Genomic DNA, 65,662 nt, shown 5'->3' with positions numbered 1-65,662 from the left:
GGTGGATGACTCCGAGAGAGAGGAGAAACCCCTTATGTGCGAGCAGATGATGTCGTTCTCGACCAAACCCCGGGTAGATGACTCCCATGTCTATGAGTGGGACCGGACCCCATTTTAGATGTGGCCCCTAAGACATGTAAGCCGGAGTGTGTGTATGTTTCTATCGAACAATAGTCGGGTAAGGCTGTAAGAGTCTCTCCGACTGGGCCTGGATGAAAATGGTGAAAACGATGACTGCATTTAGTTGACCTGGGTTCAAGAGAGAAAGATCAAAACAGCGGAGTAAGCACACCTTGCATGAGGTTAAGAGCAGAAAAGCTGCGAGATCCAGTATCACACCCAGGGAGACACTGCTCCATAAGAAATCAGTCTGTACTTTTTGTTTGCTCATTTAGGAAGTTTAAGTTTAGTGTAAGGCTAATAAATGTTTAAGTTTGGTATAAGGTTAATAAAAGTTCAAGTTTAATATAAAGTTAATACATGTTTAATTTCAGTAGAAGGTTAATAAATGTTTAAGTTTAGTATAAGGTTAATACAACTTAAAGTTCAGTAGAAGGTTAATAATTTTTGTTTGCTAATTTAGGAAGTTTAAGCTTAGTGTAAGGCCAATAAATGTTTAAGTTTAGTATAAGGTTAATAAGTTCAAGTTTAGTATGAGGTTAATACATCTTTAAGTTTAGTATAAGGTTAATAAAAGTTTTAAGTTTAGTATAAGGTTAATACGTGTTTAAGTTTAGTATAGATTCAAGATTCAAGATTTCAAGATTTTTTATTTGTCACATACATATACATACTTTCATACATATATGCAGTGAAATGTAATGCAACGCACCCGGTGATAGCACACAATATGTCCTAGGAAAAAAATAAAAGTAAAAAATTCAGTCTCAGTCTCTCTGTTCTCGCTGTGTGACTGCGGAGGCGCTTGCCTGACCGCAGCAGCTGAAACAGTCCGTTGTTGGGGTGATGAGGATCCTTCATGATCCTGCGGGCTCTGCTACTACACCACCTGGTGTATAGCTCCTGCAAGGGGGGGAGGGTAGTTCCAGTGGTACGTTCAGCTGAACGCACCACCCTCTGCAGGGCCCGCCTGTCCTGGGCAGTACAGTTCCCAAACCAGGCAGTGATGTTGCCTGTCAGGATGCTCTCCACTGCTCCAGAGTAGAAGGACTTGAGGATCCTCACCGAGACCCGGAATTTCCTCAGCTGCCTGAGGTGGTAGAGACGCTGCCTCGCCTTTCTCACCAGAGTGTCTGTGTGAACAGTCCATGTTAAGTCCTCTGTGATGTGGACTCCCAGATATCTGAAGCTGCTCACCCTATCAACAGAAGTCCCATTAATCCACAAGGGCGCGTGGGTCCTCGATTGTGATCCACGCCTAAAGTCCACAATCAGCTCCTTGGTTTTGCTAATAAGGTTATAAGGTTAATAAATGTTTTAAGTTTAGTATAAGGATAGTAACGGTGAAGTAAAAGGTTAGAGAGAGTTAGATCTGAGCAGTTTGATGAAGATTTTGTTATTAAAAATGTTCCAGGTGGTAAGTGAATGCCATCCTCGCGTTCAGTAATATGGGTGTTGGTAAGGTTTTCCCACTAAAGATAAATGGGTTTTTTCCGGCCAATCACTCCTGGTCAAATGCACTGTCATAAATTGTTTGTTGTTTTATGTTTTACTTTCTTCCCCTTGATTAATATATGTTTTGATAACTGTTTTAGAGTGACCTCATGTTTGATGAGGTCAAAAGGGGGATTGTTGGATGTAGTATAGCACTCAAAATAGCGCTCAAAATGGCAGCTGATAGAAATAACAGGGCGTCTTACTTAAAATGGCGCCCAACATAGAAAATGTCTCTTTGTGACATCTCACATCCATATAGCCTTTATGACTACTTGCTTAGGAGAGACTATCAGTGATGAAGCTTTTGTCATCTCTCTCTGGCTCGCTCTTGCTTTGGGCTCGTCTCTTGATCTTCGTTGCTGCACCAATAAAAGGATCCATTTTGCATCGCACCCGTCTCCATCTTATTGAGGAATCTCCCGACATCAACCAACCTTAGAGGGATCGGTTTCCCAGATCCCAACACTATATCTATCCATCTATCCATCTATCTCTATTTATCCAGTGGTTTCTATCTACTGTATCTGCAGTGGACTTATTGTTATTGTTATTGGTTAGATCCTGAGCAATGATGATGTCCTCTTGGAATGTACTGTAGTGTTATATCCATGTCTTTTGTGCATCTGATATAATCCAATTCCATCTAATCTAATTTGATGTAATCCCATCCAAATGTAGCTAATATAATCTAATCCTGTAATACAATCAAATTGTATACATTTGCATGTTATGTTTTATCTGTTTTGTCTTTTGTATGGTAATGTTAAGGTAAAGTTTGCACAAAAAGTGAAAACGAAACAAACACAAAAAAACATGAATAACACCAGTTGGACTCTAAAACTAATGGCGTAAAAGATAAATATGCCGTTTATTTTGCAAAATATGTGTTTTAAATTTCAGTTAGGCAACTGCGTGACAGGCAAGATGGCAGCTGCCTGCCCCAACCCCACCCACATAGCCTGCACCCAGCCCATTGTGTGGTGTATGTGCTGAGTATGAGTTTTGGCACTGGGGGGGAGAGGGGGGTCGATCCAGGGTCACAGCAGGCCAGGGAGCAACCACGAAGACCACCCCCCCCCGAACCCAACCGTGCGCCAGTGCGCCCACCTCCCGTACCTGGTGGCAGCCAAAGGCGCACAGCCAAAGGCGCACAGGCAAAGGCGCAAAGCGATCCACCATGCGCCTCCGCCATGTTGGGCAGCTCCACGGCCCCATCAGGCCCCTGGTCAGCCCCCAGCCATCAAGCATGCAGACTACAGAACGGGGCAGCAGACTGCACCCCCAACCACAGCCCGACCCCCCAGCGTCGAGTGCCCCGTGCACCGAGAGCACCAGACGGCAGCTAGACCCCAGCGGCGCGCCGACCCACCGACCACGGGGCCGAGACCTGAACCAGCGACTGTGCATCCCCCGCCCCCAACCCGAGCCCAAGAACCCACAACCACGCCCGAACCAACACACGGACGCCAGCTGCAGATACTCCCCGGGGGCAGGTGCCCCGTGTACCGAGAGCGCCAGACGGCAGGTAACCCAGCAGCCCGCAGGTAACCCAGCAGCCCGTGCAGATGACAGGAGACCGCCCCCACGAAGGAGGCCACATGGTGAGCCCCGCGCATTGCACAGCCAGTCAGGTTCAGGACCCAGGCTGACAGGACCAGACACCTAAACAGCCCCGTCACGACAGATGGTCCCCCCATGGGCACAGATCCAGGCCAACCGACAGCGCAGACCAGCGCCTATGCTCCGTCCGGGCCAGAGGGTCTGGCTGTCCACCAGGGACCTTCCATTACGGGTGGAGTCACGCAAGCTCGCGCCACGGTATGTTGGGCCCTTCAAGATCGTGCGGCGGGTCAATCCTGCCGCATACCGTCTTCTGCTCCCCAGGTCCATGAGGATAAACCCCACCTTCCACGTGTCGCGGCGCCGACCGGTGGTCACCAGCACCTTGGCGCCCACCACGAGGCCTCCTCCGGCGCCTCGCATCATCGACGGTCAGCCCGCCTACACGGTCCGCCGGCTCCTGGACTCCCGCCGGGTCCGCGGGGCCCTGCAATACCTGGTAGACTGGGAGGGTTACGGGCCGGAGGAGCGCTCCTGGGTTCCGGCTCGGGATATCCTGGACCCCTCTCTAATCTAGGATTTCCGTCGGGAGCCGTTCCTAGACGGGGGGGGTCCTGTCAGGGTTCGCCCGGGTCCTACCAGCATCAGCCACTAGATGCCGCCAGTACTGCCTTTTCAAGGTTGCTCTGCTTCACCTATTTCTGTTCCTGATTACCCTGCCTCATTAGATGAAATGTTTCACCTGTGTCTCGTTTGGTCGTCCCTATTTAGACCCTGTCGTTTGTGTCCTCGGGCGCTCAGTCTTGAGTTTGTCTAACCTCATGACAACGCTCTTGTTCCAAGCTCCCGAGACTTCTTATTTGTTTTTGCCCAGTTTTTGTACTTGTTTTGAGTAAACCTCTATTTTTGCCACCTCGCCTCTGCCTTGTTCTCTGCACCTGGGTTCACTCAGCACACCTCCTAACAAGATCTTAAATTGGATTAGTTGCATTTTGAAATTGCGCATCATAGAAAAAATGTTGTTGCGAATAAACTTTCACAGGTTGATATTGGCAGGGGCAGCAAGGTCTCCCATTTCATTCTCGGTAAAGATAAGGTGTCATCTGTTTTGAATAAAAGTTAGTATATTCTGGAAAAGGGAATTTTCAAGTTAATCGATATGAGTGATGTTCAATCATTTGAGGTGGTTGTAGGAGGTGTTCATCAAGTTGATTTTATTTAACTTTTAGAGACTGCTGTAATGGAAGCAATTGAAGGAAGCCATGGCCACCAATATCATACCTTTAGGTTAAGGTTGGGAAAGATATGAGCAAATTGTTTTCAAAATTGTGTTCAAGATGAGTAATTAGTTGTCTTTTCCAAGACCTGAATATCATTGGTCTGTTTCTAACCAGATTGGCATGAATTTGTTTGGAGATAGTGTGACCACTGAGTTTGAGGAATTTCCACCAGGCTGACAAAGAGTTAATAAATGGGTTTTTAAAGCAATTATGTTTCCTTATCGGTTCAGTAAGGAATGGGAGATTGGATAATGATAACTCCTGACATTCACATTGTTCAATGTCTCACCATCCAGGGGTCAATTGTTGCTCCGGTTGTAACCATTTAATTATAAATTGAAGATGGTTTGCTAGAGAGTAGTATCTAAAGTTTGGGGCTGCTAGGCCTCCACAGTATTTGTTTTTCTGTAGTGTTGCTAGTTTGATTCTCGGTTTCTTGTATTTCCAAAAAATTTGTTGACTATTGAGGCTTGAGTATTAAACCAATGTACTGGTAGTTGAACTGGGGTAATTGAAAATATATAGTTTATTTTTGGAAGTGTATTCATTTTCTCTGCTGCTATCCTACAAATTAGTGAGATGGCTAGGTTGTTCCATCGAATGAGGTCTTCTTCAATGGATTTGAGCAATGGAGTGAAGTCAAGGGTAAACAAATCTTATAGATTGGTGGAGATATCAATACCAAGGATTCTAATATTGCCTGTTGTGATGGTTAAGTGAAGTTTCTGGGTTGCAGCTTTACAGCCCCCCCACTGAGTGGTAAGACTGTGGTTTTAGTCCAATTTATTAAGTTGTCTGAAATAGCTTAGAATTTAGATACAAGATTGGACACCTCTGGTAGGGATGATATTGGGTTACAGTACAAAACAATATCGTCTGCATACAAACTGATTTTGTGAACAGAGTTTTCTGTTTGTATGCCTACAATATTACTGACGGATGGCCACTGTGAGGGGTTCAATAAAGATGGCCAATTGTAAAGGGGAGAGCGGACATCCTTGTCTTGTGCCGCGTTGTAGAGTGAAACACTGTGAAGTGTTGTAGAGGATTATGATCCATTGAATGAGTGACTCTCCAAGGCCAAATTTGTTGAGGATTGAAAAGAGATATGTCCAAATAACTCTGTCAAATGTTTCTTCGGCATCCAAAGAGGCAATAATAAAGTTGTTCCTTTGAGATAAGCTGATCAGACTGAATAAAAAATGCATATTGCTGGATGAGCGTCTGCCTTTGACAAAGCCTGTTTGGTCTGGGTGAATTATAAATGGAATTACTACCCCAATTCTGTTGGTTAGTGTTTTACTTATAATCTTAAGGTCGCAATAAATCGGGCTTATGGGTCTGTAACTGGAGGTGAGGGTTAGGTCCTTATTGGGTTTGAGCAAAACCGAAATGAGAGCAGTATTTATGTGCGGAGGCATGGTGGAGGTTGACTTGACCTCTGTAACCATTCTAATGAATAATGGGGAGATAAGTGGCCCGAAGTGTTTATAAAATTCCACTGGGTAGCCATCTGATCGAGGTGATTTATTGTTGGGCATAGAGAAGAGCACTTTCCTGAGTTCTTCAAGGGTATGGATTGATCTAAGGTGGTGGACACTTCTACCGAGGGTGTGTGTGGGGTTTTGGGGATGGTAGTGGACCACCGTGAGACATATGAGGGGGGGGATAGAATCTTTTGAAACTTAAAAACACATTGTTTGCATATTAGCATGCTATTTAGTATGCCAAATTTATGTTGAGTATGTCAGAACCTTGGGCTCAAATCGAATGTTTAAGGTACCAGGATGATATCCTCATTGCATTGCATTATACTGCATACTTGCATCAGTTTCTCTGTTCCGATCTGGATCCAGGTAAAAAACACCTCAAAAATTATTGAACCCTTTGAACAGTCTTAAAAATATCTGGCACCTTTCTTAAGTCATTGACGTAAATTAACTCCACTAATGGTGACATTTTTTAAATTTCATGCTTTCATCACCCTAACTACACCCTAACCCCCCAACCCCCACCCCTCCGGTCTTCGCTGCAGACATTTCAGTGGTGCCTAGATGTATCTGTCCAGCCCCCATGCCGTTCTCCTGGAAGTCTGTAGTGCTGCTGGCGTTCGCCTCTGTGGCCATCCAGTACACGGCCATGCGCACCTTCTCCACCAAACCCTTTGGTTCGCTGTGCTCCCGCGGCGCGAGACCAAGCCTCTCCACTGACCGCCCCTCTGTCAACTATGGGCACAGTGCCCTGGGAGGGACAGGCCAGGAGATGCCAGATGGCTACAATGACCTGCCCTCCGCTTCCTCCTCCGCCTCTGCCACAATATCCCTCAGCCTCCACAACATAAGGAGGAGGACTCAAATTCTCATCCTGGCCACGACCCGGAGTGGATCCTCATTCGTGGGTCAGCTGTTAAATCCGCATCCAAGGGTCAGTTCTTGGTACAAAGGTAGGACCACTCTTTAGGCCCTTCGTGGAGATGGGAGCAGCTTTTCAATACTCAATACAGTGCTGGATTTTCCCCACCTGCATATAACGCCAAAACCACTCCCCTCTATCACAGTGTTCTAAAGCTACTTTACTTCATCATCCGAAGCAGCTGCAAAGAGCTTAAATCTGAAAAAAATGCCTTGAATATCATTGTTATGCAGTTGAATTGAATTCCAATGGAGGAATGAAGAAGAACAATCTTTAATCGTCCCACAGTACACCACATGCACATGCTTTTGGATGGTGGCCGGTGAAATGAGGCCTCTGTATTTAACCCATCCTGGCTTGTCCTTCCTCCAGGGGCACAGCCAGGAGCAGTGGGCAGCATTCGTGGACGCGCCCGGGGATGAGTGTCCATTGCTGGTCAGATGATGTGTGCATGTTTTTGGTGGGGGTCCTTCCTGACATTCGATGGAGCACAGCGAGAACATGCAAACTCCACACAGAAAGGCTCCTATTTGGGAGATAACCCACTGGGGCACGGTGCCAACAGTGTCCCAGGCGGGAATCGAACCCAGGACCCAGTCCATACAGTTAGGAAAACTCTCGGAAACTCTATGATTAATATGTGCAAAATCCTTGCTTGTTTTACATTTTTCTAAACTCCAAAGTATTCCTATTAAAGTTTTAAAGTTTTATTTGGTTTAAATCTTCTTGGAAAACATGGCCGCCTTATGTTTAGGTATATGTAAACTGAAATAAGCAAACCGCATAACGTAATCTACTCATTTCTGTATTTTCCAGGTGTTTTACATGTTTGAACCCCTGTACCACTTCCAGTCAGCCCTTCTGCCACGGCTCGCCCAAAGTCATAATCCAGCAGAGAAGAGGGTGATGCTGGGCTTGGCCAGAGACCTCCTGCAGTCCCTCTTCCACTGCCACCTCAGCAGCCTGGAGAGATACATCCGATCGCGTCCCGCTAACCACGCCACAGACAAACTCTTCCGTCGAGGCGCAAGTAAGCAGGAGATGTTGATGAGACTTTTTACCCGCCTGAATCTTAATTCCATTTACATGATTTCACACATGTTGTCACATGTGACATTTCACATTGAACCACATACCACAGCGTGTGAAATGCATGTGAAAATATTAATTTTTTTGTGCTTAGTTGTTCTGCTGGGTAATGAAATTTCTTCCTCTCACCCCCAGTTTGTGAGGCTGCCCTGGGCCTGGTTGAGCAGGGCTTGGTGCTGGGGGAAGAGGGGGAGTGCGTGATGAGATGTGCGGCGCTCAACGTGTTGCTGGCAGCCAAGATATGTTGGAACAGACACCACATGGCCGTCAAGACTTTCGGAATCCCACACGTCAGCGAACTCAGAGCCCTGGTGGAGGACCCAACAGTCAACCTGAAATAAGGAACCAGTAACAGGGAACTAGCACAGCTGAAAACCTACCCCTCTCTCAGCTCGACCGCAAAGAGTTCAAAGGTCAATGGCATATTGCCAAGGCAGCGAATTGAATTGGAGGGTGTAGTTTCTTGATGAATGTGATGTGTTGATGAATGAAGGAGTGACCGCTGACGCTGACTTGATTACAATAATAGTTTTATTACACAAATCAGCATCAAACCAGACTTGCCTAGGACATCCAGGAGGGACCCGAGCCGGATGGAATCTCTCCCAAGCGACGCTCGGCACTCACTTTTAATGCTGTACAGAGATAACATACCACATCTAGTTCCAACCCATAGGTGCCCGCACAGCCTCTGTCTTGCCATAAATCTAAACATTTCCTCCTCTGGCCAGAATGGAAGAATCAACACAATTCCTCTCCCATAGGGCCTCTGAATAGACCCGTTGTTGTTATCGTTCTCCGTGTGACATAGAGGCAATTAATCTACAGTAACTTACGTTACTATTATTCCCGTACTATATCTCAGCTTTGGGAGCTCAGTGACCTATTCACCTGAAACCTTCCAGACACCTTATATTCCCCCCTTCGAGACTATACAAAGTCTCGACAGAGAGAACAGTAATTGAACATACGATGTTAATTGGCTTTATAGAAATCACTTAATAACAAACAAATTTGGTTATAATATACCCTTCCGACCATGCTTAGTCATAGCAATACAGCAAATTTGTGGAGTGTAAGAGCGAAAAACCCATCTGGCAGCTTCCTTTCTTAGAACATCCATCAATCAATCAAGAAGAAAAATTCTCTCATGGTCCCTCTGCCCCAGGCAACCACCTAAGGTACTCCAAATCAATTAACAGAAAAAGATGAAGGGTTTAGAAAACTATAGGATGTTACATACAAATGCACACAGAACCTCAGAAATAAATCAAACATTTGTCCAAAGTCAGGCTGGTCGACCCATCGGACCTTCCAGTGGACCTTTCCCTGCCTATCACCAATGTCCCTCAAAAACCGCAAAAAAAAGTAAATACCTGAGGTCCCAATGTATTCACTTCATCCTATTACAGACAACTCAAAGAAAACAATAGCAAATCAAATGATATGGCTTGCTAAAAATATCTAGTGTAGAGTACAGGATATTCATCAATAATACAGGTTTCATTGTAATAAACAAACTCCAATATTATTATTATAAACATGCAGGACACATATGTATTTATTGAACTGTTGCTTTTTAACACCATCAACTTTTAATGATGTTTCACTCGACACCCTGATCATGATGTCCTCATTCAGGGTCCACCGCCCATTTTCATCCTCCATTTTCGAGTGTCCACGTTTGAGTGTTCAAGTCCATCAGGCTCTTAGGATCTCTGGACACAGCCACCCTCTGACTGGTCCCGAAAGAAAGAATCACCAGCCAGTATCTTGCGCAAACATTAAATACAGTATAATTATTTCCCTTTTGCATTTTACTTTAACATTATTCCAATATATGATTAACCAATTCAGATCTGTGTGTTGACAGATTTTAATAATGCGATTTTTCTGCATACCATTCATTTTTTCACAAACACCTTGGCTTTGCGGATGATTAACAGTTCCAAAACGTTGTTTGATTCCCAATTTTTGCAGAATTTATTTTACTGTTCTATCCACAAACACTTTCCCATTATCTGAGGATATGCGATCTGGAAGTCCCCACCTGCTTATGACCTCACGACACAAGAACTTGGCAACTGACTGAGCATCTTTACGCTTGTTTGGACATGCATCAGGCCAGCGTGAAAATCTATCCACGACGACTAACATGTATCTTTTACCTCCTATTGGTCTTATCATGTCAACAAAATCCACAACCAACTCACGCATGGGACTTGTCGGAGTTGGAATGTGACCGGGTGGACTCATCACACCCCTCTGAACATTATTTTTAAGACAGATTGTACATCTGCCTATGCCATAATCAATTTGCTCAAGCAAGTAAGGTGCCCAAAAACCATTCTCTTTCGTGATTTTTCTCCTTACCTCCCCCTTGCAACATAGGCTAACCCATGTGCTTCCTGAATCATCAGACCTAGTTGGTCAGAGGGTGCTACCATCAGTCCTTCATGATTTCTCCACAGACCAGCAGAATCTTGTGTGGCTCCTTGGGCCAACCATAATTGTATATCTATGGCTGACACTGCTTCTTGCATCGCAAACACATCTCTGAGCGTGATTTTATCTTCCAAGTCCACTTCATGAGTGACCAGAAGAGCCTTACCTGCTTTGTTTGCTCCTGTAACTGCTTTAGCAGCCTCATCATCTGCTTTTAACAGTCCTTCAATTTGTGGTTCAATCCCTTTGATTGCCTCCTCCTTCAGTAGGTATTGTTTCTTCCAAGGAGGTTTGGTTCCTGGTCTCAATTCAACTCTCACCGGTTGGGCTGACTTCACAAGTCCGATGTCAGTAGTATGTCGTGACCACAAACATTCTGGAATTTGTTGCAGCATCTCCTCTCTCATGCTGTCTGAGTCCAATTTAGCGCTGAACATTGACTCATGTGTCATCTGTATCACTTGTGGTTGTCTTTGTCCTTGAGCTGAAATCATGATTTTCATGGACTTCTGATCTTCACTTATCCAGATAGCAAGATTCTCCTTTATTGGTGAAAAAATGGCTTCCTCAGCTTCTGCCATCATTTCTCCTATATGCTTCTGCTCAAATCCTTCAGCCACCATTATTGTTACATGTGGCACACTTTTCTCAATGTCGTACTCTTTCTCAAGATACTCATTAGTGTTTATCTTCATAGCTGCTCCTTGTGGTCCCACAATTATGCAGCATGAGGTCAGCTGAACATGCTTCGGTTGACTATTCAACCATTCTTCTGGATCCAATTGGCCAGCTTTCTTGAAATATTTCAGCGTGCAGTGATGTGGATACTCAGGGGGCTTAGCATCAGGCATATTTGCCACAATGAACTTCTCCCACATCTTGGCTGGCTCTAATAGCTCTGGACTAATATTTCCAATCCAATATACTGAAGAAGTCTCGGTCTCTGTTGCCATAGATAATTGGCCGTGGACATCAGGTGGCACATCCACCAGACAGCCGTCCGGTGTATACCGTATTGAACAATTTAGTTTGCACATAGCATCTCTTCCCAAGAGTGCAATGGGCGTATGTTCTGACCCCAAACTAGGTAGTGTGATTTTCCGATTTCTACAGCAGAGCTCAATTGGTTTTGTGAGAGGAATCAGCTGTTTCACACCCTCACACCCGATTATCCGTACCAATTGGTCAGACATGGGTAGATGTATAGCATCTTCAGGCCGAACACAGGTGAAAGCTGCTCCGCAATCTGCCATTACGTCCAATGGCTTATCATTTATTTTCACCTCTATTTTTGGATCCTGATACTACCAGCTGACACCTCCCTTTCAAGTCTTCTGGGCACCCCTAGAAACCAATTTCCAGACCCCTGTAAGGGTTCGCCGGTCCCCTGGGTGGCTGTGGTTGTCCTCTGAAGCCTCCTCTGAACCTGTAGCAGTCACGTACAAAATGACCTCGTTGTCCACAATTATGACATGCTCCTTGAGACTGTTGGAAATTTCCTCCTCTTCCTCTTCCAAAATTTCCTTGACCTCTTCCTCTCCATGTTTGTGGTTGGTCAAAAACTGGCTGTGGAAAGGAGACAGGTGGGACCACAGGTGGTAGAACCTGAATCTGTCCTTGCTGTGGTTGTGGTGGTAATTGATATAGTTGTGACTGGCTCTGCATAACCACAGCTTGTTTCTTTTCCTTCCTCTTGTTGTCCACCAACTGTATTTGGTTGAGTTTTCTGAGAGTCTCCTGGTCCTGTTCCTTCTGGTCATGCTCCTTTTTCCGATATAGCTCCACTTGATGCTGTTAGAAGGTGTGCTGAGTGAACCCAGGTGCAGAGAACAAGGCAGAGGCGAGGTGGCAAAAAATAGAGGTTTACTCAAAACAAGTACAAAAACTGGGCAAAAACAAATAAGAAGTCTCAGGAGCTTGGGACAAGAGCGTTGTCATGAGGTTCGACAAACTCAAGACTGAGCGCCCGAGGACACAAACGACAGGGTCTAAATAGGGACGACCAAACGAGACACAGGTGAAACATATCATCTAATGAGGCAGGGTAATCAGGAACAGAAATAGGTGAAGCAGAGCAACCTTGAAAAGGCAGTACTGGCGGCATCTAGTGGCTGATGCTGGTAGGACCCGGGCGAACCCTGACAGGACCCCCCCGTCTAGGAACGGCTCCCGACGTTCCTCCAGGGAGTGTCGGGTGGCGACGGCGGAAATCCTGGATCAGAGAGGGGTCCAGGATATCCCGGGCCGGAACCCAGGAGCGCTCCTCCGGCCCGTAACCCTCCCAGTCCACCAGGTATTGCAGGGCCCTGCGGACCCGGCGGGAGTCCAGGAGCCGGCGGACCGTGTACGCGGGCTGACCGTCGATGATGCGAGGCGCCGGAGGAGGCCTCGTGGTGGGCGCCAAGGTGCTGGTGACCACCGGTCGGAGCCGCGACACGTGGAAGGTGGGGTTTATCCTCATCGACCTGGGGAGCAGAAGACGGTATGCGGCAGGATTGACCTGCCGCACGATCTTGAAGGGCCCAACATACCGTGGCGCGAGCTTGCGTGATTCCACCCGTAATGGAAGGTCCCTGGTGGACAGCCAGACCCTCTGGCCCGGACGGAGCATAGGCGCTGGTCTGCGCCGTCAGTTGGCCTGGATCTGCTGCTGCCGGGATGTCCTCAGCAGGGCCTGACGAGCCCTCTGCCAGGTCCGTCGGCACCGCTGGACGAACCGCTGGGCTGACGGCACTCCCACCTCCGCCTCCTGCTCCTGAAACAGAGGAGGTACGTACCCAAACTGGCACTCAAACGGGGACATGCCAGTGGAAGAGCAGCGCAGAGTGTTGTGAGCGTATTCCGCCCACACTAGATGGTCGCTCCAGGAGGCAGGGTTGGAGGACACGAGGCACCTCAGTGTTGTCTCCAGGTCCTGGTTGACCCGCTCAGTCTGGCCATTGGATTGCGGGTGGAAACCGGAGGACAGGCTGACGGAGGCGCCGAGGAGCTGGTGGAATGCTTTCCAGAACCGGGATGCAAACTGCGGACCGCGGTCTGACACCACGTCCAGGGGCAGGCCGAACACCCTGAAAACGTGCTGCACCATGAGCTCAGCAGTCTCCAGAGCTGAGGGGAGCTTGGGCAGAGGAATAAAACGGCAAGCCTTGGAGAACCGGTCTACAACGACAAAGATGACAGTGTGGCCCCGAGACGGTGGAAGGCCGGTGATGAAGTCCACTGAGAGGTGTGACCAGGGCCGACTGGGGATGGGAAGGGGATGCAGCAGCCCCATGGGACGTGACCGGGGGTTCTTGTTCTGGGTGCAGATGGTGCAGGCAGCGACGAAGGACCGGACGTCCTGCTCCATGGTAGGCCACCAGAAACGCCTGCGGAGGAACTCGAGGGTCCTGGAGATCCCCGGGTGGCCAGTGAGGCGGGATGAATGCCCCCATTGCAGGACTTGTGATCGGACAGCCTTCGGGACAAGCAGGTGACCCGGGGGCCCGTTGCCGGGATCCGCCTCCCTCCTTTGGGCCTGCCGGACCTGCGTCTCGATTCCCCAGCGGACCGGAGCCAAGATGCAGGAGCTCTGGAGAATGGGCTCGGGGAGTTCAACCAGCTCAGGAGGGTCAAACTGTCTGGAGAGAGCGTCGGGCTTGAGGTTCTTGGACCCGGGACGATACGACAGGATGAAGTTGAACCGATTGAAGAACAAGGCCCATCGGGCTTGACGGGAGTTGAGGCGTTTGGCCTCCTGAATGTATGTCAGGTTCTTGTGGTCGGTCCAGACGACAAATGGGTGTTGGGCCCCCTCCAGCCAGTGCCGCCACTCCTCCAACGCCAGTTTGACTGCCAGTAGCTCCCGGTTCCCTATGTCATAGTTCCGTTCCGCTGGGGTGAGGCGACGGGAGAAGAAAGCACATGGATGGAGCTTCCTGTCGTGAGTCCTTTGGGACAAAACGGCCCCCACTCCCACATCGGAAGCATCCACCTCCACCACGAAGGGTAGGGTAGGCTCTGGTGTGGCCAGGACAGGGGCAGCGGTGAACCGCATCTTGAGAGCCCTGAACGCCCCCTCAGCCTCCGCAGTCCAGGCGAAGCGGGCTGTGGATGTCCTAGTGAGGGCGGTGAGGGGAGCGGCCACCGTGCTAAAACCCCGAATGAATCGCCTGTAAAAATTGGCAAACCCGAGGAAGCGCTGCACCTGTTTGACCGAGGTGGGTGGTGGCCAGTCCCGGACGGCCTCGGTCTTGGCAGGATCCATCTGGACGTGACCCTCGGTGATGACGAACCCCAGGAACTGAACGGTGGTGGCGTGGAACTCGCTCTTCTCCAGCTTCACATAGAGGCCATTGGCGAGCAGGCGGTGAAGGACCTGTCTCACATGCTGTATGTGTTCGGGAAGGGTCCTGGAGAAGATGAGGATGTCATCGATGTAGACGAACACGGAGCGGTTGAGAAACTCACGGAGGACGTCGTTTACAAAGGCCTGGAAGACAGCGGGAGCATTGGCCAATCCAAAAGGCATGACCAGGTATTCATAATGGCCGGTAGGTGTGTTGAAGGCGGTCTTCCACTCATCCCCCTCGCGGACGCGGACGAGATTGTATGCGTTTCGAAGATCGAGTTTGGTGAAGATGGTGGCGCCTTGCAGTTGCTCGAAAGATGTGGACATGAGAGGAAGGGGGAAGCGATTCTTGACCGTGATCTTGTTCAGACCACGGTAATCAATGCAGGGACGCAGGCCGCCATCCTTCTTACCCACGAAGAAAAACCCTGCGCCCGCCGGGGAGGTAGAAGGGCGGATGAAACCTGAGGTGAGCGCCCCCCGGATGTACTCCTCCATGGCTGTAGTCTCAGGGGCAGAGAGAGAGAAGAGACGTCCTCGAGGAGGGCAGGTGCCAGGCAGAAGGTCGATGGCGCAGTCATAGGACCGATGGGGAGGAAGCATGGTGGCCCGTCTCTTGCTGAAGACCTCCCTCAGATCGGCATACTCGTGGGGCACTCGTGAAAACTCGGGATGGATGGGACCTTGAATACGGACTGGAGCCAGGACACGGACAGGAACTCCGGAGTGGGCAGGGGCTTGGGAAGGGGCCCGAGCTTGGACACGGACTGGAGACTCGAGAGGGTGAGAAGACGGACTAGAACGAAGACAGGTGGTGTGGCAGGCAGGGCCCCATTCGTCGAGACACCCGGAGGCCCAGTCCAGATGTGGGTTGTGACGGGCTAGCCATTGGTAGCCCAGGACCAGTGGAAACTCAGGAGAGTGGATGAGGTGGAGCTGGATTACCTCTGAATGTTTTCCCTCCAGTGACAGCCAAAGGGGGGCGGTCCGATGGCACACGCTACCGGACCCCAGTGGTCTTCCATCCAGGGCTGTCACCGTGAGAGGATGCTCTAGAGGTGCCAGAGGGAGCTTTAGGGCCTTTGCTAGCCCTACATCCAGGAAGCTTCCTGCAGCGCCGGAATCCACCATAGCTTGGAGGGAGTGATGTTGATCTCCCCAGGCGAGGGAGGCAGCCAGCAGGACCCTGGTCGCCTCGAGCTCGGGAGAGAAGGTTGGCCTCGTCGCAGTTCTCCCTACCCTGGACGAGAGTTGGCTTTTCCCGAGAGCTCAGGGCAGGAAGAACGGAAATGCCCCGGGATCCCACAGTACAACCAGCAGCGCTCTCTCATCCGCCGGTCACGTTCGGACCGAGAGAGCCGTGTGCTGCCTACTTGCATCGGCTCTTCCCTTGATGCTGGAGGCGAGCTCGGGATAGCCAGGAGATGCTCGGGAGGCCTCGTCCCCAGAGCCGCTCTGCGCGCTGGTGTTGGTGAAGCGGGGAAATCGCGTTCCCTTTGTCTCTCCCGGAGGCGGTTGTCCACCCGAATAGCTGCATCGATGAGCGTGTCCAGGTCCTCCTGCGCCTCCCGGGATGCCAGCTCGTCCTTGACCCCCTCATTGAGGCCCCCCTGGAAGGCCGCGATGAGTGCCTCGCTGTTCCATCCAGACGCCACGGCGAGGGTGCGGAATGCGATGGCGTAGTCCGCCACGCTCTGTCCCCCCTGGCGGAGCCGGAGTAGCCGTGTCGACGCCTCCCTCCCACTGACTGAGTGGTCGAACACTCGGCGCATCTCCCCGGCAAAAGCCTGGTAGCTGGAGCAGGCCGGGGTTTGCCGATTCCAGATAGCTGTGGCCCAGGAGAGTGCTTTGCCGGTGAGTAGCGTGACCACGTATGCCACCTGTGAGCGCTGGGTGGGGAACTGTGACGGCTGGAGCTCGAAAGCCAGGGAGCATTGTGTCAGAAAGCCACGACAGCCCCCTGGGTTACCGTCGTACCTCTCTGGCGCCGGCAGTCGTGGTTCGCGGTGCTCTGGAGGACGCGGGTCCATGGGAGGCAGCGCTGGCGCAGGGCCCATAGGTGGAGCCGGTGCCTGGCTCTGTTGGACGGCCTGGGCGAGCGACTGCAGGTTTTCCAGGACCTGTTGGAGAACCCGCTCGTGTCGGCCAATCGCAGCCCCCTGGTGCGTCAAGGCCACCCGCAGGCTCTCCACCTCTGGAGGCTGGCTCTCTGCTGGGTCCATGTTGTGGCTCAGTCTTGCTGTTAGAAGGTGTGCTGAGTGAACCCAGGTGCAGAGAAAAAGGCAGAGGCGAGGTGGCAAAAATAGAGGTTTTACTCAAAACAAGTACAAAACTGGGCAAAAACAAATAAGAAGTCTCAGGAGCTTGGGACAAGAGCGTTGTCATGAGGTTAGACAAACTCAAGACTGAGCGCCCGAGGACACAAACGACAGGGTCTAAATAGGGACGACCAAACGAGACACAGGTGAAACATATCATCTAATGAGGCAGGGTAATCAGGAACAGAAATAGGTGAAGCAGAGCAACCTTGAAAAGGCAGTACTGGCGGCATCTAGTGGCTGATGCTGGTAGGACCCGGGCGAACCCTGACAGATGCGCTATGTGGTCCGTATAAACACCTTTGGTCAAGCTTCCAAGACCAACCACTTCTGCCAATTTTCTCCTCACTTGTAGAGGCAGCCCCTTCTATATTTTAGCTCGGAGAATCGATTTCTCCATTTGATTCAGATCTGGATCATTTCCTGTGACATTTCTCCACACTTGATGAGTTCTTGACACATAAGCTCTTGAATTTTCCTGTGGGCCAAATGCCTCGATAAAGATGTTGTCCGGGTGTACGTTTGTTGGAAATGCATCTTTCAATGCTCTCCACATCTGACCTCTACTTGCAGCAAACAATTCTGGATCATCACCACAGTTGCCACGTATCTGTTAAGGCCTGCCGCCTGCACGATGTCCTCCATTGCTGGGACGCCAATGAGGCTAGCCAAAAGTCTTTTGATATCTCCCATGGCAGGCTGTGGTCCCACCAAAACCTCCTCCAGCTTTGAGATCCATGGATGTGCTCCATCTTGAAGAGTGGGTAACTTTTCAAGTATGTTAGACATGTTTGTATTCTGCCAAGGCTTGTATTCTAAATTTTGTCCTCGAATTATCACTGGACTCATTTTGTCAGATCTCTTTCCTTTTCTTGGACGTAGTCCATACCTCAAAGTGTCTTGCTTTTGAGGCTTTTTCTTCCGTAGTTTCTTCTCCGTTATTTGCAGTTCTTGTAATCGTTTTTCCAATGCTTGTCAAACTTCGGGACAGGTGGAGTCAATTATGTCCTCCAGGCATCCGTCTATACTCCTCTCAATCTCTCTTAAAACCATGCGCCTGTCATCTCCTTCCCCAGTGCTGGCTGCTAACGGTTGAAAACAGGAAGGACCTTCTTTCTCCCATTCTTTATCGCTTTCACCCTGTTGACTCATCCGTGTCGTCCGTTCCTAGTGCCATTTTCCTCACTGGTCGATCTCCTTTTTTCTCCGCTTTAGCCAACATCCGTCTGAGTGCTGGGTAGTATCCCCCAATAGCTTCGTCAGAGTCACTCCCAATCTCTTCTCCTATTTCCAGACTTCTGACTCGTTGTCTGCTTCCCAGACGGTTCCTTCTCTTGGTACTGTTGGAGCTCGGATACATCTTGATGGTTGTTTTAGCCTTGCCCAACTCTATTATTTGCTCACCTTCATCTTTGAAGAGATAGTTGCCTTCCTCTGTAATCACTGGGAGCTGGGAATAAACATCAGTGAACTTCACCTCCTTCTCATTTACAGATGCTGTATGTGAGAAGGGTACGGTAATGTTCTCCATCAATTTTTCTGTTTCCTTTTCATTTTTCTTTATTTCTTGTCTGCTTTGTTCTCTTTTTTCCTTTGCAGCTTCGAACCATGTCTGTCCCTCCTTTGCGAACAGCTGCAGAATGCCAAGTTCTGTTTGTCTTTTCTCTGTGCGTCTCTTTTCTTTCTTGCCTTTTGATTTACTTTATATGTGGACACAAGCACCTGCATTGTTTTAATCACATCCGGGTTAAGAGTTCCTTCAACTGGCCATGACTGTTCAATGTCAGACCAACGCTTGCTCCATTTTCCTGATATTTTTGCAATACCTTTAATAAGGGGATGATTATTTCGCACTACATCAACACCTAAATAACCCTAATACTAAAATTACAACACTTTAGTATCCATTTTTGACATCCTAATGATCCTCTTATTTTATTTTATTGTAAATCGAATCAAATTATTTTAACAATGTGTTTATAAAGCCCCGTGTAATCACATTCAACCAAAAACAGCTGAATTTGCCAACCCCAAAGGAAACCAATCGCTTCCCACTTGTGAAAGCCAATTCACTTGTTCACCATCCGATGCATCTGATCACACTCATGTTAAATTATCAAAATTAAATCAGTGTTCATTCTCAAACAGCATAGATAAACCATACTCAGATAATGAAACCAATATTAATAGAACTCAACAGTATTTAAATCAAATCAGCTTTCCACATGTGATCAATCAATCAATCAATAATACTCCATTAATTAGGCAAATGCCTTAATTAGTCAGTCCGTTGCCAAGTCTCTCACTAAATAATTGCAAATGCAATGTATGAAAAATAACTACTACAAACCCAATATGAAAACAAGCTAAACACGTATATTATAACTAAATGTATAGACATAGAGGCAAATGCAGGTGAGGTCTGTTGAAAGAGTTTGTGGATAAACCATACTGGCCTATCTGGTTTAGATGGATTCTGAATTCCAAAACATTGTCATCCGCAAGCCTCAGTGTCTGTGAAGATCTGCCAGATGTCTTGTCATCTGCCCTTTGGATGATTCAATTCAGACTCATTCCATCTTCTCTGTCTTTCCCCCAGCTTACACTCAGCATAGTAAAAGAGAGTAAGAAATAAAAAAAATAAAAAGAACAACAGAAGAGTTCAATGCCTTAGGCTCACTCTAAATTCTTATACACACTGTAATACAATTCAGTGTGACATACATTATCAGCTTTTTTTAAATTTTGGGCGCACTTGAAATAAAGCAATGGTTACTTTTAATCATGCAATGCATTTAAAGTCCAAAGAGTATATTAGTCAATCTGATATCACTTTAAATTAGTTACTTTTATTCTGTTTATCTATTTATTTTTATTTTATCTTATTATTTTTTCTTCTAACTACTGAGAGAAAAGAGTAGAGGGCCACTCTTGTCAGGAGGGGTTAACTAAGTTCCACTCTGTGTGACGCACCACCCCTTGCTCCACCCCTTAAATTTAGCAAAGACTTCCAGTATGGACTGGTCGTCAGTGAGTGAACATCCAGTTTTGGCTCCCGTAGGAACAGCCCAGCTCAATGCAGTTACGCCCAGTCATAAATCAAAGCTGTTTTCTCTCAGCAGTCGAAACACAAAACCTCTTTTCTTGCATCAAGAACCAGCGTCTCCCTTCACCCCAAGACCATCCGCTCCTTCAACCAGACAGGACTCACAGAAATCACCGACACACACGTATAAAAAGAAAAAAAACCAGAAAAACCCCACACACTAATCAAACAATTCACAAATCCTACTTCCAATTCAAAGCAGGAGATTTTCTTTTCTTTCTGGATGTGTACATGTATGTGTAGGCAGACTGTGGCTCTTGTCCTTCAGAAGGCTCATTTTGTTATAAACTATATAAAGTCCTGTAAAGGTTCATATCCTTTATCAAATGCACAAACGTCCTTGGGAAAAAGGCTCATATATATTTATCAAACGTCCTTAAAGAAAAAGGCTCATATATATTTATCAAGTCCTTCAAGAAAGGCTCATATATTTTTATCAACTTTACAAAGTCCGTAAACAGGCTCATATATGTTTATCACTAAGGGCCAAGGAATGTTTCTCTTTATGTATTATTCAACTGCTCACGACATATGTATACCTATTTAATAACACATATATTCTATATATCGCTTATACAGACACAAAACATTACAGAAAGCTCTTCACGCAGCTGTAGCCAAGGCACTTTCACACTCACACACACAAAAAGAAAAAAGAAAAAGATATGTCCGTCCTGCAGCACATCTTTTCCCCCAGAGACTTCAACAGTGCTTAGCTTTGTTTTAATGTCGACTCATTTATACTTTTCTAATTTCATCAAAATGTTCACTTTGGCCAGACTTGTAAATTTTTACTTGTTTTTCCCCAGTTTTCGACTAAAACTTTATTTTTCATCTTTTGAGCCTTTAACTTGAAACTCATTTTATTTCACTTTATCTTTTTCATCTTACTTTAGCTCAAACTTTATTTTTCATCTTTAAGCCTTTAACTTGTAACTCTTTTTATTTCACTTTATCTTTTTCATCTTACTTTAGACTTTTGACTTTTATCTCTCTTTCACTTTTCATCTTACTTTAGACTTTAAACTTTTATCTCTTTTTCATTTTTCATATTTTTCATCTTACTTTAGGCTTTTAACTTTTATCTCTTTCACTTTTCATCCTTTTTCATTTTACTTTAGGCTTTTAACTTTATTTCTTTTCACTTTTCATCCTTTTTCATCTTTATTCATATAATTTTATTTTGAGTCAATTCCCCTGGCCAGGGTTATTTCCTCTTGTTTTTCCTACCTAGATTTGATATTATATTTTCATTCAGCCAACTTTCACGCAGCATTTAATGTATACGTCTTACTGTTTAACGAGATACGGGCCCTGTCTTCGTTCATCTTGCATGCTTATTTAAATAACTTTTGGCTACTAGTTCTGCCATTCTACAATTACTTTTTATTTCTACTTTCTCCAAATCTTTTAAGCCTTTGACTTTTACTTTTAACTTCATTTTTCATTTCTCTCGTCTCTTTTCTCTCTTTCAACTTAGTTCTCTTTTTCTTCATTTATTATTCTCTTATTCCCCCTTTTACGTCTTTTACATCTTAATTACCCCAATTAAGACGGAAACTCACTTCACACATCAACACATCATCTCCATCTCCGCATAATCTCAGTGCAGTCTCTTTGCCAAAAACACAACTGCTCCAGACCACATATCAGCTCAATTTTGTGAGAGGTCACTCACCCTGAGAGCGGCAGTTCGCTGGAGCAGGCAGCATCGGCAGATGAGGCCCAACAGATCCTGTTCGTGACGCCACTTTGTTGTTTCTTGATGGGTGGGATGTGTTGAAGAACGAAGGAGTGACCGCTGACGCTGACTTGATTAAAATAATAGTTTTATTACACAAATCAGCATCAAACCAGACTTGCCATGGACGTCCAGGAGAGACCCGAGCCGGATGGAATCTCTGCCAAGTGATGCTCTGCACTCGCTTTTAAAGCTGTCCAGAGATAATATACCATCTCTGGTCCCAACCTATAGGTGCCCGCTCAGCCTCTGTCTTGTCATAAATCAAAACATTTACTCCTCTGGTCGAGCTGGAGGAATAAACAAAATTCCTCTCCCATAGGGCCTCTGAACAGACCCGTTGTTATTCTGGTTCTAAAGCAATAAATCTAATAGTAACATAGTTAATATGACCGCACTATATCTCAGCTTTGGGAGCTCAGTGACCTATTCACCTCAAACCTTCCAGACACCTCAGTACCTACGACTATGTTTATTTTCTGAATGGCCAAATCTGGAGAATTAGGACGATTCTGTTTGTCTGGCTTCTACCCTGTAACCAAGCTGGCATGGTTAATCCTATAAGGAACTTAAAATTATTCACCCATCAGCCCCTACGGTTGGTAGCCCTACGCAAATTGCCAAATTGTTGTGCTTAACTGCCCCATTACTATTTACATTCTATTAGATTAACTTCTGTGCATTACTTCTAAAGTTGGAAGGTCATTATTAACAGAATCTTTACATGTCTGTTTTTACCTTTATTTGAATTAAACATTAATAATATTATTAATACATTACTGTTCTAAAAGCTCTAAAAGTTCCCAGAACCAATAACAAACCTGACTACTGACATGAACTGCAAATAAACTTCAAATTGGAGTCATTTATTCCTTTTGGTGAAGTTTTAATTACTATTTATATTATTGATATTTGAAACTCTTTTGATTATTTTAGGTTGTGTTACCTGAGAGTAAACTTTGCTTTGCTTGCTTTTCTAAATTAACTTAAATAAATTGATTTGATTAGTTCTCAGGTTCCTCCCCTGACTGAAGCTGATAGCTTCGGTTCCGCCCACATTCTCCCCACAAAAAAAGAAAAGAAACCAACACAAGACAGAAAATACAGCTGCTTTTTAATTTATGGAATACAGCCTCCTTGGCATTACAAAAATATTGCTATAATAGACAAGAAAATTTGAAAATTAAATCTACTTGGTAAGAAAGGTACAGATGTTTATCCAGAGAAAATAAACAAAAATAAAAAAATGTGCCCTAACCTATCATCAAGAGACTAAATAAATAAGATCACATTAAATAATGAGATGATGAAATGAGATCTGAATCTGAAAAAGATAACAGGACACTCTTGAGAACCCCCCCTTTCTCAAGAGTTTGTGTCCTGTTATTTTTTTTGATTAATTGGGAGTGGGTACCTGAATAACGAGAATAATGATGGGAGAAGCTGGTCGATGGAAGCAATATTGTGTGCAGGAAGAGCGTTGAAAGGTGTGCAGGAACTGAAACTGAGAAAAAAAAAATGTTTTTAACACTTTGAATGTAACTGGAGATTTACAGAGATGGTCTATACAAGAGGCCCAACCAAAAGTGGGGCTCTCATAAAACCACCATAAAACATGAAATCCAAAATGAATTGATACAGATATTCAAAGACAATGTGAAATAATTCATTTTAATATTAAAGTACGCAAAGCCTACTATATAGCCCACTTAGTTGTTTTTAACTATTATATTATTTTTGTGCTTTTATTATTAAATGCTGGAGGGCCCTGAAAACGCACTTGGATGGTGTGTAGTGGCAAAACTGCCACACTGGAGCGGGAGCAGGGAGTCTCCGGCACAGAGACACAGACGACAGGGGGTTGTTAACACCAGTTTATTGTAGAGAGGCTAGGTGGAATCAGCCAGCAGATTGAACATGTCATGCATGGGCTCCTATCCCGAGTGCGGATGAGGTTTTTAAACCAGCCCCTTGTTAGCCCAACCAACGAGCATCAGATGTGGTTGCTGAAGCTATCCCATCCACCACATACCCCCAACACCAAACTGAGGCCAGGAAGAATTCCTGTCTGAAGCCTACCCCCCCCACCAAGCAGAGAACAAAAATGTAAAAAAAATGTTTGAAACAGACTCTGACACAGGGTTGCTATACCTAAAACAACACTCTGACCGAGAGTTCCTATACCTTAAATCATAAAAACACCAGACTCAGAAAAAGGGTTTGCATAACGTATACAAACAAATGTCCAGAGCAGCCCGGTTGACCGGCCTCCTTCCACCATTGCGACGACAGACTGACCCCTCCTCCCTTCTGGAGCGTGGGGCCTCGTGCTGCTGCGCTGGCTGGTGACAGCATGGCTGGATTTGGCTGCTGCGGAGGCTGCTTGGAGGGGTGGCCTGGCTGCTGGGCTGCTGGATGGTCCCGGCGATGGCGATGGAGAAGCTAGCTGCCAGCGGTTACCCGTGGTGGCTGCTGCACCGCTTCTCCCCCGGTCCTCCGCCAGACCCCCCAGGCGCTGCTGCTGCCAGTCGGGAGAGAGTTGGTGCTTGGGCCGCCCGTTGAACCGCTGGTGACTCCAGGCCATCTTCGGTGGAACATTCTGTGTCCCTTCCCCGTGCCAGAGTCCCTGTTGTTTGTAATTTAAGTATAAAAAGATACGACTTCCCTTCTTCCTTCTGTTTTACATTTGCCGTGTACCGAAAACATCTTTATTTTCCCACTACAGCGCAATAATGAAAGCAAGTGTCTCAATTTAAATATCAATGTCAACCTGTGTTTGTGTTCCGTGGATTTAATTATTCAGAATATATATATATTTTTATAATTTACATGGGACCCTGTTGTGCAGTTAACTAATTGACCTTCCACAAAAAGTTTTAGAAAAATAAACATCTTCTGTCTGCTTACAATTTCAAATCGAATAGTTTCGAATAGTCGAACCTATGAATATTTTCATGTAAATCATTTATGGAATCGATGAAAAACAATCAAAATACGTACATTGTTGCCATTTTTCAACCCAGGTATCCATCCATTTTCCTCCGCTTATCCGAGCTGCCGGAGCTCCTCACCCAAACTCTAAGGCTGAGCCCAGCCACCCTATGGAGGAAACTCATTTCGGCCGCTTGCATTCGCAATCTCGTTCATTCGGTCACTACCCAAAGCTCATGACCATAGGTGAGGGTTGGGACGTAGATGGACTCGTAAATTGAGAGCTTTGCCTTCCGGCTCAGCTCCCTCTTCACCACAACAGTCATGTACAATGCTCGCATCACTGCTGACGCTGTACCGATCCGCCTGTCCATCTCACGCTCCATTTTCCCATCACTCGTGAACAAGATCCCAGGAAACTTCAACTCCTTCACTTGGAGCAGCAACTCGCTCCCGACCCGAGGGAGCAATCCACACCTTTCCGACAGAGAACCATGGCCTCAGACTTGGAGGTGCTGACTCTCATCCCGACCGCTTCACACTCGCTGCAAACTGAGGTCACGGTCTGATGAAGCCAACAAAACCACATCATCTGCAAAAAGCAGAGATGCAATTCTGAGGTTCCCAAGCTGGACACTCTAATCACCTCGGCTGCGCCTTGAGATCCTGTCCATGAATATCACAAACACAATGGGGGACAAGGGGCAACCTGTGTAGAGTCCAAAACCCACTGAGAACGTGTTTGACTTAGTGCCGAGAATACGAACACAGCTCTCACTTTGGTTGTACAAGGCCCAGATGGCTTGTACCAATGGCCCCGGTACCCCATACTCCCTCAGTACCCCCCACAGGATCCCCCGATGGACACGGTCAAAAGGCTTCTCCAGGTCCACAAAACACATGTAGACTGGATGGGCAAACTCCCACGACCGCTTTCACTGAGGAGCAACCCCGCAAGGGTAATGACCTGGTCCACTGTTCCATGTCCAGGATGGAATCCGCATTGCTCCTCCTGAATCTGAGGTTTGACAATCAGCCAGAGCCTCCTTTCCAGCACCCTGGAGTAAACTTTCCCGGGGAGGCTGAGGTGTGTGATACCCCTTTAAATGGAGCACACCCTCCGATCCCTGTTTTTAAAAATCGGAACCACCACCCCGGTCTGCCACTCCACAGGTACTGTATCCGACATCCACGCGACAATGAAGAGGCGTGTCAGCCAAGACAGCCCAACAATGTCCAGAGCCTTCAGCATCTCAGGGCAAATCTCATCCACCCCCGGTGCTTTTTGACTGCCTCAGAGACCTCTGCCAGGCATATGGACGAGACTTCTCCTGAGTCTTCAGACTCTGCCTCTTCCCCTGAGGACGTATTGGTCAGGTTGAGGAGTTCCTCAAAGCGCTCTTTCCACCGCACGACAATATCACCAGTCCGGGTCAGCAGTTGTCCTCCCTGGCTGAACACAGCCCGAGCAAAGCCCTGCTTTCCCTTTCCAAATCGCCGAACAGTTTGCTAGAACTTCCTTGAGGCCAATCGAAAGTCCTTCTCCATAGCCTCCCCGAACTCCTCTCATACCCGGGTTTTTGCTTCAGTGACCACCGAAGCCGCAGCCCTTGTAGCCTGCTGGTAGCTGTCTGCTGCCTTTGGAGACCCCTGGGCCAGCCAAGCCCAAAAGGCCTTCTTCAGTTTGAGGGCTTCCTTCATCGCTGGTGCCCACGAACAGGTTCTTGGGTTACCGCCACGACAGGCATCGACTACCATCCGACCACAGCGCCTAGCAGCCACCTCTGCAATGGAGGTTTTGAACATGACCCACTCGGATTCCATGTCCCCAACCTCCCCCAGGATGCACGAAAAATTCTTCCGGAGGTGGGAGTTGAAGACCTCGCGGACAGGGGCATCCACCAGGCGTTCCCTGTTCACCCTCACCACACCAGTGTGTCCAAGACATACGGCCGCAGATCTGATGACACGACACGACACGACCAAGTCGATCATTGATCTTTCACCTAAGGTGGTCTGGTACCACGTACACTTATGAGCCACCCTATGCTCGAACATGGTGTTCGTTATGAAGTCTCCCAGTAGAACAACCCAGGTATATTATATATTATCAAACGTATATTATATAATTATATATATATTATTTAACTCATTAAAATTCTGGCTACCATCATTTATAACCGTTCATAGCACAACCTTGCTAAACACTTTACTTTTCAGAACGTACTGTTCTGCTGCAGCTTTGCCGTGTTCTTAAAATGCAGTCCAATGGGACAAATGCTTAATCCTTAAAAAAACATGTTGAACCTCCTTTTCCAAAGGAAGAAGATCACAATATAGACAGACAGTCTTTATACGTTATACTGGATGAAATGGTCACTAAATTCTGGTGACTAAAATGGTCACTTAAGCTCCAAATGATGGGAACCAACATTTTAATAAGGCCTGGCCTCAAAAATAGCAAATCCTTCCTTTAATGACATGGCACTGTGCTAGCATAACAATCTGGATGAGAAGATGAACTAATGTAATAATTTGTGCTCAGACAGAGACACAACACAACCCTCGGGTTCCATCAGAAACTCTCCATTTCCATACACTTGTAAACAGGTGCAAAACACCACCGCGCACACACGCACACGCACACACACACACACACAACACACAACACACACACACACACACACATCTGTTGTCCATCAGTCGGCTTTGTCTTTCTTTTTGGTCGAGACTTTGCTCGCCACTGCTGATCCCACTGCCCCTACTCCTCCGGTCACCATGGAAACGCTGCCTTTAACCAATCCCACGCCGGTGGACGGCACGGCAGTCACCGCCGTTTTGGTGAGCTCAAAGCTTTTGGTTCCGACCCAGGCCACGCCCCCCAGTGTCGCCCCCACGACGCTCCTTGTCATGGTAAAGAGGCCGCCGCCCATCCTCCACATCATTCCACCTTCCAGCCGGGGATGGTCCTTGTCCCCATCTATGAGAGGCACAAGAGAGAGAAGGGATGCGGAGATTTGGGGGGATGAGTTAAGATCAAGCAAATTAGGGCTGATGTAATAAACAAACCTTGACAGTTGCCCGCCGTTGACATCAAAAAGGGAAACAAGTATTCCTAATCACAGCAAACACTAACATTAGCAGGAGCCAACGTTGAACAGTTGGCTTTATAGCTGAAGCTAAAATACTTATAAAACTATAAATATCAGAACTACTAAGAAAATAACAACTGCAATGTTGTCAGCCAAGAAAGGGTGGGTGAGAGCAAATGTCAGACAGCTATTTGGAGCAAATGACACATCCCATTTTTTTGAATTGAGAATGAGTTAAGATACTATGGAGGAGATGATGAAGATGATGGTGGAAGCCAGCCGGGTCCAAACGGAGACAAACATGGCCCTGTTGGAGGAGCGGAAAAGAGCTAATGCCCGAAAGGTAGAGGAACTCCAGTTGCAGAGAGACTTGCGGCAAAGAACCTGCAGCAGGCACCAGTGCTAGGATAGCGAGTGAATTTTTTTCCCTAAAATGGGGCCCAGCGATGACATTGAAGCCTACCTGCAGGTATTTGAGGCCACAACAGTGAGGGAGGGATGGTCAAAGGAACGGTAGTTGAGAATTGTCGGGAATATCTGTCGGGAATTTGTTTTGCCTCTAGTAGAGGCACCCGGGGAGCAGTTAGGGGCTTAAGTGTCTTGCTGAAGGACACATCAGCACATCAGGACACATCCCTGGCTACCAGGAGGAGCCGGGGATCGAACAGGCAACCTTCCGCTTACTGGACGACCTTCTACAAACTCTCGGGAGAAGCACAGGAGAGAAGGTCCCGGGAGACATCGGGGTTCAGGGGTAAGAGGAAGGCCAAGAGTTGCAGGTCAAGGGCAGGGGTAATCTCTTCTTCTGTTCCAGTAAATGCTCTGCTGGGGGATGGGGGTGTGGCAGCAGCGGTCCAGCCTCTGAGAGAGAGGAGGAGTCACCCCAGAAGAGCAGCCAGCTATCATCAGGGTAAGAGGCTAGACCCATGCCTATGACAACACCCCCCCTATCAGGCCAGTATGGTACCGCCCAGTTAAATGACCCCAAATTGATGAATGTATTAGATTAGATTTGATTTAACTAATTGTCATTGCACTGAGGCAACAAAATGTATTTCTCTGCATTTTACCCATCCTAGTCACTGATGAATCTAAGAAATGTGCTAGACGGGGTAGACCAAGGGCAGGGCTAAGGTTAGTCCGACAACAATTTGCAAGGCCAGCCAGGATAGAACGACGACTAAAACTGAGACCTGGAGACCTGGTGAGGAGCGGACCTGCATATTTGGAGACACTAGAGGCTGCAAAAGATTATTTAAACGTGAACAGAAGCCTTTTGTTTTTTCTGCTAATTTGATTTTTGTGTGTCTTAGTGCAGGAGCTCCACTCTGGTCATAAGGTATCAGAAAAGTCTTGTCCTAACGAACCTAAAATATTGACCTAACTAAAAAAAAATAAATAAAGTTTATAATTTTTGACTGCAAATACAAGTGTGATCACAAAACGGAACCTAAACAGAAACTGATGCAAATAACCTGTATGCATATGTATTTATAAAAGTCCATGGTGTGGAAAAGAATGAGTCTTTGTTGAATACCGCTATAATTGGTTGGTGTGTGGTTTGTCTCGTGTATGCCGGAGGAGTGGTGTGGCTAACACTAACTGCTGCCGAACATGCAGAAGAACCATAGGGGAAAAGTGTAAGATAGCACATCCGTAGTCACAGTTACAGCACTGAGCGAGTCTACTGTGTCTATTGAGTTGTATACAGAGGTTTGTTAAAAAAAATGTCTGAGGGCATGGGTAATCGAGTTTAAAATTGTCCAAGCAGATGGGGAATCAAGTTTACAATTGTCCAAGTGGATGGTCAGTCTAGTTTACCGATAACTTTTACATTACGGAGGAGCTGCTTGATCTTAGGAGTATAAAGGGTACAACAACGGGTAAGGACATTTTTGAAGCTGTGTCTGATGCAATTGACAAGATGGGACTTAAATGAGACAAGCTGTGTGGAGTTACACCAGATGGGGCTCCAGCAATGACAGGCGAGCGCAACGGAATGGCCTCTATTGTGCGTGTCAAGGTGCAAGGGAGTGGAGGTGAGGCTGTTAAAACACACTGTATCATCCACCAAGAAGCCCTCTGTGCTAAGACAGTCCAGCTTGGCGTGTGATGAAAACTGTTGTAAAAACTGTCAACATAATTTGAGCACGAGTGCTCTAACCCAGAGAATTTTCTATCTGATGTTGATGCTGACTACGGGAACCTACTCTCCCATTCTGATGCACACTGGCTAAATCGTGGCTCTGTGCTGCAGCGTTTTTATTCCCTGAGATCAGAAATCGACCAGTTTTTGAGAGAGAAGGACCTGGCTTTTTTTTAAGAGAGATCCAAGAGCCATATACACAGTAAACAGTGCAATGAGATAAAGTTTCTCAAGGAACCTCGGTGCAACACAGAACACAGTTGGACGACATGCTACATATAGTCTCGCCTTTTAGTTTATCTTATAATCTTAACACACTGAACAAGAGCCTACAATGCAAAGACCAGCTTGTACCACAACTTCATGCGCACATGAAAGCATTCTGTGTGAAGCTTTCCCTCTTCGAGACACAATTATGCAACTTCAATGTTGCACACTTCTCCACGCTGTCCAAATCAAATTTGCTTTTCCAAAGGCCAAGTTTTCTGCTATATAGGGGAAATATGTGTCTGTGATCACATCTCTCATAACAGAATTCAGTCAGCGCTTCCAAGATTTTCTACCATTTAAAAATAAATGAAGCTGCACTTGACTCCCTTCCTGATTGATGCAGAAGAAGTGGAAGAGAGTCTGCAATTAGAACTAATCGAAATGCAGTGTGATAAATCTCTGAAGAATCAACATCAGCTTCTCTCCCTACCCGACTTCTACTGGAGCTTGGAAAAGGCCAAGTCTGTTCGGCTCAACATACAGACTGTATGTGAGCAAACATTTTCTCTGTTAACTCTGAACAAAAGCAGATTGAGAACCAAAATGACCGACAGCCATCTCTGTGATGTAATTTGTAATCTCAATCATCAAACTTAGCCTGACCTGCCAGCCATCTTCAGTCCAAAGCGCAGCATCACTGCTCCCCGCTGAGTGCAACGCTGTTCCCTTTATAGGTGAGTTAAAAATATATTACACAGTATTCATGTGTTAATAAGCCCAATTACTTAATAAATTAAGTTAATTAAAGTTGATAACATTTACGAACAAATGTTAGTTGATGTGTTAACAAGCCCAACAACTTATTTGCATAACAAGCTTGAAATACACCCATCCCATTTTCCTCTTATTTTCCCTCTTTATAATGGGCTGTGAAAGGGGATCACCATCCTGACTAAGAAGCAATCTGAGGCTGCTGTTTTGAGAATGTGCTGCCAACCATTTTTGTAACAAAATAAATGAAAACTCAATAATGGAAAGCTGTGATGTAGGCTGTTATTTTCTTTAAGCATATTCCATTATCTAGCATAATTTACCTACATTTGATTGATTTTGCTAACTTTAATACACTAGAGGTAAGGTGATATACCTCACCTCTGGTGAGTAGCCCAGCCATTTGTATATTTCTGTATGTGGCCCTCAGTGAAAAAAGTTTGGACACCGCTGTTGTAGACGATCGAGTCTGGAATTGTCTAAGAGAATGAACAATCGCATGCGTTGCTAGAGAGGCGACTTGGCCAAGGAAGTGGATGTAAGCGCATGTAAATTTTGCTACTATAGGCTGTATGGCTTTGCTGGACTCGGGCTGGGTTCGACCCTGGGCTTTGGTGGAGGCATCACAGGTGGAGGTTCATTGTGTGCATGGGGATATTCACATGTATCTGATGGTCCGGCGCAAAATTCGTTACAAGGAAAAAAAAAACATAGGGTACAGGCTGCGGTTAGTTTCCGCCTGTCGCACTCCCTGATTTTGGGCATGGATTGGCCAGGGTTTGATGCGTTGATGAGAGAGGCTGGGGGAGTGCATTCACGGCAAGTAGGGAAATATGAGTGCTGCGTGGTGCATGGTGACACGGAGGGGTCGTCGGCGGGTGCAAAGAGTGCAGGGGCGGCGGGATCCCAAGTAGGATCTCCCCCCGGTCCACTTCACCTTCCCTATCGCCATATACCTTCCCATATACCCTCTGTCTGCTCTTGGTCTATCTGTCTCTGTCTCCTCTGTCCCTCTCTGGCTCCCTCTGTCTGCTCTAGGTCCATCTGTCTCTGGCTCTAGGTCCCTATGCCCCTCTCTGTCTGTCTGTCTGGCGTCACATCCTTGTCATTGCACACCTGTCCCCAGTTAGTAATCCCACAACCTGTCTTCACCTTCCTCGTCACTCCTTTTGTATTTAACCTGGTCCCATTTACTCTGTTGGTGTCGGTTCGTTGCAAGTGTCCTCGCATGTTCTATGTCTATGTTCCAGCATATCTCCCTGGGTGTGTTCCCCGTACTCTCGGTTCATGATTCTCCGCCGGCTCCTCTGCTCCTAGTTCCTGATTCCTGATTCCTGATTCCCTGCCTGGTCGTGAGTCTCTGCCTTCCCCGTCACGACTCCCTTCCCCTCCTGACCTCCCTCTGTTGCCTGTTCCTGATTCCCTGCCTGTCTACCCATTAAACCCCTGTACAAACTCCAAAAACTGTGTGTGTCCTGCGTTTAGGTTCATCCTGACCTCATCCCTAACAAATGCGGATGATAATGATCCTCTTGGCCGCAGGAGGAATGGCGTTCCGCAGCTAGGCTGCTGACGAGCCTGTGCGCCGATCCCCTCTGCAAGACAGACAAACATTAAAAAACTCCCTGCCTCGAGTCGGACCAATCAGAACGATCCATATACAGTTTTTTTTTTCCCTCGCCAGAGGAGGGGCACACACGCGCACACTATTTGGCTTTAGCAAACACACAGAGACAAGGAGGGCATGACGCATAGGCAAGACACACAGCTATATGTGTGTGTGTGTGTATATATATATATAATATATATATATATATATATATATAATATATATATATATATATAATATATATATATATATATATATATATATATATATATATATATATATATATATATATATATGTGTGTGTGTGTATATATATATATATAAGTAAATAAATGAATAGGTAAATAAATAGATAAATAAAATAAGTCTGAGCGACAACAACGGAGCGACAATCTCAGTACGGCAGCTACCGGGTTTGCTATAAAGGGCCGGGGCAGACGGACTCAGAATCCACTGCTGGTCTCGCCAGTCCCAGGCGAGACAGGAGGGAGATGGGGCAGTAGGGTCAGAATATACCCCTACTGGAGGGAATAAATTCAAAAGCTGGAGTCACTGCAGGAAAAACAAGACAGTAATTGTTAACATTAAAACAGGGGAGCTAAACCGGGAACCAGCGAAATTTAGGTCCCTATCAAGCGGTGCACGATAGAGATACGGGAGTGGGCCAAGGGAGGGGCAAACGGGGGGTCGGCGGACGGCAGGGGGAGAGGTTCCCCTCTGGAACTTATCCTAAGGCACCATCAGGATAAAAAAAAACCAAATTCAAAACTGCATGAAAAAATGGCATGACAGAATCCCACAGTGGCCAAAAGAGGGCACTTTTAACATACCGTGTTGTAACGAGATGGAGAAACATAAAACCTCACTAAGCCAAAGACATGGGCGACAAGCGGGCAGGGAAAAGAGCTAAAGAAAGAGAAGTGCTAAGTTGGTTCAGACAAGAGGGAAGTCATCGCCAACAAACGGTTAGAGCAGTACGAAAAATAATGATGGAGGATGAGAAGCCAGTGAAAGAAGACAAATGAAAAGGGAAAGAAACAGAAGAAGGTCAGAGACCTCGCCCCACAGCTCCCCCTTATTCAACTAACCCACTGCCCTACCCACATGATAAGAACCCGTTTAGAGTAGGACACTACCTACTGAGTTTTAAGTATTTTTGCTGCTTTCCTAAAGTTCTTTCTATGCTTACTTAAGTTCACGACTTCATACTACCATCCTGTTACATCAACATGAAGATCGTGAATTTCTGCTTTTACGTTTGGTACTTACCCTCTCTGCCGATCAGCTGTCAGGGGGTAATGTTAGCTACCTATCAGCTGTTAGCATCCGCAGCCCAGCTATCAAGCTATCCCTGCTAGCTAGCAGGAATCATTCCTCTCCTGGGTCTTCAGCTGGATACTTGGATTATTCCCCACTGGATTGATGTTTGGCACGCTACCTGGACTGTCCGTGACTTCTCACCTACTCCTATCATTACACTGTCCGAGGCTCGGCTTCTCGTTCTCTGCTTGTAGCTTGCTGGCTATCTGCTGCTGTCGATATGGTGCTCAAATACACTTTTCCCGTTCTTCGGACGTTTTCATGTTCAGCTGCGCCCATCTGTCTGGACGTTATTAAATCACTCAGACTCTTACAACGCCCCCGCTATACACACAGAGCATCACGACACAAGTTTATTTGCTTGTATTCGACTGGCGCTATTCCTGTAATATCATCCTCTGCGCACTTCTGTGTTGCACGTCGATGTCATCACAATGGGCATCATGTGCACACCAGCTGTGTGAAGCCCTTGGTCTGTGCTGATGGTGTTGCTCCGCCCATCCTGCCTGACTCCTCTACAGCGCCCTTCATGCTGCTCAACACCCGCTCCTTAAATAATAAAGCACTCCTTATCCATGACATTATTACTGACAGAGAACTTGATTTTCTATGTCTAACTGAGACATGTCAAAATCAGCAGGACTTTGTAATACTCAACCAAGCCACCCCCCTCTCCAGGATATGTGTACCTTCAGAAACCCCGCTCCGTAGGCTGTGGCGGTGGGCTGGCTGTCATCCACCGAGCTGACATCCAGGTCAAGGAAATCCCCACACCGAATATAACATCTTTTGAGTGTGTCAGGGTTCGCCCGGGTCCTACCAGCATCAGCCACTAGATGCCGCCAGTACTGCCTTTTCAAGGTTGCTCTGCTTCACCTATTTCTGTTCCTGATTACCCTGCCTCATTAGGTTATATGTTTCACCTGGGTCTCGTTTGGTCGTCCCTATTTAGACCCTGTCGTTTGTGTCCTCGGGCGCTCAGTCTTGAGTTTGTCTAACCTCATGACAACGCTCTTGTCCCAAGCTCCCGAGACTTCTTATTTGTTTTTGCCCAGTTTTTGTACTTGTTTTGAGTAAACCTCTATTTTTTGCCACCTCGCCTCTGCCTTGTTCTCTGCACCTGGGTTCACTGAGCATACCCCCTAACAGAGTGTATTCGATTTTCACTCTCTGGGTCTCCTCAACTCCAGATGGTCCTCATATACTGCCCCTCCAAGGCCTCCACCACCTTCATGTCTGAGCTTACAGAGCTATTGTCCTCTGTCTGTCCTTTTGTCTCCATCTACCCTCCTGCTGGGAGACTTCAATATCCACGTGGACTCCTCCAGTTGCAGCTTCGCTGCTGAATTCCTGTCACTGTTGGACTGCTTTAACATCATGCAGCATGTCCAAGGCCCCACCCACGTTAAAGGTCCCACTTTGGACCTAGTCTGCTCTACCGGTACCCCCCCCCCCCCCTCCCATCGGCAGTGCCTGGACCTGGCAGTATCGGACCATCAAACCGTCCTCTTCACCGTCCCTGTCCCCCTGCCCATGCAGCACCCTGGTTGTACCATCTCTTTCAGGAATATTAAGTCAGTGGGTGCACCAGCTCTATCTGACCTGCTTGTGACCCTCCTGGCCCTGGCTCCCCCTGACACCTTGCTGCCAGTAGCCTGGACTCTCTGGCCCCTCTGAAATCCTGGACTGTATGCTATACCCACCCCGCCCCTGGTTCATTACCGACCTCCGCACCATGAAGTTGTCGGTTGGAGTGGCTCTACAAGCGAACTGGCCTCACCATCCACCGTCTGGCCTTTGAAGACTATGTGCTGTCCTACAAAGAGGAACTCTCCTTGTAAAAGACCAAGATCAATTACTACTCCACCCTTATTGGCTCACAGCAAAACCACCCCAGAACACTATTCACCACCATTAACCGTCTACGCCGCCCCCTTGCTGCCTCCCACACTGCCGACACCTCTGACCTCTGCACCAAGTTCCTGAACTTTTTCCGGGCTAAAGTGGACACCATTCACCAACATCCTCTCAACGTGTCCCAGACACTGGGCAGTGGGCCCTCAGCTGCCCCCCTCCGCCCCCAATGCTCTCTCTCTTCCTTTCCCCCTCGTGGATGCTTCACTAGTCTCGAGGTTGGTGACCAAAGTCAAAGCCTCCACCTGTTCCCTGGACCCTATGCCAACGGTGTTGGTGAAAGCCTGCCTTCCTACCCTCTGCCCCTCCATCACAGACATAATCAACTCCTCCCTAGCATCTGGTACAGTTCCCCCCAGTCTCAAAATCGCCTCCATCACTCCCATCCTAAAGAAGCCTGGTCTGGACCCTGACGATCTCAACAACTACCGGCCGATCTCCAACCTTCCATTCCTCAGTAAGGTCCTGGAAAGAGCAGTGGCCGCCCAGCTCCATCAACATCTGTCCAACCATGAGCTCTACGAACCCCTGCAGTCAGCCTACAGAGCACACCACAACACAGAGACTGCCCTAATCAAGATCATCAACGACCTCCTCCTCGCTGCAGACTCCGGTAACATCAGTATCCTCATCCTCCTGGACCTCTCGCTTCTTTTGACACTGTTTCCCACACAATCCTCCTCAAACGCCTATCCGACCTCCTTGGCATCACTGGTACAGCTCCTCCTCCCCCCATGCCCCAGTCAACCATGGCGTCCCTCAAGGCTCTGTGCTTGGTCCAATACTCTTCATCATCTACCTGCTCCCCCTCGGCCAGATCATTTGTCACCATGATCTTAACTTCCACTGCTACGCTGACGATACACAGCTTTATTTCAGCACTTACCCATCCACTCACTTCCCCCCAAAGTCTCTTGTCAACTGCCTCCATGCCATAAAAACCTCGATGCAACTGGCTGTGGCCCCAAAGCTGCTGCTCCGGAAGGCTGGAGATCTCCTCCTCCTCGTCGACGGCTGTTCAATCAAAACATCTCCTGAGGTCCGCAATCTGGGTGTTATCCTGGACTCTACCCTCTCCTTTCAGTCTCACATCAGATCCATCATCAAGTCTGCCTTCTATCACCTCAAAAACATCTCCCGTCTCCGTCCCTCACTCTTAGACTCTGTGGCAGAAACCCTCATCCATGCTTTCATCACCTCCTGGTTGGACTACTGTAATGGGAGTTCTGTATGGGGTTTCCAGCAAAGCCCTGGACAGGCTCCAGTATGTGCAGAACTCAGCTGCCAGGGTTCTCACTTACACCAAGCCCTGGCAGCACATCACTCTCACCCTCATCCACCTCCACTGGCTCCCGGTCAAGTTCCACATCTCCTACAAACCCCTCCTCCTCACATACAAATCCCTTCACGCACTCACCCCCCAATACCTGTCCGACCTCCTCCACCAGCACACTCCTTCCTGGAACTTGCGGTCCTCAGACATGGGTCAGCTGTCCGTCCCCCGTACCAGACTACGAACTTTCGGGGAGAGAGCTTTCAGCGTGGCAGCCCCCACCCTCTAGAACTCTCTACCTCCCATAATCCGTAACGCCGCGACCCTGGACACTTTCAAGACAACCCTCAAGCCCCACCTTTTCAGCATGGCCTTTCCCCATTAGTTAGTTTTAGTTAGTTTAGGTATCCCGTTGTTTTGTTTTGTTTCTGCACCTCTCTCCCTTAATCTGCCCCCCACCCCCGCCCCTCTCTCCCTTAATCTGTCCCCCTCCCGGCCCTCTCCTGTAAAGCGATTTTGGATTTTTTGAAAGGCGCTATACAAATTTAAGTTGTTATTATTATTTTTATTATTATTATCATCATCATCATCATCAGTGGGAGAGGGACGCGGGACGGCTGCACAGAATAAATAGTTACGTGAAAGAAGGGGAAAGCAGGTACCCGCTAGTGATCAAAGGGCCCGGACGCGAACGCCGCTATGGCAATGGTCCCAGGGCCAGTGTTACTCCTACCGTGCTTTCTTCCAACGCTGTTATCCATTTGTTTGCTCCTTCGACCTTCAGGTTTCCAGTACAGTTCTTCAATACGTAGATGAGCAGATTAACTACTTGGGGAGGCAACTGTGGGGCGACAAGAGGCTAATCGCCGCATCACAAATAGCATCAGTAGTTAACGCCTCGAAATCTTGAACGGTGGGAGACATGCTCTCTTTCTTGGGCATGGCAGGATACAGCCGGTCCTGGACTTGTGACTCTGCTTTAAAACCAGCATAATTAGGGCAGCAGGACAGACAAGCAATAAAGGACCCCTACAGTGGACTGAGGAAAAGGAGGGGGCCTTTGTGGCTCTTAAAAGTGAAATGCACATGCTACAGCACTCGGCAACCCAGATTATTCTAAACGGTTTCACTTACTGAATATGTAGCGTAACGTGCAGGCTACGCTGCGCAGCACTGATGCAAGACATAGAGACTGCTGTAATTGACCTCTGGGTTAAGGTTGGGAAGAATATAAGCAAATTGTTTTCAAAAATGTGTTCCAGATGAGTAATTCCTTGTCTTTTCCAAGACCTAACGATTATTGGTCTGTTTTTAACCAAGAAATCAGGGTTGGGCCAGATTGGCGTGAATGTGTTTGGAGATAGAGTGTGACCAATGAGTTTGAGGAATTTCCACCAGGCTGACAGAGTTGTTGCGATAAATGGGTTTTTAAAGCAATTAGGTTTCCTAATAGATTCAGTAAGGAATTGGAGATCGGATAATGATAACTCCTGACATTCAGATTGTTCAATGTCTCGCCATCCACGAGCCAATTGTTGCTCTGGTTGTAAACATTTAATTATAAATGAAGATGGTTTGCTAGATAGTAGTATCTAAAGTTTGGGGCTGCTAGGGCTCCACAGTCTTTGTTTTTCTGTAGTGTTGCTAGTTTAATTCTCGGTTTATTGTAATTCCAATACAATTTATTGACTATTGAGTCTACAGTATTAAACCAATGTATTGTGTAATGTTGGTTGCACTGGGGTCATTAAAAATATATAGTTTATTTTTGGAAGTATGTTCATTTTCACTTCTGCTATCCTACCAATTAGTGAGATGGGTAGGTTGTTCCATCGAATGATGTCTTCTTCAATGGATTTGAGCAATGGAGTGAAGTTAAGGGTAAGCAAATCATATAGATTGGAGGAGATATCAATACCAAGGTATCTAAATTTGCCCATTGTGATGGATAAGTTAAGTTTCTGGGTTGCAGCATTACAGTCCCCCCCACTGAGTGGTAAGACTGTGGTTGTAGTCCTATTTATTAAATAGTCTGAGATAGCTGAGAATTTAGATATAAGACTGAACACCTCCGGTAGGGATGATATTGGGTGCCGTATGTACAACAGGATATCGTCTGCATACAAACTGATTTTGTGAACAGAGTTTCCTGTTTGTATGCCAACAATATTACTGATTTGACGGATAGCCACCGCGAGGGGTTCAATAAAGATGGCAAATTGTAAAGGGGAGAGCGGACTTCCTTGTCTTGTGCCGCGTTATAGAGTGAAACGCTGTTAAGCGTAACCATTGGTGATGACAGAAGCAGATGCAGAGTTGTAGAGGATTCTGATCCATTGAATGAAGGACTATCCAAAGCCAAATTTGTTGAGGATTGAAAAGAGATATGTCCAATTAACTCTATCAAATGCTTTTTTGGCATCCAAAGAGGCAATAATAGAAATAAAGTTGTTCCTTTGAGATATGCTGATCAGACTGAGTAACAACGCATATTTCTGGATGAGTGTCTGCCTTTGACAAAGCCTGTTTGGTCTGGGTGAATTATAAATGGAATTACTTTTTCAATTCTGTTGGTTAGTCTTTTACTTATAATCTTAAGGTCGCAATTAATAAGGCTTGTGGGTCTGTAACTGGAGGTGAGGGTTGGGTCCTTATTGGGTTTGAGCAAAACCGAAATGAGAGCAGTATTCATGTGCAGAGGCATGGTGGAGGTTGAATTGACCTCTGTAACCATTCTGATGAATAATAGGGAGATAAGTGGCCAGAAGTGTTTATAAAATTCCACTGGGTAGCCATCTGATCCAGGTGATTTATTGTTGGGCATAGAGAAGAGCGCTTTCCTGAGTTGTTCAAGAGTAAGTGGTTGATCTAAGGTGGTAGCCTGCTCCGTCGAAAGTTTAGCAAGGTCAATATCATCAAGGAATGAGTGAATGTTTGACATATTCGATTCATTATCCGAGTGATATAGGTGATTATAAAAGGCTCTAAATATGTCATTGATGTCTTGCGAGAGTATGTTATTCTACCCTGTAAATCTTTGATGGCTGAAATAAGAGATTTTTCTCTATCACGTTTCAATTGATTGGCAAGAAATTTACCTGATTTGTCATTGAATTCAAAATAATTTGCTCATGTTTGTTGCATAAGGAATTGTTTCTTTTGATGGATGATAGTATCAATTTGAGAAGTAATTGTCCTGATCTCATTTCGGATTTGCTCAGAAGATGAGTGGGCTTGTTGGGAGTACAACTCCTTAAGTCGCTGTTCGAGTTCATTTTGGCATTCTTGTCCTTTCTTTTTCTTGTGAGTGGAGAATGAAATAATACTATCTCCTAAAACTGCCTTAGCTGTTTCCCAAAGTAAGGATGGTGATATTTCTGGGGAGTCATTCAGTTCAATGAAGGAAGTCCATTCTCTTGAAAAGAAATGGTTAAATTCTTTATCTGTCAAAGGTAAGGTGTTAAACCGCCACCTGCCGGGAGGGTTCCGGTTTGTTTCATTTATCAGGTTTAAACTAATCGGCCTGTGATCAGAAATTACAATAGGGTGGATTTCTGGATTAGTGATTTTGGACAGTGTGGAGTTACTTGTCAAGAAAAGGTAAATTCTAGAGAAACTTTGGTGGGGTGGTGAATAATGTGTATTCTCTAGAATGTGGGTTATTTGATCGCCAACAATCCCCAAGAGCAAGATCACACATGTATTGTTTTATACTGTCTGATGAATGCCAGGATTTGGGAATATTTCTGACTTGAGAACGGTCTTAATTTGGATCCAGTACTGTGTTGAAGTCTCCTCCCAATATGATAATTGATTCAGAGGATTCTAAGAGTTTTGAAAATATATTGTGAAAGAAATTTGGGTCATCCTCATTGGGGCCATAAATATTAGCTATGGTTAATTTGATGTAACCTAAAATCCCTAATCATTATGTAACGCCCTTCTGGGTCTGATATTGTGGTTTCATTTTGATATGGGATACTTTTATTGATCAATATAAATACACCACTTTTTTTGTATGATGCAGAAAACATCTGATTAACCCATTTAGCTTTGAGTTTGAAGTGCTCAGATGCAGTGAGGTGGGTTTCTTGCAGTAGACAGAAGCTGGGGTTCATCTTGGTGAGGTGAGTTAGGATTTTGCTACGTTTAGCAGGTGAGCCCAAGCCTCTCACATTCCAACTAACAAACTTAATGGGTGTCATTGAAGCTAGTTAGGGGGTGATGGCACAGTGCATCAAAGGCAATAGCTCTACTACCGTTCCCATGCTTTCCCATAGATAGGCCTGGGATTTCCTCCTTTACATTCCTTTTCACTGCCATAGTATTGTAGGAAGTTTGTAGGGATACATAACTCCACAAACGACAATTGACAAGTAGACAAAGATAAACACAGAACATTGCCGATTAGACATACATAAAGTGAAAGACATTATAGAGTGAGTGGGATAGGAGAAGTAAGGGGAGAGGGATTAGGGAGGTGAGATGATGAGAGAAGTACGGAGGGGGAATTAGGAAGGTAAGATGAGAGTGAGCGATATTTTAAATCCTGACATAGATAGCATGGCTATTCCTACATCTTGCAGTATATAATAACCAGAATTACAAGAATGCATACATTAAGATCAGAATCACCAGGGTGTGGTGGAGGAGTCTCGGTACAACAGACTGTCTATATATAAATTATCAACAACCACCGATACGCGTTTACCCTTCTGCCTGTTCTCCTTCAGGACAGGATATAGCACTTTCTGTGGGTTGTTGATCTCCCGGGGGAATTGATCGTACATGCCCAGTGCTGTTCCTTTCAGCTCCCATCCTTGCAAGATGAGCTTGTCCCGCATACTTCTGGATTGTATATCCAGGATAGTCTCTTTCATTATTTTATTTTCTCTTTTTACAACTTCCATCTACGCTGTGAGATGCCTCACAGAGGTTTTTAGATCCGCGTTGTCTTTTTGCATCTCGCCGATCGTGCGGTGCAGGAAACCAAGACTGGCTTTGATCTCGGTAATGTCTTGGAGAAGCGGACCGAGCATGTCCAGCTTTTTGTTAATATCATCCTGGACAGTAACCTCTACGGCACCGGGTATGAGATCGTCTGTGTCCGTTGCTGAGTCAGTCTTCTTCCTATTCGCGGGATTATTGCGGTCCTGGTCGTCTTCCATCACGTATACATAATAACAAAAGATCTATATAATCTTAGAGGTCCTCCACTTTTGTGTTGCACAGTGTCCTTTTTATTATATATATATATATATATATATATATATATATATATATATATATATATATATATATATATAAACCATAAATATAACCAGTAGCCCCAGAACCTAATTCTTTGCACTGTTAACCAGTAGCCCCAGAACCAAATTCTTCCCACTGCTTACCAGTGGCCCCAGAACCAAAGTTATCCCATTAATAACCAGTGGCCCCAGAATCAAAACTTTCTTAATGCTATCCAAAGGCCCGAAAACACCCAAGGGTTCCAATCAGGCGAGGTTACTCCCATGTAGACCCCTTTTCCTATAGGCCTACAAACCATGGCCCACCACCTGGGGTCCCAGCTGCAAACGCATTCTCAACACCAACCACACCAGCTCCAGACCCAGACCGCCGCAATACCTCGGCCCTCACCGTGACACCCCACCACGCCGAGGACACCAACGCATCAAATGCACGGCCAACTGCTCTCGCCTCTTCAACTCCAGCCCACAACACCTCCTCCCATGCCGTCACCAACCAGAACGACTGGAGGTGCCTGTGCACCCCCACTACACCGGATTCCTCCGACTCCTCATCAAACTCACCCAGCTCCTCCACTGACAACATTCTTCCAAACTATGCTCCTGCAAACAACTCCCCACAGGAGGCCCCAGAACCCACAATAGACCCGTTCTTCACTCATCCTGCCACGGTGGCAGCTATGTCTTTGTTGATTTTCCGGCCCCCTCTGGCCAGCGTCCCACCAGCTGCAGCCATCCTTCTACCTAAAATACAAGTCTAAGAGCAATGGCGGAACCAAGTACTAAGGGACAGCTTCAGAGCTAGGGTTCTCATCGAGCAACTGGTATTACACAGAGAATAAGTTGCCAGACTTATTCTTGTCAATAACAATCAGCGTCAGCAGATGTCCACCATCAATCAACGACTGCAGCAGATTCAGCGGCTGCATAGGGGAACTTTGTAAACGTCACTGCCAATACATCACCACAGATGACTGGTTTCTTATGTACCTGTTATATTAAGGTTGTTGTTATCTGAAGGTTGTCATTTGGTAATCTTTTTCTGTTTATGCCAGGTAAAAGATGGTTTTGCATATTTTTTCCATCACAAATATTATCGCGTCTATACAGTTCTTTCTGATAACCAAATATGACCACTCCAGTGTTTATGCATAACAAACCACACACTGTGTTTCTCAAATACTTCACTGATCCTCATAGTTGCTGTGCTTCACAGTTGTGTTATGAATTTACCTCTCATACTCAAGTTCAAGTTCAAGTTCAAGAGATTATTTGTCACATACATATAATTACGGTCATACATATATGCAGTGAAATGTCATGACACCCAGTGATTACGCACAATAAGCTCTAAAAATACAAAAATGTGCATAATTGACACGAGGTGCTCGCGCAGGCGGCCGCCAGGGGCTCACAGTGGTTCTGTTATGTTTTTTTCTCATTATACTTGGCTCATTTGTTCTGTTTCTTACACTCACTAGACTTATTGTTTTATGCATTTTTTTATACTCACTACGTTTGTTGTGTTTTATAGTGGTTTTGTATATTCACAGTAGTTTTATTATATACTCACAGGCACATTTATGCATCACGTGTTTGCATACATTATATCCTGCATGTTCATTGTTGCCATCTACAATCCTTACGTTATCCAGCATAACTACTTATGATATTTTATTAATCCTCATTATTTTCATAAGAATGTGTCAAAGTCACAAAGGGGGGAAAGGTGTGGGTAAATAAGTCACCTGTTATGGTTAAATGTAATTACCCCACATGAAAACCTACAATATGTTAGACCATATCCAATGTGATAACAACCAAATTGAATATATAAACGATCCCTTAAAAATACCTTTTAAAAGTAGTACACTTAATAAACCACCAGATGGAGCCAAAGTCCGGTACATAATATGACCAATAGAGGGTGCTATCTCCTACTCCTACTATAGGTCAAGTAAGGAACAAGCCGTGACTGAAGAGTCAGCAGAATCAGTCAATTAGTTTTTTTGGAAACCAGCTGTCAGTAAGAACTACAAATGAACGTCATCTTCAAGAGAAGGAGGGTTTCAGCCATGAAGGCCGTGATTGGCTGGCTGAGAAGTGACATCAGAGGACAGCTAAACAAGAATCAAGACTACGATTGGCTCAAAACACATTTCTGATTATTTTTTGACCCAAAAAGAGGCAACATATGTAAACGACCAAATGCCTCGCCATGACTATAAAGATATGAGAACAAAGGAAGAAAGCAGTCCGGGTTTCGCGAAGCCTGCTCCGAGTTCGTTGTTGTTTTTTTCTGATACACAAAAAAACTTGTAGGCATCAGCTTTTGTTCTGTTCTTATCTGTAAGATAAGAGCGCCTAGCCGAGACCCAGTTTTTTTTCAATCCTCGACCTGAGTTTTGTTTACAAGCCCAAAATCCAGGCTTTCTACTTCACAGACCCCGACTTTAATCTTTTTGACCACGCTAATTCACAGGGTTGGGCCCAAATCTTTTAAGCGACAACAGTCCCTAAGTCCTACCGCCCAAGGTCTGCAACTGGCACATACGCATCTGCTTGGGGCCAATTTAGGGGTAGATAAAACAAAAGAGAGAGTCCTGCAGAGGTTCTTTTGGCCAGGAGTCCATAAGGAGATTGAAAACTACTGCCGTAGTTGTCCAGAGTGTCATTTGACTGCTCCTAAGCCCCAATTCAGAAACCCCCTGATCCTCTTGCCCATCACCTAGACTCCCGTTGCGATAATTGGGGTAGACACAGTAAGGCCTTTGCCAAAGAGTACTAGGGGCCATCAGTATATTCTGGTCCTTGTAGACTATGCCACTAGGTACCCGGAGGCACTGCCGCTAAGGAAAGCTATAGGTAGTCATATAGCCAAAGAGCTATTCCTCCTCTGTAGCCAGATGGGGATTCCAAAGGAAATCCTAACAGACCAGGGAACTGCTTTCATGTTCTGGGTGACCACGGGCCTATGCGCCCTGCTCAAAAAATAACAACTCAGGACCTCAGTATACCACCCTAGAACTGATGGCTTAGTAGAAAGGTTCAATAAGACCCTTAAGAGTATGTTTAGGAAGGCAATTGAGACGGATTGCCGCAACTGTGACAATCTTCTCCCCTACCTGATGTTCGCTATTAGGGAGGTACCACAGGCATCCACAGGCTTTTCGCCATTCAAGCTGATTTACGCCCATAGAAAATCTAGCCCTATCGTCCTTGTCCACAAGCCAGATGGAACCCCTCACTTTTGCAACAATTTTAGAAAAGTAAACAAGGTCTCTGAGTTTGATGCATACCCCATGGCTTTGGTGGATGAGCTAATCGACTGTTTGGGGCTGGCCTGGTTCATCACAACATTAGACGTCACCAAGTGATACTGGCAAGTACTTCTCTCCCCAGTTTCCAGGAAAAAGACTGCATTTGCAACAAACAGGGGACTCTTTATTTTAACCAAACTACAATTTAGTCTCCATGGCGTGGCTGCAACCTTCCAGAGACGGATGGATCACATTTTGAGGCCCCACTGGGGATATGCAGCCGCCTACCTGGACAACGTAGTAATCCATTACAGAGACTATGAGAGTCACCAAACTCCCAAAGAGAGGCAGGTCTCACAGCCAACCCCCGCAAATGCAAACTGGCCTATAATGAAACAGAGTACCTGGGGTACACCAGAGATCGAGGCCTTGTTAAACCACAGGAATCCAAACTGAGGGCAATTCAGCACTGGCCCCACCCTGTATCCAAAAGGCAGGTGAAGGCATTTGTGGTCTTGGCCAAAAATTATAGAGGGTTTGTTCCTAAATTCTCAGACCAGACCCCTTTAACAGAGTTGACACAGGATACAAGGCCTGCACTTGTATCACCTGTTATTCCCAATACGCCGGCTGCCAAGTTCAGACATTGTTTTGTCGTTCTGCTCCTCAGTATGAGCCGGTCTCAATGTGGCAGTTGTTCGTATAGGCGCGAAATCACATGCTATTGGGTTTCTGACTTGGTTTGTGCAGGCACTTTTGATCCTGTGAATCTCTGTAAATCCACCATACCAAAACGAAACTCCAATATTGTACTCACCCTGCCTACAAAACAACCATTCTCATAATTTAAGTGCCGACAAAAACAAAAAAAGATAGTGTACTAGGTTACAAAAAAGGCATAATATACATGGAGACTTCAAGATCTGGCCTTGGGTACCAAAACAGCCAGGCCCACTGCGAGGGGGCACATGAAAGCACAGTAGGAAGTGCAAAATGAAACAGGATGGATCAACCTTCAACCTTCTCAATCATGTCTCATCGATTTACAAACTGATTTATTAATTTACAACTTACTAATGGGTAGGTGGCGCTCAGATGACGAAACAATGACAGATGGTGTAAAACTATCTTTGACTGAGATTTAAGGGAGTTCCTGTGGTGATCGACGTGGGTGATGTTTTCTCACCCTCTGGTGGATCCTCTCTGAGGTACGGGGGAACCTCCTCCTGTTCCCCCTCCCGGACACTGCGGTGGTCCTTACCGTCAACAGGAGATTGACTGCCCCTCTCCTCGGCTTCCTGCTCCATAAGAACCTGTGGGTGAATGCTCTCCATCAATATTGACAGAAATTAACAGTGTTTACACGGTTGCATAGAATTAGATTTAGATTCGGGAAAGTAGAAAAAATATCTATAAAATGAATTATATATTATTATATTATATATATTTCAAGATAAATGTAAACACTTGTCTTGAAAGATATTATTGTGCAATCACAGTATATTGATCAGGCAATTACGTATTATTTGTGACAGCTATAAATGGTGAACATGTTTCAGATGTCAGTTTAACCCATAGTGGTCTTTGATTTCGATGGAACATTAAAGTCACTAATCACACTGGCAGCTTAGCAAATATTTTTGTTGTGACATGTTAAAACACGATTTGCAAGATTAAAATAGCTGGAAACAGGAACAGATAGCTCTTGGCTAGTTTCGTCTATGATCACATCACAATCTGGTCAAATAGATTAGTTTTTAACACCGAATGTCGTTTCTTTTTGAAGGAAACAAAAGATCTCACTCCGGAAACCAGGATCCAGGGTCAGGAAATCCTAAATGGCAATTCATTGTCATAACAAATAATTGTGATGAACAATTGAATTGTTTTGTTTATTTCAATAATGTAATAATGACAATATTGAAACAATAGTGTATCAATGTCACTTATTACCAGCTATCTTTACACTTTAAAAAACATCCACAATTAGTCTTCCTCATTGCATAACATTTCATTTAAAGTCAACGTAAATTCGGATGGAATGACTATGGAATCTGTGGACAATTTTTGTGAACAAAAAAGATCGCGATCTGTTCAGATAATTTCGATCAGGCGATTGTGTAAAAATGTGACAGCTCTACTTCGTATTATTATAATAATAATCGTCTCCGAGTTAATAATAATAATAATAATAATAATAATAATCTTAGTATTATTATTTCTGTACGCATTATTCTTCCAGTCGGACACCGCTTCCAGTCGGACCGATTGCAAGGTAAGAACTAAAAATGTAAACAGGAACAGATCGTTCAGCATCCAATCCGCTGCGTTGGAGTGGCGCTATAACGAGCTGTTGAGGGTTTAACACTGTTGAATTCGGATTTATAGTCCGTAGTTGAAAACTATTCGCTCGGTTGAGGCCGAACATGTGAACACAATGAATACGCCAACTGTAAAAGAGTACAGCGCGTCCCCCGTCTAAATGGATCGAATTAACCACAATAGTCTGTATCATGTTGAGTTCAGAAAGAAAAAAACCGTCCAAACGCACCCCCGACCCCCGCACTCACCCTCATTTACGTTCCCTCTAAAAAAAAACAAAACACTCCAATAGCGACGCCTCGAAAACTCGGTTCCGATTGGCCCCGAAAGTGTAAAAACGCGTTAACTAATGAAGTGCAGATTCCCCTGCTTTTCCCCAGAATAACGCCAGTAATTCTGCAGTGTTTTGATGTCAAAACACCAACGGAAGTGACGTTTCGACCCGTCACGTGGCTGCGGTGTAATGTGCAAATTCAGCCGCACGATGTCGGCAGAACATCATCCGGCAAGTACGTTTAGACGAACAAGGAATTTGTGTTGGTGTTTGGTCATAGATGAAACATAAATGTAAAACAATAAGTAAAATATATAAGAATATGTAAAATAAGTCTTTTTTGTTCAATAAAGCTGTACAGTTTGTGCAGGAATGTGCAAATGTTCAGTCTAAAGTGTAACAGTATGTGCAATGTTCACGGATTGAAGTCCAGAAGAATGAGGAATGTGCGTTAATGTAATGCATTGACATGCCCATTGAGTTTTAGGCATACAGGACCGTGTAGTGTCTATGGGGGGTTGAGGGTCCATTTCAGCAGGGGTTACCGGGCCTTGTTGATGAGGCCAGTTGCAGAGGGGAAGAAACTGTTCTTGTGGCGAGAGGTTTTGGCCTTGTTGGACTGCAGCCTCCTGCCAGAGGTAAGTGTTTCAAACAGTTTGTGTCCGGGGTGGGAGGGGTCAGCCACAATCTTACCTGCACACCTCAGGGTCCTGGAGGCGACAGGTCCTGGAGAGGTGGCAGATTGCAGCCAATCACCTTCTCAGCAGAGCGAATGACACGCTGCAGTCTGCCCTTGTCTTTGGTGATTGCGGCAGCGTACCAGATGGTGATGGAGGAGGTTAGAATTGACTCAATGATGAAGGTTTAGAAGTGCACCATTATCGTCTCAGGCAGGTTGAACTTCCTCAGCTGCCACAGATGGAGCTGATGTTCACCTCCCACTTGAGGTCCTGGGAGATGATGGTTCCCAGGAAGTGGCAGGACTCCACAGAGTAGACTGGGGAGTCACACAGGGTGATGGGGGTGAGCAGGGCTGCGTTCTTCCTGAAGTCCACAAGCATCTCCACTGTCATCACAGTGTTAGGCTCCAGGTTGTTCTGGCTGCACCAAGTCACCAGATGGTCAAGCGCCCACCAGTAGGCTGACTCATCCCCGCCAGAGATGAGCCCAATGAGGGTGGTGTCGTCGCAAATTTAAGGAGCTTGATAGACTGGTGGCTGGAGGTGCAGCTGTTGGTGTACAGGGAGAAGAGCAGAGGAGAAAGAGTGCAGCCTTGAGGGGAACCGATGCTGATGGTCCGGGAGTCAGAGTAGTGTTTTCCCAGATTCACGTGTTGCTTCCTGTCAGACAGGAAGTCTGTGATCCACCTGCAGGTTGAGTCAGGCACGCTAAGCTGGGAGAGCTTGTCCTGCAGAAGAGCCCGTTTGATCGTGTTGAAGGCGGAGCTGAAATCCACAAACACGATCCTTGCGTAGGTTCCTGAGGAGTCCAGGTGCTGGAGGATGAAGTGGAGGGCCAAGTTTACTGCATCGTCTACAGACCTTTTGGCTCTGTAGGCAAACTGCAGGGGGTCCAGGAGAGGGTCTGTGATGGATTTGAGGTGGGAAAGCACAAGTCGTTCAAAAGACTTCATCACCACAGAGGTCTGTTCACAAATAATTCAGTGCTATCCTATTTAGCCAGGTCAAGCTGTTCTCCTAGTGAAGACAGAGTATCATCAGTGGAGTAAATGAACCTTTGGATTCATTTTGTCTATTACAGTCAGCATTCAGTGATTTTGATTGGCGTGACCAAGTAAAGGAATAGTTCAAAACCTGCTGAGATCTCACTTTGTGCTTTCATATTATTAGGGATACCCCTGGGTTTGCCGATCGCATCAATATAAATGTTAGGGTCATGGCTGTATGCTCTCTTTCATTGCATATGCCTATGCTGTAGTTTTTCAGATTTTACCCAATCTCCAGCCATTAACGAGATGGGCTGTATTAGCTGTATACGAGCACAAACACCATTCCAATTTGCTGGTAGAGTATTACGCAGAACGTCTCCCCCACATATCCAGAAGATGTCTGCTAATTGCTGGCCTGGGTATAACAATGCACTGCGCCACCTCCCATTCTGAGATATCATACCTGCTGCATCTATGGTCACCTGACACTTCTCTACATCGAATGTTATTTTACATTTAGTGAAACAACCCAATGGGACCTGTTATTTTCATGAATAGCATTCGTGCAGTCCATAGACATTTACTGTATGTTCTTTATCCAAGGAATTGTCCTATCGGACATTTTGTTAGATATCATAACACTACTATACATACACTATTCCTTCATAGTCTTATTGCCTACCTGGACAGTCTCAATAAGTCGTGGCCCGGAGATTTAATCTCTACATGTCCTGCTGCCATCATCTATATATTCCACAGCACAAGGTGGTTTAACCCGTGCCCTCTGACCTTCAGATGTCTTCGGGGGGATATGGTCGCCACAACGTCCGACCTGTTCCGGTACTGGCGCCAGGCTTCATAACTTTTCTGACTCAACTGTATTTAATTGGGACCACCTTCAGCAGATTTTGATTCTCCTGGGCACATGCCAACAAGGTTTCTGGGTATATTGAAGTGAGGTATACTGCAGCCATTCATACCAGTCGTTCCCTAATGCCCTTCCATATAGTGAGTTAACCTCACTCAGGTCTTCATCAAACTGAGTCTCTCTTGGTGGGGCTACACTTGGTAGGGGTTGGGACCGACCTGTCACCCATTCCCATATAGATACCCACCATCCCTTTCCTTCTATTTTTGAGGAGTTGGTGACAACCCTTTCATTTACCTAAGGAATGGATGTTACATTGGTTGGAGAACCCCAATCTATACGAGAGTGTCTGGACCCTATTGGAAACCCTACCACAGTCGTGCTACGAAGGTGTCGTATCTCTGTCTCTTCTCTAGGTTTATTCTCACATCCCATTTTCCTTCAACTTCAGTCAGAGTAAGGTTACCTTTGACACTCTCTTAGTTGATTGATCTATCACCCAGTAGCAAAGTTTATCTTGTGTGACTTTGTCCCTCACTGTTCTGGCCCATTGAACCTCCTGGTGCACCTGTGGTGGAATTGGTATAAGCATACTAACCACCGTCTGCCCTACAGTCCTTCTATCGCTAACAAAGTCAGCTTCCAATTTGGAGGGGATCACTTGTACTGTGAAAACAACTGGAATCTTATCTCGTCCCACCACACCTGCTGGAACCTCAACCTGTTCAACCGGAATTGCTGGAACTTCAGCATTTTCAACCGGAACCGCTGGAACTTCAACCTTGTGGGTTTTTCGGGTGGTTTTCACTAAGGGGGGCGGAGTCTGCCACAGTGTTAGTTTATTGGTTTCAAGTGGATAAGTGGGTACATCCCATTCTATTTTGATTGGTGGGGGCTGTGTGACACCTTCCTGTTATCATCTCTGTATTTCTATTAATGTATCTTGTTTGAGTATAGTTGCACATTCCATTCTCATGTTCCAATGTCCTGCAGATTTGGTCACAGTGAGATTGCACTCAGTGGGAGTTTTAGATATTATTTCTCTTGTCGGGTGCCGTACTCCCACACACAGCCAATTGTACGTTTTCCTGTCCTTTATTCCTATGACCCGTTTGATTGTAATTCGGTACGAGTTGTAAGATGGGTATATCTGCTCGGGCTATGTTGTCTGCTGTAAGCTCTGATGCGCTCTTGAACCTGGATACCTGTTCCTTTTTTAGATGTATGATGCTGCCGTTTGTCTCATAGTTACCCTCCTTTCGTGACGCTTGGTTGTTAGGACAGGATGTCGTCCGATTTGACGGTGGTAAGGTCCCCATTTTGGCCTCCTCCTCCTCCTCCTCCACACGCCATCATGATTCGCCACGGTTCAGAGCTGATCAACAGCAACCTGAGTGACCTGAGTCTGGCGAGAGGGTTTGTTCCTCCTGATGCTCCTCCGGAGGCTCTCCGTCCACAGTTCCCCGGGATCCTCGGGGGGCTTCCGTCTGCGGGTGCCCCAGGATCCGGGTCTGTTTCTTCCTCATCGTCTGGTCTTATGTCCCTTTCCGAACCATATTACAGTGGTTGAGATGATACCATGTGGTGCTTCCCTCTATCTGAATTGCAGTTGTCATCGCTCTTACCACTGTATAGGGGCCCTCCCTCGTTGGCTCATTCCACCATCTCCGGAAGACTCTCAATTAGACGCTGTCTCCAGGTTCCATCCCCCTTTGTGGCTCCTCGTCTGGCTCTGAAACTCTATTCTTTTCCTGTGGGTATATCACTTTATGTATTGCAGTTAGTTGTCTGATATATTCTCTTAATTCCATTTGCAATTGTTCTAACGATGGACCTTCATGTGGTCCACGTAACACAGGGCATGGGTCAACCCTAAGCATTGCATGCAGGGTTAGATGCGTTTCTTGGTTAGCTTGCATGCGGTAGCTCATTAGTGCTAGCGGGAGTGCGTCCACCCAGTTTAATTTTGTGCTTGTACAGATTTTGTTTATTTTCATCTTAAGCGTGCCATTCACTCTCTCAACCCTTCCCTGTGATTGTGGGTGATACGCTCAACAAGGCCTTTGCTTTATCTTCAGGTGCTGCATCTCTTATTTCACTGCCTTCTGCCTAAATGATGATCCGTTATCTGAGCTGATCTCTGTTGGAATACCAAATCGAGGTATTACTTCTCAAGTGAGGAACTTTATCATTGTCCCTGCACCTAAGTCTACTGATGGAACGGCTTCCACCCATTGGCTGAATCGGTCTACTATCACCAGCATACAGTATACCTTTTTCCATTGACCTTTTTTACCATATCCACATAATCCATCTGTAAGTGTCCACAGGGTCATTCTGGTGTCGCAATATGTCCTAATGGTATAGTGATGCCTTTTTGCACGTTGTTTTGGGCACATACTTTGCATTCAGCCAGACCAGCGTCTACCATTTATTGAAGATATAGAGACCAATATCCTTGCTTTTTAATTCTCCTCACCACTTCCTCACTGGCGCAATTGTCAAAACCATGCCCCTCTGTAATGAGAATTCCTAGTAAGGCCATATGTGCCACAAATTGTCCATCCTGGGCCCTCCACAGGCCATCCTCAGGCCACTTGGCCCCTCTTTTCATCCACAAACTGTGTTCATACACACCTGCCTTCTCCTGCATTCTTATAATATCCACTAAGCTTGGCGCTGCCGTCGTGTATAATCAGTGGCGCTTGAATTCTTGTTGCACATTTTGAAGCTAGTTTCGCTGCTTCACCTGCCATATTGTTGCCAACGATTATGTAGTCATTGCCTTTCTTATGCGCCTGACACCTAACGATTGCCACCGGTTTTGGTAACAGCAACGCTGTCATTAAGTCATACATTTGAGTGTGATACAGAATGGGTGTACCATCACTTTTCTTGAAAGCTCTTTGTTTCCATGCTGCTCCAAACAGATGACACACTCCATGAGCATATGCAGAATTGGTGTTAATATTTACTATACGTCCTTCACCCTTTCTGCATGCTGCTGTTAGAGCTTTCAATTCCGCCAGTTCTGCTAAGCATGGTTGTGGACAGGCCTCCCTCTGGATTGTGATAAACTGCTGATCTTTTTTTGTATATATGCTTGAAGCATGATCCATCCACAAACAGCTCATCATCTGCATTTATTATTGGGATGGACATCAGATCCAGTCCTAGTTTATTGTATGTAAGTGAATCTGCCACACACTTATGTGGTGTGCCCTCGTAGTCATGAGGTACTCTCTCTGCTGGATTTACTGTGGAGCATCTTTTTAATGTGACATCTGGGTATGTTAATAAAGTTAAATGTTCCAAAAGCCGAGCATTGGTTAGCACAAAATCCCCCTGTTCCGTCATCTCTGTTACTTTGTGATAAAGAAAAAGGATCCCTCTGCTGCCAAAAAGCATCAAATAGTGCAATGCCTTGGACAATGTATGAAAACATTAGATATTTCACAAAAACTTAAGCGTGATCATCATACTGTGAAGAGATTTATGGCTGATTCAGAGCACAGACGGGTTCGGCAGATAAAGGCATAATGAGGAAGGTTTCTGCCAGACAAATTCATCGGATTAAGAGAGCAGCTGCTAAAATGCCATTACAAAGCAGCAAACAGGTATTTGAAGCTGCTGGTGCCTCTGGAGTCCCACAAACCTCAAGGTGTAGGATCCTACAGAGGCTTGCAGTTGTGCATAAAACTACTATTCGGCCACCCCTAACCAATGCTCACAAGCAGAAACGGTTGCAGTGGGCCCAGAAATACATGAAGACTCATTTTCAAACAGTCTTGTTTACTGATAAATGCTGTGCAACCCTGGATGGTCCAAATGGATGGAGTAGTGGATGGTTGGTGGATGGCCACCATGTCCCAACAAGGCTGCGATGTCAGCAAGGAGGTGGCGGAGTCATGTTTTGGGCCAGAGTCATGGGGAGAGAGCTGGTAGGCCCCTTTAGGGTCCCTGAAGGTGTGAAAATGACTTCGGCAAAGTATATTGAGTTTCTTGCTGACTCACTTCCTTCCAATGTACAGAAAGAAGAACCGTGCCTTGCGTAGAAAAATCATCTTCATGCATGACAATGCACCATCTCATGCTGCAAAGAATACCTCTGTGTCATTGGCTGCTATGGGCATAAAAGGAGGGAAACTCATGGTGTGGCCCCCATCTTCCCCTGACCTCAACCCTACTGAGAACCTTTGGAGCATCCTCAAGCAAAAGATCTGAGGGTGGGAGGCAGTTTGCATTAAAACAGCAGCTCTGGAAGGCTATTCTGACACCCTGCAAAGAAATTCAAGCAGAAACTCTCCAAAAACTCATAAGTTCAATGGATGCAAAAATTGTGAAAGTGATATCAAAGAAGGGGTCCTATGTTAACATGTAACTTGGCCTGTTAAGATGTTTTTGATTGAAAAAGCTTTGGATTTCAGTAAATATGACCTCGGAATGCTGCAAATTCAACAAATGACCATTTTCAGTTCTTTACAACATATAAAATGTTTTGAAACTCTGTTGTTTAATAATTTGGAACAGTGCATATAGAGTTTTTTTATTTTTGAAAAAATTACTGTTATCATTGGGAGGTTTGTTCAATAACATTTGAATTATACCCTAACGGTTGATGACTTGAAAATTATACTGACTATCATTTTCATCAACTATTTAGGAAAATCAGAGGAAAATATAACTTGCATAATAATTTGGAACGCGGTGTAAACACAGAAACAAACAACATTTACACAAAAACATAAACATTGGACAAAAACATGTATTGAAAAACAATTAATAAGGTCCAGGAAAACTGCAGCTACAATTGGTCACATGGCCTCTTCCTGTCATAGTTATAGCAGTAAATGAGGGATGAAAGGAGAGGAAGGCAACCAGGAGAGTGATGAGGTGCACTCGAAGCAGGTGTGGTGGTGTGAGCATGTGTGATGGGACCGCCTGTATGTGTTTGTGTGTGTGTGTGTGTGTGTGTGTGTGTGTGTGTGTGTGTGTGTGTGTGTGTGTGTGTGTGTATGTATGTGTGTGTGTAAGATGTCCACCGGTGAGTGTACATGAATTATCCCCATTGGTACTGGTGTAGAAGGCATTATGTTGTGGGGCCTTCAAGCAGCGGAAAGGGCCCCGAAGCCCCCCAAACTCCACAGCCTTGTAGAAACCTTTCGGCTGCAGGAAAGCCCAGAGTACCCTGACCTGCTACCCCCAGAGAAGCCAGAGGGCTGTGGAGCAACCCCCATGCCCAGCCCTGAGGAACATTACCCAGTCACACATACAATCAACCCCCAGGTGCAGGCACAAGACGCAGCCACAGGCCCAGAACCTGGGCTGCGGGCGCAAGGCATGGACCGCAGGCCCGGATCCCGGCTCCATGGTGACAGACCGACACCCCGCAATCATGTGGACCCCCTTCCCCCCAGACCCGACTGTGCCCTAGCACGCTCATCTCCCGTACCTGGTGCCAACCAACCAACAGCGATCAGCCACGGGTGAAGAGCAGTTCGTCATGCGCCTCTTCCATGCCGGGCAGCTCCGCGCCCCCATCAGGCCCCTGGTCAGCCCCCAACCACCAAGCATGCGGACCACAGAACAGAGGGCGGCAGATGACATCCCCGCAGATTGCACCTTGTAAGTCAGTGTGATCGCAGCGTATGTCCCCCTCCTCTGCTAATGCCAAAGCGGCCACTGATATCCTGCACTCAGCTGTGAGCAGGCTGCAGACACAGCACCCACATGCCCTCCTTCTCATCTCTGGGGATTTTAATCATGCCTCTCCGTCCTCCACTCTGCCCACTTTCTCCCAGTATGTGACATGCCACACCAGGGACAATAAAACACTGGACTTATTATATGTCAATACCAAGGAGGCATATAACTCTTCACCCTCTACACTGCAGACTTCATGTACAGCTCAACCAACTCACCTGCAGTCACCTGCAGAAGTTCTCTGATGACTCTGCAATTGTTGGCCTCATCACAGATGAGGAAAACAGGGAGTACAGAGAACTCACCCTGGACTTTTTGGACTGGTGCCAGCGGAACCGCCTCGGGATCAACATGGGGAAAACCAAAGAGCTGGTGGTGGATTTCCGCAGGGACTAATAAAGGTTTATCTTATCTTATCTTATCTTGTCGTATGCATACTGTATGGCAGCTTGGCCCTGATAGCATGGAGGGTAGCCCTGAGCTATTGCATCCAATTTGGTGCTATAGTATGCTATTGGTTGTTTTCAACAGCTACTGCATGTCTTCTGCATTAGAATAATGGAAGCATAGTTTTGACTACGATTTGCCACATACAAAAGAAATGGTTGGGTATAATCCAGGTTTATTTTCAAAAGCCGCTACACCGTCACAGTTCCATGTTAACCGAGCATGCAAATTTGTGTGGCCTGCATTTTTAATTATTTCTCTGAGAGGGGCTGTTTAAAGAACATAATTCTCATTAAAGTCTGAGCTTAATCCTGTCATTCCTAAAAATGTCATTGTCTGTCTTGCAGTCTGTGGCTGTGGGGCTTTGCTAATCCCTTACAGCTGACTGGTGGCAATTGCTTTTGTTTAATGGGCTATCGTCCGGCCCAAATATTCGACTTCTGGTTGGCAATATTTCATTTTTTCTGGGACACTTTATGTCCTGCTAATGTTTGCAACACAGCAATGGAGTCACTATGACACTGATCTAATGTTGTGGTACACACAAGCAGATCATCCATGTATTGAGTCACTGTTCCCTCAAACACCTGTTCCTCTATGTAGTGAGTGTTTAAAACCTTGAAGCATGTGTGTATACATGTACTGTTTTCCTTTGTACTTGAATACATACACTGCGACCTCTTGCCCATATTTGTAACATCGACTCTTACCTTTTTATATTTGTCTCTTATTTTATTAAAAAAAAGATATTTCCTCCTTATATTTGCCTTGTTATTTTATATTTTTATGCCAACTACGCAGTTTTTGTCATGCCCCAAGAATTTCATTGTACCGAATGACCTTGTGTTGTACTGTACACTTGACAAATAAAACACTTTGAACTTTTGAACTTTGAGTGCAAACATATGCTGGCTCTCCTGTGCCAGTGGAGCTCCACACAAATCCATTACTGTGAAGTCCTTGGAGTCTGGGGCGACATTTGTCAATAGCGTGTGGGGATTTGGAACCTTGGTTTGCTCTTCCTCTTCGACATCCTTAACTGCTCTTTGTTCATGGACTAGCCATCATTTTTGTTTATCCGCCTTCAGCACTGGCAACAGAAGCAACTCTGAGCTTCTATCAAAACCTCTGCTGCTTTCAAACCTTCTATTGTTGCTTTTATCCCTGTCTCTGCTTCCAGCTTCATATGGTATTGTGGCTTCCGGGGCGGTTTAGTATTTGGTCTGAATGAACCATATCTGAATTGTGCCATTTTATTTATCCACATCAGCGTCGTGTTTGGACCATACTTGTCCTGGAATTACCTGTTCCATTTCCTCCCTCAACACATACTGTCTGCTTCTCTTTCCTATCTCCTGCATCTGCGTCACTTTTCAGTTGTCCCAATTTCCTGTAGCTCTCCTTCCTTTTCTGTGAAAGGAAAAATCTTTTGATAAGACTGTTGCATTTTGATTTGGGTATAAGAGGATTAGCAGTTTTCACCTCCTTTTCCTTTTCCTGTTACATCTTATGACCTAAGTCCTTGGATTTGTATCTTTTGTTTACCAGAAAGGTGACATGCGGTGCCATATTAAACATATCCAGTATTGTTTATCCACCTGGTTGGTGGTGGACCTCTATAGCTGCTCCCTGCGGACTAATTATTATGCACTGTGACTGTATCAGAGCCCCCTTCCCTGCTGCTTCTGATTGCCATAACTGTTCTAATATTGGATCTTTGTTTGGGTCATACTGCAGCATACAGTGGTACCCGAATCTGGATCTCCCTGCATCTGGAAGTTGGGCTCTGATATATTTTCCCCGTTTACTCATAGTTTGATCCACTGTCTGCTGAATTTCTCCTATCCAATAAACTTTCACTGTTTGTTCCTGTCTTATCATCACTTGCATGGCTAAGCCTGTGTAGCGTGATCACTACCCAGGTTCCTTACAAGAACGTGTGACACAGGGTTAGCGGTGCAGAAGCGCCGGCATGGCAGGCTTTATTGCTCACAGTTCTAAACAGAAAATACTCTAGTGTGGATCATTCAATGAGGACAGCACTTTAAGGACCGGCTCCGATCAGGATTCCTCCGGAGTGCTCCTCCCCATTCCGTGCCATCGCTCCCCTCACTGCAAGACAAACAGACATATACGAATCCTTCCCAGCTGCTGTAATTGGCCAGTCATTTAATTGGCCACAGCTGGCACAGAGGGAGGGAGCGTCTATCGCGCTGACTTCCCCTCGCCTCCCGGAGCTCACTCAACCACGCCCCCGAGTCTGCCACATATCCCCACCGCCTGACTGAGGCCGGGGAGCCGTCCGTCTGACAGCAGCTCTTACCTCCTTTTTTGACTTGGGTCTCGTGCTGGCCGCAATCACTGCGGTCTTATCAACTTGGTGCTGCACCAGCCCCCAACCCAAGTTACCCAAGACACGTCAGATACTGTACCTCCTTCCGCCCAACCGCACACTTCTTCGGGTTGGCGGTAAGCCCTGCCTGCTTCAGGGACTCGAGTACTGCCCCCACATGCTGCATGTGCCGCCTCCAGCTGTTAGGCCCACGGCCTCCCAGCGCCACTAGAGGCCGCTTGTGCCCCATCTGCAGGTCCCTACTTGAGCCTAATTGCACACACCTGGGATCAATTACCTGCATATCTCTCACTCTCCCTTCCAAGTTCCAAGTTCCTAGCTCCTAGTGCTTGTTTAAAGTTCCATATTTTATGTCTCTTTGTCTCGTCTTCCCCTTACCTGCTTGTTTCCTCTCGTCGACCCAGTCCATCTGTCCAACTCCAGCCAGCCTGGTTTACCTGCTTGTCTCCGCTCGTCGACCAAGGCTGTCCGTCCTTCTCCATCCAGCCTGGCTCCCCTTCTCTCCACCCGGATCCTGGACCCCTCCTCCTGGTCATCATCATCCTTGCCCTGTCCGGCTCCATCCCTACCTAACCGGGTCCCCCCGGCCAGCTCTGCCGTCCGGGCTAATAAACATCTTTTGCCTGCCTCCCGTCTCCCCGTGTCGTGCGTTTGGGTCTCTCCAAGCTCTGGTCGTGACAGTACGGTCTGGCCAAGAAAACCTGGACCCAGCCGACACAGAAGGGGTCCACCGCGCACTCCGGGCCGAAGGAGTGTTGCTTGGGCAACATGACCAGGCCCTCCGGGACATTGCGGAAAACCTCCGGACCATCTTGGCGGAAGTCAGCAGCCTGCAGGTTCCTCCGGCCCCCGTGGCCCCCCCCGCTCCTCCGACCCTCCCTGCTCCCTCCACCAGGGTTCCAAGCGCCTCTCTCGTCTCTCCTGAGCCCCACATTCCAGCTCCAGCGCCTTACGACAGCGATTTCGGCACCTGCCGCGCCTTCCTCGTGCAGTGCGCGGTGGTTTTTCAGCAGCAGCCGTCGTTGTACGCCTCCGATGGCGCCCGCATCACGTTCCTCATCTCCTGCCTGAAAGGGGCGGCCCTCGGCTGGGGTTCCGCGGTTTGGAGTCAGGGGGGCCCTGTGAGTCTCTCCTACGATCTGTTCACCCGCGAAATGAGGAGAGTCTTCGACCACCCAGTCTGCGGCAAGGAGGCCGCCAGAAGACTCCTCTCCCTCCACCAGGGTTCCCGTAGCGTCGCCTCCCTCGTCGTCGAGTTCCGGACTATAGCCGCAGAAAGCGGCTGGAATGACGGAGCCCTGCAGGGCGTGTTTCAGCGCGCCCTAAACGACGAGTTGCAGGACGAGTTGGCGCGGCGGGACGAGCCCACGGACCTGGACCAACTAGTGGAGACCGCCATCCGTCATCCGCCACAACCGGCTACGGGAGCGCCAGCGCGAGAGGGAGGGGGCGAGACCACAGTCCGTGCCTCCCGCCTGGGCGGCCACGCCCCGGTCTCCAGCGCCCTCTACTCTTGGGCGCCTCAGAAGTCCCCCGACTCTCTCCGATGCCGAGCCCAGGCAACTCGGTCGCTCCCGGATCTCCCCCGAGGAGCGAGCACCTCCGAGCCACCTGCCCGGTCGGGCCGGGAGAGGGCGACTCCTCGCTAGGGTTACGTTCCGGTCGCTCCAGCTCCAACCCTCTCTCCCGTCCTCTGCTCCCAGCTACCCTCTTGTGGGGGTATATAACACTCCCTTCCTCCGCTCTCATAAATTCCGGGGCGGATGCAAGTTTTCTCGACCTGGGACTAGCACGCCAACTCGGGCTGACATCCGTCTCCCCACACCGCTCAAGGTCAAGGGGCTGAACGGGTCACATCTGACCTCTATTACCCACCAGACAGCCCCCCTCAAGCTGCTACCCTCCAGCAACCACCGTGAGTTCTTGAGGTTCTTCCTCATAGATTCCCCACTGAACCCCCTCTGGGGTACCCCTGGCTCCAGACCCACAACCCTCAGATGGACTGGCGCTCGGGCAGTGTGAGCTCCTGGAGCACACACTGCCATGCCTACTGCCTCCGCTCAGCCTCAACCTCGCCGCCGGACGCGCCGCCGGGGGACCCCAAGAGCCCTGACCTGTCCTCGGTTCCATCACAATATCTGGACCTGGCCCCGGTCTTCAGCAAGCAAGGTGCGCTATCCCTACCACCTCATCGCCCCTACGACTGCGCAATCAACCTCCTGCCAGGCGCCCCCCTCCCCTGCAGTCGCCTGTATAACGTCTCCCGGCCCGAACAGGACTGGCCGGACTGGCGACAACGGAATCTGCCAGTAGCCCTTGGTTAGATCCAGTGTCGTAAAATATGGAGCCATGCCTAACCGGTCACGGTAGTTCGTCGACCCACATTGGGTATGCTTCGAATTTTGACACCTTGTTCACCTTCCGGTAGTCTTCACAAAACTGGACTGTCCCATCGGGCTTGTAAACTAGCCCGATGGGGCTTCACCAATCACTAGTAGACTCCTCTATTACCCCATTTCCAGCATGGCCTTCACTTCTGCCTGCACAATTTTGCATTTGTGCTCGGGTAGTCGTTACAGCCAGGTGGGTATTTTCACCGCCGTGTTGTCTCTACGTGGTGGTGTCCAAGAGACGTGCGGCCTGGCAGTGAAGAGAATACATCAGCAAACCGTTGTTGTAAGGTGGCCGCCTGGCCTGGCGAGAGATGCTCACGTGAAAGAGCCGGGGTCTCATTCGTAGCTTTTGGAACCTCCAGGCCCAACTCATCTCTCCCAATCACGCTGGCCCAAGAGGTGGCCAGCGAGACGGACACCCCCTCCCTCCACACCTTTAAGAGGTTGAGGTGATCGACTGAGTCGCAGCTCGCCTGTCAGTCCATTCGACCTCATAATCCACCTCCCCGATTCGCCGTGTGACCATGAAGGGTCTTTACTCGCCACCTGGCGAGTATTTTTTGAGCTGGGTGTTTGGAGTAAAACCAGCGCCCTGTCTCCCAGTGAAAAGTGTCTCAGTCGCATCCCTGTATCATACAGTTGGCGCTGCCATTCCTGGGCCTGGAGCAAATTCTCACGTTACAGGTGGCCCAGCCTGTTTTGTCCAGAACATACTGAATTTCATTCTGACTGGTGCGAAGACCTTCCTCCCAGTTTTCCTTAATAATGTCTAGCACCCACCAGGGTCTCCTTCAAAAAAGGAGTTCAAAGGGAAAGAATCCCGTGGAGGCCTAGGGGACCTCCCGTACAGCAAACAATAGATGGTCCAACCATTTATCCAAATTACGGCTATCATCATGCACAAACTTACGAACCATGTTCTTCAGCATCTTATCGAACCACTCCACCAGGCCGTCGGTCTAGCATGGCCTTCAATTCCTCCTGCACAATTTTGTGTTCGGGTAGTCGGTTTTGGCCGGGTGCATGTTTTCACCCCCGGTGTTGTCTCTATGTGGTGGTGTCCAAGAGACATGCGGCCTGGCAGGGAAGAGAATACATCAGCAAACCGTTGCTGTAAGGCGGCCACATCTGCCGCCTGTCCCGGAGAGAGATGGTCACGTGAAAGGGCCGGGGCCCCCTTGGTAGCTGTTATAACCTCCAGGTCCAACTCGTCCCTCCCGATCACCAAGGTGGTCAGCGAGATGGACGCCACCTCCCTCCACGCCTTTAAGAGGTTGAGGTTATACACCTGAGTCGCCCCTCACCTGTCAGTCCGTTCGATCTCATAATCCATTTCCCCGACTCGCCATGTGACCACGGCTCCCGTGGCTCCCATGTTGCTGGGAGCCGCCTGGAAAAGCCGCCGGGAAAAGTCGCCTGGAAAAGCATTTCCTGTTTTCAGTACTACCAACTGGGTGAGCTCCTCTCCTGCCTGGGTGTCACGGCTCACCCGATATAATCTGTTCTAATCATTGAAAACCACGGGTGCGCGAGCACGGTGCCTGGGTGCACTGCCACACCATCAATCCTCTCTAACCATGTCATCTCGAGACTGTTCGGAGGGAAAGTCCCTTTCAAGAAAGCACACTGGGGTCGGGGAAGCCCCTTGGGGAGGCTCCCTCGTCCCTGCCCCTCGGCCACCTTCGCCGTATCTCTCCAGTCACCAGGCACCGTGCAGCACTTCCCTGTCCCTAGCAGCCACAAACGCACACCCCCTGCTTCCTGCATCAGTGCTCCAAACCCAGGCCAATCTGTGCCGAAATAAGAGGGTGTGCGACAGGCAGGAACCAACTGCGGCCTGTACCAAATGCTTTTTACCTGGACGAATTTCCAGCCGCACCATTGGATACACATGAATGTCCCCATGCACACTTCGAATCTCCACCCGTAATGCCTACACCAAAGCCCCGGACCCTGAACCAGGTCTTGCCAGATTATGGTCTGCCTGCTTTCCTCTAACCTTTCCTCTAATTTGTACCCATAAAGCACATGCACATAATTTTCAAAATTTCTGTAACACAACAACGTCTGCAGCTAAATTTTATTTTTGTTTTTTATTTGGAGAGTCCAATTTACTGCACAGCCTCAGAGTCGGTCAGTATGAACCACACAAAGCTCCTATCTAATCAGTAAGAATGTCACTTACCTTTTAAGTTGAGCCTTCTGTTTGTGTGGCCCAAATGCGGACCCGTGCCCCAGGCTCGGCAGTGCTTGCGCCCTGTTTCTCAACCCTGCTTGCAGTCCCAATTTTGTTGAGGAGAAAAAAACACATGGTGGTTCTTTAACAAACATACAGCACTAGAGGCAAAGTTGAGTTCACAGATAAGAAAAAATAGCCACTCTGAGCGAGGTCTGCAGAGTACACTAAAGAGACTCTTTAACATGCTTTTTCAAAGTGTTGGATTCCTCCTATTTTATTGAAGATTGACTTCACTCCTATTTCAAGATTCAAGAGGTTTATTTGTCACATACATATACATACTTCCATACATATATGCAGTGAAATGTCAATGCAACGCATCCGTTGATTATGCACAATATGTTCTAGACTGAACTCAATAACTACTTAATTTCTACTTGACTAACTTACAGAAACTAACTGATTCCTAAAACGTAATGCAGTAAGTACTTAGAATAATATCGGATAAAATAAAATAAAATAAAATAACTCAAAGGTAATGCAGAGTGGGGGTACAAAATATAAATAAAGGGAATAGACGTATGTATATGCGATTGGCGATTATGTATATACAGATATGTACATTAAAGTGGCATTTGAATAAAGTGAGGTAGTGTGTGTGGAGATATACAGTACAGTATAAACAGTACGGCACAGCAATATAGTAACACCAAACAGAACAGCAATACAGCGCTGCTCACCCTTTCGACAGAAGTCCCATTAATCACCAATGGCACGTGTGTCCTTGGTTGTAATCCCCTCCAAAAGTCTACAATCAGCTCCTTAGTTTTTCTGACATTCAGTCACCTCCTCGCTGTAGGCTTTCTCATCACCGTCGTTGATCAGGCCCACCACGACGGTGTCGTCAGCAAACTTGATGGTGTTGGAGCTGGACCTGGCCACACAGTCACGTGTGTACAGGGAGTACAGTAGGGGGATCCTGTGTTCAGAGTGAGGGAGCTGGACATGTGCCTCCCCACCCTAACCACCTGGGGCCTGGCTGTAAGGAAGTCCAGGATCCAGGCACACAGCAGAGTGTTAAGTCCTTGCTCCTGCAGCTTGACAGCCAGTCTGGTGGGGACTATGGTATTGAAAGCTGAACTATAATTGATGAACAGCAATCTCACATAGGCCCCCTTCCGGCCATCAAAGTGCGTGAGCGTGGTGTGCAGTACCTGGGAGATCGCGTCTTTCATGGATCTGTTCTGCCGGTACGCAAACTGCAGCTGGTCAAAGGTGCGGGGGAGTGAGGCGCAGATGTAATCCTTAATCAGCCTCTCAAAACACTTCATAACCACGAGGTGAGGGCCACCACATGGTAGTCATTCAGGCAGGCTGGAGAGGCTATCTCGGGACAGGAACGACGGTGGACCTCTTGAAGCAGGACCGGACTACTAAATCAACCAGGGAGGCGTTGAATATCATAATGAGCATGGGGCTAGCTGGTTAACGAAGGTACTCAGGTACTTTCACAGGTAGTTTCAGTACTCATCCAGAAATGCCATCTGGGCCCGCAGCTTTCCTGGTGTTCAGCCGCATCATAGCCCTCCTGACGTCACGCTCAGACACTTAGAGTGTGCGCTCATCCCCAGCGTTGTAACTCCAATTAGCTGGCGAGCTAGCGGTGTTGTTTCCCCTGCATAAATGGAGTTCAGTTTGTTGGCTATCGTAATGAGCACCGGGGCTAGCTAGTTAGCACAGGTCTTCAGTACTCTTCCAGATATGCCATCTGGGCCCGCAGC

At 46.8% G+C, this 65,662-nt stretch overlaps 2 protein-coding genes across 2 annotated transcripts; one reads left to right on the top strand and one right to left on the bottom strand.

The window, feature by feature from the left end:
* Positions 1-6,530: 6,530 nt before the first annotated feature.
* LOC307231570 (carbohydrate sulfotransferase 1-like) lies at positions 6,531-8,299 on the top strand (the record flags this gene model as incomplete). The annotated part of the gene is made up of 3 exons (XM_080002334.1): positions 6,531-6,881; positions 7,686-7,899; positions 8,070-8,299. The coding sequence occupies 3 exons, from the start codon at positions 6,531-6,533 to the stop codon at positions 8,297-8,299; spliced, it is 795 nt and encodes a 264-aa protein (XP_079858460.1).
* A 14,696-nt stretch (positions 8,300-22,995) lies between these two features.
* Positions 22,996-48,353, bottom strand: LOC307231308 (transmembrane protein 263-A). Its single transcript, XM_080001958.1, has 3 exons — positions 48,244-48,353; positions 46,860-46,986; positions 22,996-27,809 (listed from the first exon to the last, which is right to left on the bottom strand). The coding sequence occupies exons 1-3, from the start codon at positions 48,247-48,249 to the stop codon at positions 27,529-27,531; spliced, it is 414 nt and encodes a 137-aa protein (XP_079858084.1). The 5' UTR covers positions 48,250-48,353; the 3' UTR covers positions 22,996-27,528.
* Between the last annotated feature and the right edge of the window lie 17,309 nt (positions 48,354-65,662).

This window comes from Zeus faber, assembly GCF_960531495.2.
Source record: "Zeus faber genome assembly, chromosome: 6".
Lineage (NCBI taxonomy): Eukaryota > Metazoa > Chordata > Actinopteri > Zeiformes > Zeidae > Zeus > Zeus faber.
Note: the sequence above shows the minus strand (reverse complement) of the source record. Positions and strands in the feature narration are given on the sequence as shown.

Excerpts from the sequence above, each read along its gene's own strand:
- LOC307231308 (XM_080001958.1), bottom strand. Across the intron at positions 27,810-46,859 it reads CAGAGAGGATCCACCAGAGG|ATGGGGACAAGGACCATCCC; the intron begins GTGAGAAAACAT and ends TGCCTCTCATAG.